The 72,089-nt window shown below is 37.7% G+C and overlaps 2 protein-coding genes and 1 long non-coding RNA gene across 11 annotated transcripts in view; all 3 read right to left on the bottom strand.

Moving 5' to 3' along the window:
- Nucleotides 1-24, bottom strand: part of LOC114312423 (transcription factor bHLH89-like) — a 3,199-nt gene extending 3,175 nt beyond the window's left edge. The window contains exon 1 of the mRNA XM_028258648.2: nt 1-24. This exon is cut by the window's left edge and continues 989 nt beyond it. The gene's annotated coding sequence lies outside the window, so the exon portion shown is untranslated.
- A 14,273-nt stretch (nt 25-14,297) lies between these two features.
- On the bottom strand, nt 14,298-29,114 carry LOC114270971 (uncharacterized). 9 transcript variants are annotated; one of them, XR_014362127.1, is made up of 5 exons: nt 21,597-21,967; nt 19,475-19,758; nt 18,803-18,861; nt 16,713-16,862; nt 14,298-14,420 (listed from the first exon to the last, which is right to left on the bottom strand). It is a non-coding gene; the product is annotated as an uncharacterized LOC114270971 (long non-coding RNA). The 9 variants fall into 9 exon arrangements; XR_014362128.1 differs by lacking the exon at nt 21,597-21,967 and adding an exon at nt 19,950-20,517; XR_014362124.1 differs by lacking the exon at nt 14,298-14,420 and adding an exon at nt 15,149-15,213.
- Nucleotides 29,115-48,911: 19,797 nt separating this feature from the next.
- On the bottom strand, nt 48,912-49,631 carry LOC145819278 (uncharacterized). The gene has a single exon (XM_082913249.1). It carries the CDS (start codon nt 49,629-49,631, stop codon nt 48,912-48,914), a length of 720 nt encoding a protein of 239 aa, XP_082769375.1.
- Between the last annotated feature and the right edge of the window lie 22,458 nt (nt 49,632-72,089).

The following is a 72,089-nucleotide window of genomic DNA, read 5'->3' as shown; positions in this document are numbered from 1 at the left end:
GTTCCTCTTATATTTATGGGTCTCTGTCCCTCTGCACCATGTTTTAAAAAAGAAACATAAACATGGCAAAGGACAGTAAGTACCAAAAGGAATTCATTGAGACCAAGTCAAAGCCGATATAGATTGGTTCTACAAAGCTGTGAAAAGCAAAGTTACAAAAACCCTAACCTTTTTATGGGAAACTTTCACCTGGACTTTGTGTCAAAATAGATTAAAAGCAGTTCAAGCACAACCCATGATGGGAATTCTTCAATTCATATACTTAAACATGAGTTGCGCTCATTACAGAGGAAACCCAACAGAGATCAAGAGAACAGAATCAAGAACTTCAAGATGAGAGAAATTTTTGAGAGAGAGAGAGTGTGTGTGTTTGGGATATTTGAATATAAATTTCTGAAAGTAATGTGCAGTATTCTGATATTTTGTAATGCACTTTTTGACAGACCAGAGGAAGTTTGTTACTGAGATTCCCATCAATGGGACCCACTCATAATCTCCGTATTCTGATTTGCACTGATCCCCATTATTGTTCTCTCCCCTTCCCTATCATCATTTTCTTTCTCCTCAAACAACATATTAATACAACAAATTTATATTTAACTATTCAAAATTATTATTTTATAATTTAAATTCATTCTATATATCAATCTCACACTACACAAATTCAATTATAACAGCATGTTCTCTTTTTGGAAATAAATTCAAGATAATTAAGATGGGGTACATAGAATTATTCTTCTCAAATAATCCATTTTCTCATATATTTACTAAGGTCTCATTTGGTAATAGGTTATTTTAATAAATTTTTTATTTTTTATATAAAATATGATGTAAAAAATGGGTGCTCACTCTAAAATTCAAAATCTCAATTTTATATAACCAAAAGTTTAGGCGCTGAAATATTTTGTTCAAACGGATGAAGTTAGAAAAAATTATCAAATACCCTTATATATATTATATACATTGTCTCAATCCATTACACAATCACACACACTCTATTCATTCTCTCTCTCTCCAAACCCTCTTTGTTTCGACTCCGACTGACCCTCATTCTCTAACAAAAACCAAGTCATCGTCGTCCCCAACTCAATCCCTTATCCTAAACCTCTCATCTTGCTTTGAGAACCCATCTTTGGCTGCCCCTCAAGCTCGTCGAGCCTAAGATCCTCCACCGCATACCTTACCTATACCTCCTTATTAGAGTATGGAATCCAATTGGTTTATTAAAAATATTTAATTTGATTTGGTGTTGATTATAATATATTTTAATCTATTATATCTAACTTTTGGAGACCCAATGGGTATTTAATAATCCGTTTGGTAACAATTAAGATTTTCATAAAAGTCCAAGAATCAACAATATATTTATATATATTGTTTTTGTTCTTCCAAGGGATGCTGCGGCAACTAGAACAATTGATCCATTTGGTGGGTGCTTGGAAAATTAATTCGGTTGGTTAAATTAATTTTGGTGTTGTGTTCATGCAGTGTTGTGGTTGATTATTTGGATTTAGCGGCAACATGTGAATTGATTTAAGTTATTATTTTGAGTCTTTATTTTGAGTCTTTTTCAACTCTGTTTCGAAGACAATTTATTTGTCTATTTGGTGAGATCTTTCCTCTTAATTATTTCGAATTCACTTAAGGGTGGTTTTGTGAGACCATACGTATATCGTTTGTACTCGTTTGAAAACCCTTGGTTGATAGTGAAATCGGATTTTGATCCCATGGACGTATCTCACATTGAGAGAATCACGTAAAAATTCTTGTGTCGTTAATTTAATTTTTTTCCCGTTAATTTTTATTTCTATTAATTGATTTACTTGTAGGTGTGAGTTTGGTAACGAGAGAGAGAACAGAGAGGGACTGAAAGTTGGTGTGGTTATATTATGTATCTATGTATTACAAGAGAGCAAGCTCCCTCTCTTTATAGAGAGGAGAGGGAGACAATTAGAATCGGATGCCTGATAATTTACATTGAGAGAAGCCAAAGCTAAAGTGAAAGTTTTCTTCTTTACAGCTACACATTGTGGCCTTTACAGGTGCAAGGGCTTTTACAGCTATACATGGTAGTGGGGGTGTATATTATATGTATATTATATGTTAACAGCCCCCCGCAAACTCAAGGAGGGTAGGCATCGACCAAGTTGAGTTTGGAAACAAGATCACGGAAGCGCCCAGGAGAATGAGCCTTGGTGAAGATATCAGCAGGTTGATCGGCAGAAGCAATTGGGAGAAGATGAACAGTACCACGTGTAACATGTTGTCGAATGAAATGGCAATCAATCTCAATATGCTTGGTGCGATCATGGAAAACATCATTGTGAGCAATCTGAATGGCACTCTGATTGTCACAATAAAGAGCGGTAGTGCCAGAAGAGGAAATACCCATATCAGTGAGGAGCCAGCGAAGCCAGAGAAGTTCCTGAGTAGTATCGGCAAGGGCTCGGTATTCAGCTTCGGTGCTGGAACGGGCAGTGAGGAATTGTTTTTTGCTACGCCAAGTAAGAAGAGAATCCCCTAAGAAGAAACAGAAGCCCGTGGTGGAGCGTCGATCCGTAGGATCCCCAGCCCAATCAGCATCAGAGAAGGCACGCAGTTCCAGAGATGAGGAAGCAGAGTAGTGAAGGCCATGGAACAGGGTGCCTTTGATGTACCGAAGGATGTGAAGTAGAGCAGTATAGTGGGGAGTGCGAGGAGCCGACATGTACTGACTAACAATGTGAACAGCATAGGCAATGTCAGGACGAGTCACTGTGAGATAGACAAGACTGCCGACGAGCTGACGATAGAGAGTAGCATCAGGGAGGAGAGCCCCGTCGAGAGGAGTGAGACGAATCTGAGGATCAACTGGAGTAGATGTAGTTTTGCAATCAGTAAGACCAGCACGAGCCAGAAGATCGGATGCATATTTGGCCTGAGATAAGTAAGAGCCAGTAGAATCATGAGAGACTTCAAGGCCTAAAAAATAGTTGAGAGTACCAAGGTCCTTCATCTCAAACTGACGGTGGAGAAAGCGTTTGAGGTGGAGAATACCAGCTGCATCATTACCAGTGATAATCATATCATCCACATACAAAAGGAGAAGAGTGGTACCATGAAGAGTAGTCCGTATAAAAAGAGCAGAGTCATAGGAGCTAGAGGTGAACCCGAAGTCATGAATGGTAGAACTGAACTTAGCAAACCAGGCACGGGGTGCTTGCTTGAGGCCATAGAGGGCACGCTGTAGTTTGCAAACCTTATGAGGGGGAAAAGTAGACCCAGGGGGAGGTTGCATGTAGACCTCCTCAAGAAGATTACCATTGAGGAAGGCATTTTTGACATCCATTTGAAAAAGCTCCCAGTGGCGAGCAGCAGCAACAGCCAGTAAACTGCGAACAGAGGTAAGCCGAGCAACAGGAGAGAAGGTTTCCTCATAATCAATCCCATATTCCTGGTTAAAACCCTTGGCAACAAGACGAGCTTTGTAGCGTTCAATCGAGCCATCAGAATGAGTCTTGATTTTGTAAACCCATTTGCAGCCAATCGCAGTTTTGCCAGGAGGAAGGTCAACAAGATCCCAAGTATGAGTTTTGTCCAAAGCCTGAAGTTCATCAGTCATAGCTTGCTGCCAAAGAGGATTAGTACAAGCCTCACGATAGGAGGTAGGTTCATAAGTAGAAAAGGCAGCAGACCCAACAATATAATCACGAAGGTGGATAGGAGGTTGAGTTACCCGGTGTGGTCGACCCGTAGGAGGATCGGTGGGAGGAAGAACCAGTGGAGAAGGAGGTGGTGCAGGGAGAGGTGGACCTTCAGGGAGAGCAGTCTGGTCGGGAGCAGGAGTGAGCAAGGGCGTCTCAATGACGGAGGGACCTGTATCAAAATCATCAGAGAAGAGATCGATGGAAGGATTAGTAAATAGTACATTAGTGGAAAGTGCAGGTAAGTGAAATGAGGATAGGGAGGAAAACATTTGGTGCTCCCAAAAAACTACATGGCGGGAGATACGAAGACGTTTAGAGAGAGGGTCCCAACAGCGAAAGCCTTTATGTTCAATTCCATACCCAAGAAAGCAACAAAGACGAGAACGCGGTTCAAGCTTGGTGCGTTCATGAGATTGAAGGAGAACAAAGCAGGCAGAGCCAAAAACCCGAAGATTAGCATAGGGAGGGGGAGTGCCATGCAGACGTTCAAATGGAGTTTGATTATGGATGACAGGGGAAGGAGCACAATTGATAGTGTAGACAGCAGTGAGGGCAGCTTCCCCCCAAAAGTTTTCAGGGCAGGAAGAAGAAAGAAGGAGAGCGCGAGTAGTGTCAAGAATATGCCTATGTTTCCGTTCAGCACGGCCATTTTGCTGGGACGTGCCAGCACAGGAACGATGAGGCAGTGTACCATGACTCTGAAGAAAAGAAAGGAAATCTGAATCCCGATATTCCATAGCATTGTCGGAGCGAAAAAGTTTGATGGTTTTGGAAAATTGGGTGTGGATCATTTGGGCAAATTGATAATAAAGAGTTTTGAGGTCAGACCGAGTTTTCATGAGAAAAATCCAGGTAAACCGTGAAAAATCATCAATGAAAACAACAAAATAACGAGATCCCCCCATAGTAGTGGTAGGGGAAGGGCCCCAAATATCCGAATGTATAAGATCAAAAGGTGCACAAGAAACAGAAGTACTTTTATTAAATGATAAAGCAGGTTGTTTGGCAAGTTGACAGGGTATACAATCGAAAGTATCTGGAATTACATGACCCAATTGCCCACTAGAAACCAAAGACTTTAAGCGAGTAATAGAAATATGTCCTAAGCGACAATGCCAAAGGTGAAAATGAGATAATGAGGAAGCAGAGGCAGGAGCAGCGATCTGAGGAGAGGCAGGAACATGAAGGTGAATGAGCTCATAGAGACGTCCATGCTTACGGCCGATCCCAATAGTCTGCCTCGTCTGAGGGTCCTGCACCAAACAATAAGTAGCAGAAAAGGTGACAGTTAGACCAAGTTCACATAATTGACCAATAGAGATAAGGTTTAAAGTGAGAGCAGGGATATGATAAACTTGAGGTAAAGTTAAGGAAGATGTGGAAACAGTACCAAGATGACGGACAGTCATGAGAGAACCATCAGCAGTTTGAATTGAGGGAATATGAGGAGAAGAAGAGATGGAAGAAAATATAGTTGAACTGGAGGTCATATGATTACAACAGGCAGAATCAAAATACCAAGAAGAGTTACCTGGAATTACAGACAAAGCAGTAGGAGGAGGTGTACTAGAAGGGGAGAGAAGGTGTTTGAATATGGCCTCGACATCCGTTGGAGAAAAGAGAGGGGTAGACGGAGCCGGAGACTCAGAAAAACCCTCAGCGGCAGCAGCAGCAGTGGCGGTGTGAGGAGACTGATTCCCAGGATGAGATTGGTTCCTGGAACGATGAAAGCTCCCCCGAGAAGAACCACCGCGAGAAGAGTGGTTGTTGGAGGATGAGCGGGATGGATGGCGAAAACAATCCTGTTGCAGATGACCAGGACTAAGTTTGTTGCAATATCGGCAGGTTCTGACTGGGCAATTGACCAGGAGATGTGTGGAAGGAAGGCCCCGATTCTGACAGTAGAGACAGGCAGTGGTCCGCTGGGGGAATGATGGCCGGTACGGGGGAGTGGCAAGAACAGAGTCCACATGATGAGTTTGGAGAGTACCAAGACGAGTCTCTTCTGATAGCAACTCAGAAATAGCTTGTTCCAGAGTGGGCAAGGGATGGCGATGAAGAAGAGAGGCACGTACGGGCTCAAAAGATGAAGTGAGAGCCATGAGAAAGTGCACCAACCGTTGCTGATTACGATAAGCAGTAAATAAAACAGCATCTTCTTGGTGAGGCCAAGTTGGTTCAGAAAGAGCAAGCTGGTCCCAAACGGAGTACATTTGAGAGAGGAAGTCATTGATGGACTGACTAGATTCTTGGCGCATCCGATGAAGTTGGCTCTGAAGTTGATATTGATGAGCAAGACCAGTAGTCTGGTATCGTTCTTTCAAAAAATCCCAGATGTCTTTGGCAGGAGTGGTGACAGAGTCAAGCTGAAAGCGACCAAACTGAAGACTGATAGAGGTAACAGAAGTATTCCGAAACCAGGTAATGATTTGGTAATTCTTACTGTCCCATTCCTCAAGGCGATCTTCATATGTAGGAGTAGCAGGGGAAATAGTGGTTTCAGCAGTGTCTTTGACCGGTTGGGTCATGTCCCCGGTGATAATTCGCCAGAGCTTCTTTCCTTTGAGGAAGGAAGACATGGCTTGGGCCCATAGAACATAGTTGGAACCATCCAAAATAACGGAAATGGGATGGGAGGCATCAGGACGATCCATAATAATAGTGGAGTAGGGCTAAATGGATAGGGAGAGACCTGTAGGAGCAAAATTAGTTAAAACAGAGTGTACCAGTGAGTCCGGAAGGCCGAAAATAGCTAGGAAATGTGGGCTGTGCAGGGATGATGTCAGCAGGGTGGAAAATGAGGTCAGCGGCGCACGTTAGCAGGAAGGCGTGCGGCGCACGGTAGCAGAGGGGGACTGGCAGCGTATGTTAGCTGAATGGCGCACGCGGGTGCACAATAGCGGAACGGCGCACGCGCGGCTCACGGTAGACGAACGGCGCACGCTGGTGCACGGTAGCAGGTGCGGCGCACGACAGAGCAGGGTGGAAGGCGCGTGTCAGCGCGTGTGAGAGTGGCAACGGAAGCAGAGACGCGCCGAGAGAAGAAGCGGCGCGTGAGAGTGCGTGAGGGCTTTTCTGGTGATGGGCTTGGTGCCGTTGGGATCGTAAGGAAATTCCGAGCTGTTTGGTATAGTTCACTGTGTACGGAACTAAGAACCAAAATCGAGAGATGCCAGAATTGTGTTTCTAGGCTCTGATACCATGTGAGTTTGGTAACGAGAGAGAGAACAGAGAGGGACTGAAAGTTGGTGTGGTTATATTATGTATCTATGTATTACAAGAGAGCAAGCTCCCTCTCTTTATAGAGAGGAGAGGGAGACAATTAGAATCGGATGCCTGATAATTTACATTGAGAGAAGCTAAAGCTAAAGTGAAAGTTTTCTTCTTTACAGCTACACATTGTGGCCTTTACAGGTGCAAGGGCTTTTACAGCTATACATGGTAGTGGGGGTGTATATTATATGTATATTATATGTTAACAGTAGGAAATCATCTACTTTCCCTAACATGTCGCTGGGAAAGAAGCTGAAGTCTGGTGTTGGAAAGGTAACGAATGAGTTCGAAGATATATATTAGCTCTCTCTCTCTCTCTCTCTCTCTCTCTCTCTCTCTCTCTCTCTCTTCCTCCTCCTCATTCTCCTTCTCCTCATTTCTCTTTTTCCATTCTAGTTTTAGATCTAAGACGTCTCTCTCTTCCATTTCTCAAATCAATCTAGTTGTTGTACAGAGACGACACAGATTTGAGAGGTATATACACAAAGACGTATATATATATATATATAATGGCGACGACTTCGATTTACGAAGATGCTTTCTCTACCAGCCAAATCTACATCCCCACCAGATCTGCTAGTCATGTCCTCCTTCACTAGCTTCAATTCTGTGATGGAATTTTCGCAAATCTATGCTCTATAGAAAGAAGAAGAAGAAGAAGAAGAAGAAAATAATGGAGTGGTACTTCATTGCAGCACTTCTCACCATACTCACTAGTTCTCAGGTTGTATATACATATATCTGTATAAACTTTGACCTAAAAGTTCTTCATTATGTTATGTTTCTATGCATATATACATGTGTATGCTTATATAAATGCTTTAGAACTTAGAGTTGAGGATTTTGAGATCTCGGAAGCTTTGCAATGTTTGTTTGATTAGGTTTTGTTTGAAATGAATTAATGCTGCTTGCAACTTTTAGTATATTTTCTCTTTTTGTAAGGAAATTACGTTACTTGCAGATTTGAAGCACATCAAATGCTTTAGAACTTTGAATTTAGGCTTTCGATAACCCTCACTTTTCTCTCTAATTTTTTTCTATCTTTTTTTTTTTCTTGGCTTAGATTTGTTGTTGAACAGATAATCCTTGCTCATCTCTCTAATTTTTTCTATCTATTATTTTTTATTTCTTAGCTCAAACTTTTCTTGTTGTTGTTGTTGTTGTTGATGATGATGTTGATGATGATGATGAAGCAAATTGCTATAGATATAATAGGGTCTGGTTTGGCTTGGTATTGCAACAAATAGGGGTTTGTTTGGCTCAACAGATAGGATTTTGTTTAGCTTCATATTTCAACAGATAGAAAAAAAATTTAAAATAGAACAAATAGAATTTAGACAGATCGAAGATAATAAAATTTAAACAGATAAGGGGAAAATTTTGAACAGATAGTCAAAAAAATTAAATAGATAGACAAAAAATTTGAGTAGATAGTCAAAAAATTTGAACATATAGATATAAATTTGAACATATAGTAAAAAAAAAAAAAGTCAGTAGAAAAATTAAAGGTAAAATTGAAAACAAAATATCCTCCCAAAATAACAAAAGGACTTTTCATCAAATTATTTTATAAATGGTGCGTATCTCACCAACAAAAAAATATCCACTAGACCTAATGCCCTGTTTAAATTGAATTTATCACCAATTTTCTCTGAAAAAAATTAGTATGCTTAGGATTTTTTTTTTTTTGGATTTTTACAAAAAAAAAGAAAAAAAAATGCAAATAGTAAAGAGAATAGAATTTTGACTTTTTATATAACTTGTTGGCTTTTTATCCTTTTTAGAAATTTTTTGACTTTTAGGTTAAAACATCAATTCCCCAAACGAGGCCTAAGTGCACTGAGAAACATAGAATGGGCTACAGATGTCACATGATGAGACATTTATATTTCATTTCGTGTTTGATCTCTATGTTCTTAACACTGTTGTATTTACAAAGATTTTTTTAACATGCTTCTTCTCTGTATTAAAGAAGTATAATATACAATTTATTTATAAAAATAATACTAAATTACAAATACACCTTTGAGATTTACTTGAAATACAAATTGCTTCATGTGGTCTAATAAATTATAAACACCCAATTGTTAAAAAAAAAAAATTAGTTAATAGAATTAATTAAAAAAAAAATAAAATTTCTTACTAATCTCCTATATGATAAAAAAATCACTTGAATTATTAACTGAAATAAATTTTTAATATCATTAAAAACTGTTAATTGACTTGAATAAAAGAGACTATTTGTTATGAAATTTGAAATTTCAAGGAGTGGGATGTAATTTTCAAAATCATATGAGACAATTTGTATTTAAAAAAAATCTTATGGGGTGTGTTTGTAATTTACCCTAAAAAGAAAGAGAAAAGTTAGGAATTTCAAATGAATTATCAAATATTCTATATAATACTCATGTGGGTGTGAGACCTATACCATATGAGACCCATACTTGTGTGAGTATTGTGTAATCTGATAATTATTTAGGATCTTTAGCATTTTTAAAAAACAAATAGTAAATTATAAATACACCCTTGAGATTTGCTTAAAATATAAATTACCTCCTATGATTCTAGAAATTACATCTCGCCCCCTAACGTTTATAATTTTATAATAAATGACTCTTTTTAATTTTATAATAAATGACTCTTTTTATCAATAAATCATTAAGTCAATTAATAATTTTTAATGATGTCAGAAATATATTTTAATTAATAATTCAAGTAATTTTATTATTATTATATAGGAGAGCAATTAGAAATTTTATTTTTTTAGTTAATTCTTTTAAATAAAAAAATTCTTATAAGACCCAAAAAGAAAATAGAAATGAGATCCTTTGGGTTGTCAATAACTTTGAAAGATGTACAAGTATGAATTGAAATGTATAATATATATATATATATATATATGAGTTAATATTCACCTTATAGTTTGACTAAACTTTTATTTTAATATTTATAGTTTTAATTGAAATAATTTGGTCTATACATTTTAAGTCTGGTTTCAATTTGGTCATTCTATCTAAATTGGTAGCTAAATTTAATAATTTTAGGACACTTGTCAATTTTTTAAGGTTTCAATTTGGTTCTTCTATCTAAATTATAAGTTAATATTAACAATTTTGGAACATTTGTCAATCTTTTAAAGTTTACATATAGACATAATTAACAAATATTTAGACGGGAGGACAAAATTGAAATTACACTTAAAATATAGGAACTAAATTGTTAAAATTAAAACTATAGGGACTAAAATAAAATTTAGATGAAACTACCGGAGTAAAAAGTATAACTAACCCTAAAAATATTTTAGAACAATTGCATAAAAAATTTGAAATTTTAAAAATTTTAAAAATTTTCTAGCTTGTATCGGTAAAGTTAACATTAACATGACCCTTAAGAAAATAACATTAACACGACCCTTACAAAATGAAAAAGTAATAAATATGTCTTATTTTTCTTTTAAGGTTACTATTGAGTCTAATCAAGTTTTAATATGAATAATTAAGTCTTATTTGTCATAAAATATTTTAAAAAAAATTCATCACTCCATAACAGTGTATCTTATTTTAATTTTACCTTTTTCATTTAATATGAACAACAAATTTATAAAAAAAAATTTAAGTGAATTAAAATTAAAATTTTTTATTACAAAAATTATTAATATTATATTTAAAAATCATAAATAAAAATTGGATTGAAACAAATATACTATAAAATGCAACATTTTCTGTTATTACAATTTATGATTTTTTTTTTTTTACTATAAACAATGTAAAATGGCTAAATTCTATTAAAATTACAAAGAATAATGAAAAATAGTACTATGAAAATTTTATATATTTCTCAACGTATGAGATAATTGATGAATCTTACACTTACTTTGTTTATGAAAATTCATATAATTTCAACAATTAAAATTTTTTTTAATATAAATTTTAAATAAATTAAACTGTTTAAGAAATTTGTTGTTCATATTAATAAAATTAAAATAAAATATGCTATTATGAATAATTGAAATTTTTTTATAACAATTTATAATAAAAAATAAAGAAAGAAGACTAATTTGTTAATTATAAAACTTGATACAACTCGATACAAAAAAAAATAAAATAAAATAAAAAAATAAATAAACCTTATTGATAATTTTTTCATTGTAGTTAATGACTTTTTTTAATACAATATCCTAATTTTTATAATTGAAAAATGTAATTTTACTTAGATTAAAAATATTTATGAAATTATTATTTATATTAAATGAGGGGGAAATTAGTATAATATATATCATTATGGAACAATGATCTTTTTGGGAAATATTAAATGAAAAATAAGGTTTAATTGTTCATATTAAAACTTAATAGGATTCAATAGTAATTTGAAGTGTAAAATATGACTTATTAATTATTTTCTTTACAGAAGTATATTAAATGGGAGTAACACCAAACAAATATATTAAAAATAAAACTTGCCTCCAAATAATGAGATTTGGACCTATTTCTAGTTTCTGTTGTGGGGAGGAGTTAGTCCATTAATAAATATACTTGATGGGCCTTGGTAAGGATAATTATTCAATAACTTGGGAGCAGCATTTAACATTGTTTATGTGGTACTTTAAATTAAAGATTTTTTATCAATCGGTCCCAATAATTGAATTTATTACCTATTAAATTCTAAGTTTTTATCTCATGTACCAGGAAGTCCTGTTATATTTTTTTTATCCCAATTTTACCCCAGCTGTTATACTGCTAGAGCCATTGACGAATTAGTAGTATTGGTGAACATGAGAACTACCAGAGCCATTGATAAATTCGTTAGTGTTGGGGAATAAGAGAACTGCCTCTGTGGCCCTTGAATTTGAGAAAGATAGTGTTAGATCTGAGAGAGATCAAGAAAATCAACATGAATGGAGATGGGGTGTGTCAACATTGATGAGTTCTAGAGCCATTGATGAATTCGTTGGTGTTGTTGAACATGAGAACTATCTCTGTGGCCCTTAGATTTGAGAGAGATGATATTAGATCTGAGAGAGATCAAGAAAATCGACATGAATGGAGATAGATGTGTCGACATTGACGAGTTCGGAGCTCTATATTGTTTAAACCAGTGATAAATTTATTTAAATCAGTGATAAACTAATAATAAATTTGTTTAAACTAATGATAAACTAGTGATAAATTTATCACTGATAAATTTGTTAAAAAATTTACAAATAGCAGACTTGATTTGAGAGAGCGAGGGGGCATCACAACAAATTTATCATTGAATTAAGTAACAAATTTATTTAATCAGTTACACGTCTGTAGAATATCAACATGTTTCAATGCACTGATTGAACACTTTGTATCCCAAACCAGTGATAGAGGAAGATGGTGGCAACAACGATATCGAAGATGGTAAATTGGTAATGGAGAAAGATGGTGGCAACGATGATGTCAAAGATTGTAGATCGATGGTGGAGGATTACGATGTTGAAATTAGCAGATGAATGATGAGGAAAGAGCAACTGTGATAGCAACAAAGGAGAAGGGGATGATGGTTGGTGATGGAAGAGGAGGAAATGGTGTGTCAGTTACAGAAATAGGAGAGAGAGTGTGTGATAGAGAGAGAGAGCGGGGGGAATGTGTTTGGGTTGAGGGTAAAATCACTCAACTGAATGTAAGGAGTAAAAATGGAAGATGGACTAAATTATTTTGGATCAGAACTTCCTAGGAATTAAGTTCAGTCCAAAGAACCGGCCCGTAACTCCTCCTTAAATTGATTATGTAAAAAAAGTTTTTAAAATTGGAACTTTTTAATTAACTTTATTACATAGGAAAGAAAACTCAATTACGTTATGGTTGAATTATAAATTTTGAATAAAGATGTGAAAAGGAAAAGGAAATGACCAAAAAAAAAAATGTAAACTAACTAGAGCAACCATTCGTCCTTCAATTAGGAGATGGATTGCAGAAATGGAAAAGGAAAATATAAAATAAAAAAAAAATAAAGGAAAAATTACACTTTTCAACTTTGTAATTTAATTCAAATTTTACTTTAATTTTTATAATTTCAATTTAAACAATTTGGTCTACACACTTTAAGTTTAATGTTATTTAGTGTTAATTTGGTCATTCCGTCTAAATTGGAGATTAAAATTAACAATTTTAGGGCACTTGTCAATTTTTTAAGATCTTAATTTTTTATTTTTTATTTTTTTTTTCTAAATTAGAGGTTTTGAGACACTTGTCAATTTTTTAAGATGTATACATAGACAAAATTAACAAAAATTTAGACAGAATGGCCAAATTGAAACTAGACTTAAAGTGTATGGACCAAATTATTCAAATTGAAATTATAGAAACTAAAGTGAAATTTAAGTCAAATTACAGGGATGAAAAGTATAATTAACCAAAAAAAATAAATGTGCGTGGAAAACAAAAAATGAAAATAAGAGAGAAACAAGCAAGTTTGTTGGGATTCAGATAGAAATTAAGTTCATGAAAAGTTGATGTTACAATTTTTAAATATCCCCGAGTTGGTGCTTGATTTTTTTTAAAATTAATATCCGTACTAGACTAGGTTGTACGTTGTCAAACTTATTATTCCATATTAACTCAACTCGGTAAGTTTACATCCCAATTACTAGAAAAATCACCAGAATTGCCAAATGTTTTAACATTGGATCTCATTTATGAAATTGGGGTAAATTGATCAAAGTAAATTCTAATGATATGCAACAATTTTCTTTACAACATTGTCTGCTAATTCAACAAAATGTTCTCTAAAGTAGCTATGCAACACATCAATTGCACTTTGGTATGCAACAAAACCAAACATTGACATCATTCTTTTGAATTGTTCATAAGTTTATTTTTTTGCTTTTTTTATTTTTTTGTTACTTATTTTTATTTATTTTTTTATTTTTTTCCCTCTTGGGCTGGGGGTATGAAGTGCTTCAACTGCTCTCTGGAATAGTAAGGGCTAAACTCATATTTCCTATTACATTCTGTATATCAGATTACACATGGTCAAAATGCCCTGTTTTTCACAAAAAAAAAAATTTCTTGATAAGTCTCTCTCTCTCTCTCTCTCTCTCATGCTCTTTTGACTGATATTCTATGCATGAATTTTCCCTTGTGGAGGTTGAGAAATGCAGGATACATGGTTCTCAACAATCTCTAGTCACTTGAGATTTGATTAAATTACTGCTGTGGTCGTTACCAAGCTCACCACAAAACTTCATTGGTCAAAAACACATTAAGAAAATGTTCACAGGAAATGAATAAAAAGTGAAAATAAACACAAAATAACAGGAGTAGGCCAGCTTGAACTAACACAAGATAACTAGTAACTATGTTAAAACATATCCAATTCACTGCCCGCAAGTTTTCAAATAATTTCAGCAGCAAATTAACGCATACCATTGTATGAAGTGGAATAAGCAAACGAACAAACTCTTTTTTTTTTTTACCACGGTTGGATAAAAATTATCTGCAACCAAAAGCATTTTAACATTTCAATATGAAGTTGAAAGGGTAAAAGGATTCACAAAAATGGACAAAAGGCTGAACCACTGTGACGAGTTCTAAAGTGATTTTGTGGAGAAAACAATCAACATAAAGAGGAGTTCTTAATTCTTTAGATTGTTAATTAACCTACCAACCATTTCTCTTTTCATCGGTTGACAATAGTAACTCAATATTCAATTCAAACTATGAAGCCCCTTCTATTTAAGTTATACAACTAGCAAGCAAACAAAGCACACCCAATTTGTGTGCACAACACAATGGTTTTACCATATATACATATATATATATATATATATGAATGTTTGTTCATTTGATAGCAATGATGGCAAGGTTGCAGCAAACAAATTTGTTACTTAGAGGCTACTTCTCATCTTTTTTAGTTTTTTGAAGCTATGTTTCATTAGAACTACTATTTTAGGCTGTCTTTGAATTTATGGTTGTAAAATGAAAGAATTTGACACTATCCATTCAAACAGAATAACTTAAATTTAGATTTGATAGTTTAGATATGAATATCAAGATTGAATTTGAGAGCTTTGTCATGATAAATTTGAAATAACAACGTAAAAGTAGTTATTTCAAACACTTTGTGCTAAGGGTTCTAGTTCTGGCTAGGAGAATCCTATTAAATTAATCTAATTCATTTGTATGATAATGAAGAAAGTGATTTTGAGCTAAGCTAATGAAAAATACTAAATAATACTGAACTTTTCCATACAAATTGTGCAGCATGACCTCTTCCACTTTCATAATGTCTAAAAAAAAAATTTAACTGATAGAATTTACAGTGATTAAGGAAAACTAGTTATTTCACATGATAAAAATAATAATATAAAAAACCCCCGCTACTTGAGAAGAGGTAATTGAGAGAGACAATGGTGAAGATTATTAATGCAATGCACTAAACGTTACTTGCATCAGTTGCCTGCTCCAAGATGTCTTGAGATCATAGTGATCAAAGAGTAACAGAATTTCCATGTCTTACAACTAGTTTGAACAAAGGAAATTTTTTTTAAAGGTAGGGTTGGATAACAAGGCAAGGAATCTATGTTTGTGAAAATCTCTCACCCACTCTCTCTAATAAAGTAATGTAGTTTGTTCAAAACTGACCATATGGATAATGCCTATACGCCTTAATTAATCTAATAGATGTTTCATGTTTGTTGGTCTAAGCAATCTATTCTTAATTAATTTATTTGATGCTCTCTCTCTCTCTCTCTCTCTCTCTCTCTCTCTCTCTCTCTCTCTATTGATGTTTCATTTGATGCAATTGTCCAAAATTATTAAAGTGATAAGTTTCCAAAGGTGTAGGAGTTGCATACTGATACATTTCTTCGACAGATGGGACTTGTCGGAAAAGTAGTTAATAATGTTCAAAAATCAGTTTTGTACATAGGCATCCTACCTGATCGTTCATAGGAGGCAAAAGCTATAGTTGTGTGCTTCCCTCCTTTTCCTGTTTTTTAGTCTTTGTTTAAACAAAAATTATGGTGCACAACAACAGCAAAAGAAACAGTCATAAGAATTGTATGGACAGGATCACTTCACATTTTGTTTAGCATCTCTATATAGATTGTTTTCTTTTTTATTTTTTCGGAATCTAATAGAGATCACTAACTAAATTCTCACTTTCGTTTTGGCACGAAGGAGGCGGAGTTACGTGTACTGTACAAAGTATCCATGTTGGACACTTGACACCTAGATAAGGGTATGATAATGTGTAATTAGATATTCACCGAGCTGACATATTTAGTAATTCAAGTTAAACATAAAAGTATGCATACATCTCCATATTATGCATGAAATACTCTGTCTATGACACTTCATGAACACACTTTTATCCTAGAAAATAAAATAATTATATTAAAAAATATGAATATTTTGCTATGTCTCTATATCCTTAGACACTTAAGTACATACCTGCACTCAACACTTGTATTTGAGTCCATATAACATATCCCGTTTCATATCAACCCGAAAAAAGTACTTCTAAAAGGTTGGGACTTGGGAGTGTCAAATCTCAAGACATCAGTTTCATCTTCGGCATCAATTGCCACATGAAAAATCAGATTTTTTTTTTTTTTTTGCAAGAAACAATTTTAAGTCAAGATTACAATAGAATTCCACAAAAATGTAGTCTAATTAGGTAAACTTTTAGTTTTATGAAGAAATATGCAATCAACATAAAATCAATATAACATAATTCCTTCATAATAATGGGAATGAATTTATGATCTCAATTTCTCTTGCTTACCTCTCGCTGGACCGAACAAGTGTTAGATGTCCATGGAGTCACAGTGCACAAATTTGAGGTTAAAAGAATAATCTGAAACTGACAGAAAATGTTCTCGATATTGCTTTACTAATAGATTTCAAGCCATCCATGCTCACCAAGTTATTTTACCTGTCATGTAAATAACAATCAATGTCACTCAAAGTAATTCTCAAAAGTAAATAATAATAATAATAATAATAATAATAATAATAATAATAATAATAATAATAATAATAATAATAAATAAAAAAGAACAGCATTGGTTGCTTCTGTAACTAATGCTTTGGGCAGTTCTCAGTGCAGGTGTGGCAGTTGTACGTTGGTCTACAAACTTTTAATTTTGCTAAGAAAAGAAAATTTCTATATATTCCATTCTAAACTTCAATTTAATAAAACATTGAAACAACTGCAATTTAGATCCACAGGACAATTTCATTTGCAAAATAATTTAAGGCAGATGGCTGCTGTTATATTCCATCCACAGAAATTTATATTTGGCATCAATTATGAACTTAAATTCTTTCCAAGCTTCAGATGAGTCGGTATTTGCATCATGCATTTACTGAACATTTTTTATTTTCTATGAACTTTATTTAACAGTTTTAGCTTTAAAATAAACAAATTGTGACACAAAATCACCAAAACCTTCACTGTACTGTGAGACTTGTGTAAGCTCTTAAACTTTTTTGTTTTTTTTTTTTCTTCCTCTCTAATTTTAAAAATGATTTTTGCCATTTTCCAAGGTCTCAATGGTGAAACGTGATCTGACAAATGGGTATCATTGCAGGAGCATATCATCGTGAGGGAGGAATCGTTGGGTGCAGAATGCTACTCCTTATGACAGCTCCAAGAACAAACCTACAGGCCTGATGTCAAATGCCCCAAAAGACGTAAGTGAAACCCTCCCTAATATCAATTGTTTTTAGAATAGATGGTGGAACACGGTCTGACAATGCTACTCTAGTCAGTTCCATTTAAGAAAATAATTTATACGTGTCCACTGCCACTAATGTACATCTCGTTACTTTATAGGTATGATTTGAAATTTGGTTTGACAGCTCTACTCTGCATCTTCCTGAAAACATTTAAGGCTTATTTGAATTTCCTTTGATCATAATCCTGGTATCATAGAATTCCAAGAGCAAAATTTGTATCAACATATTTCAAGGACATTTCAACCAACAGATTCCCAACGAAGACACAAATTCACATTATGATCACACATATACCATGTATCCTCCTACCCAAACTTAAATCTCCCAAATTAGCAAATGCAGAAAGAACTATTACCATCATCATTTATTGGGCTTCAAAATAAACTTCACATGTCTAGAAAAATACCAGTGTACCTTCTTTCCAAAAACCATCTTAACATATCCCTAAATCAACGTCGTCCACGAAACCAAATCTCTATGAGAACTTCCATCAAACGATTTTTGGACTGCTTCAATAACCCCACAAACAACATACATCTTCATCTCGTGCTCATTACATACAAATCCGATACCAATCCAACTTAACTGCATGCACATGAACCTCCTGCCCTTATTTATCTCAATGCACTTGATTGTGCACATGCCCTAAGAATAAAAGGGTACGTGTGGCTACCCGAAACCATGCCTTTCGCAAGCAATTCATGATTAAAAAACAAAAAAAAATAATAATTTAGTTAACAAATCGTTGTAGTTCTTGAAACAAGAAAAGCATCAGATGATCACATTGTAAATACTAATATTTGGGTTGGAAATTTGGGTAAAAATGGCATTGACATAGCTGGGGTCCATAGGAAACAGCGCACATAGACAGTCGCAGACCCAGGAATCAAATTAAGCCCTATTCAAAAAGTTGGGAAAAGGCCATATTCAACAAAATATCTACCATCTTTGGTAACTAAGAGCTGTTAGAAATTTATTGAAGTAATAATGTTTCATATTATTGCACTCAATGCAAAATTAATGCCAAGAGTTAACCTTGTTGCTGGTTCCCTACAAGTCAAAAGAGGTCAAATAGATTAATTTTCAAGTACCAATGGAACCGCAAGGATGAAAAACTCAGGAGTTGAGACATACCATAGAGCAGTAGAGCCACAAAATTGATACAGAAATGAATTATGGTTGTTGTCATTCACCTGCAAACACAATACTGTCAAATTCACATATAGTACATAAACAAGTACATCTACACAAACAAAATTTGAACATGGATGCGCAAGCACGCTTATTGAGGCAGTGCTTCCAGTTTTCCACCAACTATCTATTTACCTTTTCTTTCTACAAGGAAAATAAACAAACACATGGTGTGCAAAACAAATACACAAGGATAGTTTCACTCTAACACAAGCTTTTTGTAGACTTTCACATATATGATATACATAGAAAACATATTCTTTGAAACTGTAAATTGAAAATTTGGGTGGCAGGCCAGCTTGGTGAATTATCTGCTAAAAAAAATCAAGAGCAAAAAAAGAAGTCATTTTGGCCAAAGCTGTTCGTACAATGTAGAACACAAACAAAATCTACATTATCTGCTAATCACAAGTCAAATTCAATAAAATGCTAAAACATATCTTGGTGCATGGCACACAATGATTAGGAATTTTCATTTCTCAATCAGAATCATCAAAAAGTTTTATCAACATTGTTCATTCCAATAAGTTACTGCAATAACTAGTTTAGAATATCTTTCATGGCCAATCACATAGTCACACAAAGGGAGAGAGAGACTTCAGGATGATGAATAACTTATTCATTGGATGTATTTGGGGATTTGGCCTTTTCTTAAGAGGGAGAGGGAGTACTCAGCAGCATCAATGAGATCTTTGATGTTGTGGAGGGATCGCTCCTCAGAAGCCAGCATGAAGATGGCACGAACCTCAGCTTTTTTGGCCAGTCTTGCTGCCAAGTTCAGTGGCAAATCAGGGGAGTTAAGCCTCTACAATAGTTGGCAATAAAGAGAAACAATCTGCTCACTATTCCTTGCCAAATCCACTGTGGTTGCCCATATCAAACCATTTGCCATTTTATTGCTGAAACAATTGACCATAGAAAGAAAGTTTACATGATTGTTGTGCAATTCATTTTTAATCCACATAACATCTTCCAGAATCAATAAGAATTTGATGTTACAAACACTACAACAACCATGTAAGAAGCATTCAATCACACTGCCACAGGAAATAGTTGAAGCGGGAAAATTCTAGGAAAATTTTACTCTTACACATCAACTGACTGCAGTGAGCAACTTATAGTCCAAATTACTTTGCCGATTGTCAAAGAACAGACAATGTTATGGTTCCCCCTTATTGTAAGTCCAATAACTATCCTAAAGCTCCTAGAAAACAAAAGAGGGGATAACCAAAGGTAGAAGTACAACCCACTCAAAAGAAGGTCATGGCTTTTATAAGAAACCAAAGGCACAAAGTGGTAAGCATCATAGAAGCACTTCTCTTGCTCTTTAATGCCAAATTGCATGGATTTTGACTCTTTAAAGTACCACCATGTCAGAGCCCACATCAGAGCTATAAAACAGAATCTCTTTACTAAACAATCACCCAAAGTCTGGATTCCAAACACCAGAAGATATAAATCCCTAATTCAAAATACAACTACCACAACATTGATACAACACATCACCCCTGCTAAACACCCGTTCATACACCAATATACAATTTCATAACTAAAAATACAACCGCCACAACAATATTATAAGTTGAACTGAATAAAATAGCATGGGCTCACATCAGAACCTTGGCATTTCTACATTATAAGTCTCAAAGTAAATTTTCTTGCTTTCTTAGCTAAAGGAAAACAGATTTTGAATCCAAGCAGGGGAGGGGCCCCGCCTCCCTCCGATTTTCGACAATTTATTATTAATTCTATATTTATGAGTATTTTTAAAATGTATAATAAGGTGGATTTTTAAATTTTATAAGAAATAGTTTACTACCTTTTTATTTCGTTAATATTTTACAACATCTAATGAAATGATCTCTAATTATTTCACGTTTTAAATAACAGCATATATTTTATCTTTAGTTGATTTTATTAAAACAAGAGGTACATGTCACTTATTTTTTGGATTTTAGAAATCAAATGATATGTATACTTTTTTAGGAGTAATGCCAGAGAACCTAAAACTTCACCCTTAAATTTATTTACAGTGACATGGCAGGGGTTAGGTCTTAGTTAATTGATTTATAAACAAATCAATTGACATGTAACATTTAATGCCATTGAGTGTAAATTTAAGCATTTTTCAGGGATCTTAAGCATTTTTCACTTTTTATTTACTAGATTATATAAAATCAACTAATTGTATATTGAGATCTAATAGCTCAAAATTGAAAAAACTATTTTTTAGATTTATTTAGTTTTCTCGTGAAATAATTCTTTAACAACGCTTATATAAGAAATTATATTCAATGAGTAATATATCAAAACTAATTTAATATTTTTTATGCATAAACATTGGCCCCTCTCAAACATAATTCTTGGTTCCGCCCCCCTATATCCAAGAGTCACATAATCACTTGTTAGTCAATTGGGTTGTGTTCAGATAGAGTTCATCAACACTATCATACGTACCCTCAACAAATTTTCAAAACAGAACAACAAAAATGCATAGCCAAGTACAATGTGCATGAGTAAATGGTCAGTGGGGAATTTTATCAAACAGCTTGTAGACGTTGACAAGCTAGTTGGCACACTTTACACTCAAAATTTGATTTGTGGTTTGAGAAATTTCAGGTTCATAAACACCAAATTAGTAGACCATGAATGAAGAATATGTGTATTCAACAACATGGTACGTACATATTTAAGAAGAGAAACATATTTAAATTCACACATAAAAGGAGAAACATACCTGCGAGTCTGCTACCCAGTACTATATAGAGACAAGCAAAAACTTTTGCACAGCATTAATAGGGTAGGGTAAATTTTTGCGCAACATTAATAGGTATGGTAAATTATAACGGTCTGAAGGTCAAAAATGTTATTGTTAGAGTAAACTATGAAATTGTATCGTCAAACTAGTTAAATTTAAAATTAAGAATTGTCTTTGAAACTCAAAAATTTTCGACCCGTTGCTATTTCTAATTGTGATGTTAATTATAATCTATTGTAATTATTATTTTGATTATGATTAAAAAATTATTAGTTATATCTTATGTGGAATTTGGATGGACTGGACAATTGATTCAGTAGTCCTTGTAGCTGTCCCTAGTGATGGTGGATAAAAAAAATCTATAATTCACACTCCATTCTATAATACACCCTCAATGATTATAGGGGGAAAAAAAATTAATATAGATAAAAGGCAAAAGATGTATGAAATAAGAGTAAGAAAATCAAACTAAACTATATATTATTTATATTTTAAATGAATCTTGATATTATAAATATTTTATAATCAAAAATTTGTTTCCCATTAAATTTTATCATTTTGGTGAGAAATGAAATGGATATAAAGTCTCTCTCTCGCTGCTCTCTTCAAACAAACCACTGACCACCACTTCTCTTGCTCTCCGACGTTTCTCATTCTTCGGCAGTGAGGTAAGCTCTGATTTTATTTTATTTTATTTATTTATTTATTTATTTATTTTGAGTGGGTCATCTTTCTTATCTTAAGCTGGGGAGTTTATGTTGACCCTGCCCGTTGCACTTTTGAATTGAACACACTTGAGCGTTTTGTTGCTCTTTCTCCATTGTTACTCTCCTTTCTTGATTTACTTGCTTTATTTGTAATTAAACCCATCTGAGTTTTTTATGGCTGCTTGATTTGTATGAGCAACCTATGTATTTTTTGTAACAATGAATTGGAAACAGTTGAGTGGCTTTGTGGGTTAAGAGAGTAATGAAGAGGGGGTTTTATTTTTATCACCCATCAACCAACAAAGAAAAAAAAAAAAAAAAAAAGAAAAGAGGACAAATTGAAGCATATCCTCTCCTTTATCACAAATTGAAGCATTGCACTGTACTCCATTCGGGTTGTGACACCACACCAACTGATTCTTTTTGGTCATAATGCTCTATTTGGTTCACATGAATGAGTTGGAATGGAATAGAATGATCATTCCTTTAGGCTCTGATATGAAATGACCATTCTTTTGAAATGGTGAATGATAATTCTATTTATAATGTATTTTGTCATTATTTTGTTAGTCAACCAACATGGGAATGAACATTTTGATGGAACGACCATTCCATTCTGTCTCATTCCAATGAACCAAACACTACCTAAGGTTTTGCAGTGTGTAATGACCAAAGTTAGCAGATTCATTCACTACTGATCATTAGAGCAACTTTGATGTAACAATGAGAAGATTTGTCCACTAACATTGACAGAGTTGACACTAAGAAAATTCAAGGGTCAAATTAATGCAAGAGTCAAACTATGAGGACCATGGTTGTAATTTGTCTTAAACCTCTAATGTAAAACTGTAACAGTATTCCCTTTATGAATTTTGTGAATATTTTGGTTATGAAACTCTGTTAAACTCAATCAAGTCATTAAACACAGCCATTTTTGTGAATATTTTGCTCTGTTCTTTGGTTGTTCTTGGGTATGCTAGGTTGTTTTGATTGGCACCTCACCAACCATTTTTCTCACTCATATACGTGTGTGTGTATATATATATTAGGCCTTGAAAAGAGTAAGTTAGGAAACAAGTAGAAAGAGGAGGATTCCTATGCAATTAATGAATGACTTATTTGAAATACTTTTGTTTATTGGGATCTAATATAATGACATTGATGATGACTTATTGAATGAGCCCATTGAATTTTCTGTTTCAGTTTCAAGCTTGAAAGAGAAACAATGGAGATTGATTCAAACAATCTTTCATTAAATGAGAGTGAAGAAGTTGAAGAACCTAAGAAGGAAATGTCTTTTAGCTCAAAGCAAGAAGTGTACGCATTTTATGTAAAATATGCAAAACACGCTAGATTTGCGATAGCATATAGAACACAAAATGTTGGAGATAATGGGAAGTAAAATACTTTGGAATTGAATGTACTCGAGCAGGGAAGAGAACCAAAAAAAAAAAAAAAAATCAAAAGTAAACCCTCTGAAACCATCTTCATCCATAAAAATTGGTGGCAAAGCAAGGGTACGAGCGAGTCTACAAAAGGATGAAAGATATATGTTAACCACAATTATGCTTGAGCATACTCACCACTTGATTTCTACTAACTCATGACATTTTGCAATGAATAAAATAATTCTTACTCCTGTGAATAGAAGATTAGATATTAATGATGAAGTACGGATTAGGATGGCTAGGAATTTTCATTCTATACTTGTTGAAGCAGGGGGATACGATGCATTAACATTTGATGAGCAAAATGCAAGGAATCACATTGAGAATACTAGAAGATTGAGGCTTGGGGTAAGAGATGTCAAATCACTTCGAGATTATTTTCAGAGGATGCAAGAACAAAATTCAAACTTCTATTATGTCATTGACTTTGATGAAGATTGTTGCATTCGAAACTTGTTTTGGGCGGATGGATGGAGTAGGGCGACTTATGAAGCATTTGGGGACGACGTTTTATTTGACACAAGTTATTTCACGAACAACTATGATATGCCGTTTTCTCTGTTTGTAGGAGTTAATCACCATAAACAATCAATTTTACTTGGTTGTGGATTGTTATGTAATGAGAACATTGATACATTTGTTTGGCTATTCAAATCATGGCTAAGTTGCATGTCTGATACTCCCCCAAAAGCTATAATAATTGACCAGTGCAGAGCTATACAAAATGTCATAGAAATTCTCTTTCCAAAGGCTTGACATCGATGGTGCTTATGATATATAATGAACAAAATCTCGGAGAAATTAAGAGGATATTTCCAATATGAACACATAAAGTTTGCTTTGCAAAATGCAGTTTATGACTTTTTCACAAAAGATGAATTTGATAAAGAATGGCAAGCGATGATTGCAAAGTTCAATCTTTATGATAATGTGGTTGGGAGTATTATATGGTGAGTGACATTGGTGGGTTTCTATCTATGTTAAAGACATTTTTTGGGTTGGCATGTCAACTACACAACAAAGTAAGAGCATGAATGCATTTTTTGATGGATATGTGAACTCGAAAACTACTTTAAAGCAATTTTTTGAACAATATGATAATGCTTTGAGAAGTAAGGTAGAGAAAGAGAAGAAAGAAAACTTTAAATCTTGACACAAATTGAATGATTGCCTAATGATATACGGCTTTGAAAAGCAATTTCAGGCAGCTTACACCAATGCAAAATTTAATGAAGTTCAAGGAGAATTGAAGCGAGTAGTTTACTGTCATCCATTTCTCATCAAAGAGGAGGGATCAATTTCTACGTATCATGTCAAGGAATCTATTGTAGCTGGTGAGAAGTTGACGCAAGTGGAGTTTGTTGTCTATTGTAATTTAACTGAATGTGAGGTCCAATGTAAGTGTCAGTTGTTTGAATTTGGGAAATTCTATTTCCACACACTCATCTACCTCTGTGCACACATTTAATGATTTATTTTTTTATTACAATTTTATCCTAAAATAAAATTACTAAAGTGTACTTATCTTCTCCGCCAAAACTCTAATTTCTTCATCTCCTCTGTGCACATACTTTGATCGTTGTTGAATGGATTCACCATTGTTGACATTGGATCTTCCCTTCCTCCTCCTCTGTCGTCCCCTAGGTCAAGAAGGAATTAATTCAAAAAGAGAAGAAGTGGTTCAAGAGAATGAACTTCACTCGTAAGATTCAAGCAGAACATCTGGAGACAATCTTGGGAGAAATGGAGCTAAGGGAAAGGTTAAAGAATTTGTTAAGATTTTCAACCAAGAAGCTACTTCACAACCCAAAAATGATATCAAAACCAGAAGGCAGAGCTCTTGATGGAGAAGCACAAGAAGTTTTGGAGTAGACAATGAAGAAAGTGCTAACATAACCCAAAAAAATGGAAAAAATCATTTTCATCGCGTGAATAAGACGAAAACACCACCTAATGCTTCCTTCAAGGTAGTTGGATTGAAGATGGAACAGAGAGAGAGAGAGAGAGAGTTGGAAATCTAACCTTCATTTGCATTCTTTTTCAGACCATAGCAGGGGAGGATGGATGTTGGTTTATGGTTTCAATGTCAAAGAGGGGGATATTTTTGGCAAAAAAAGTTGTGTATTGAGTAAAATCACAAAATTCAAAATTAGTTGGTAGATGTATTGAGAGAGGATGTGGAATGAGATGTTTTGGTGTGTGGAAATAGAATTTCCCTTTGAATTTAGGGGCATTATGTGTGCCCACTCACTCTGTGTGCTCAGTACAAGGTGCGTAAATGAGATTCCAAAGAAATACATTATGCCAAGATGGAGAAAGGATTTGGAAAAAAGGTACACATTCTTTAGAACCACATACACTAACTTCGGAGTTGATTTCACTACAAAGTTTCATGAAAAAGAGCACAAGACATTGAATGAAATTGTAGAACTTGCTTCCAATGATGAAGGTAAACACAAAAGATTGAACTTGGGTTGGCAGAAATAAAGGATAAAGTGAGAAAAAATGAATCAGGTTGTGGGAGTAATGTACCACCTTCTTACTAGTAATGTGCCACCTTCTAACACTTTCCCGAAAAGTCTGAATTGCAGTAGTAAATTTAGACCAATATGACAAAATAATGAAGGAAACAACCAAGCAACATATCCAAACCTCCCAGGAAAAGGGCACAACAGAAGTCAAAAGATCATGCGTAAAACTCTTTCTAGAGATATTTGTCTTACATTTTGCAAATTAATGCATGCCACCAAGATATATTTGCATTATCTCGGTGTAGATTAATTTAAAGTAAAATACTTCTTAATCTCATGAAATTAAATAAATATTCCAAGAAAATTCAAAATATCAAAAGCCTTCAAAAGCCCCAATCTTTCATGTACAAGCATATCTCAGGAAACAAGCATCAGTGACATGTACGAAAAAATAAACGACCAGTGAAACAAAGCAATCCAATTAAAAACATCTACAAAGGCCCCAATCTTTCATGTTCAACAGTCCCCAATTTTAAATTTATAAATTCAAAAGACCTAATTTTTTTTTATATATATATTAAAAACCCGAACAAAATAAATGTCAGAAAATAAGAAGCAATAGTTACGATTCTATACAGAAATTGAAGCCTAATTCAAAACTCTAGTTTTTCGATGTTGGGATTCACTTGAACTCGCCGCCAGAGAGGTGAGGGTGAGATGGTTCGATCGTTTCTTCTAGTGATGAGTATCTTTAACAAAAAAAAAAAAAATAAATAAATAAATTAGACAAAATAAGCGAGTTCTCTTTCTTACTATATCTCACATAATTTTTAAACCAAATAATCTTATTATTTATTACCTAATCACCCTATGCAAAAAGAGCGTGAGGTTGTTTTAGTGAGAAATTTGCAGGTGTCAATAGAGAAGAGCAAGGATTAGAAGAGCAAAGATCAAGGAGGATTGGGGATTAGAAGAGCTATAGATATGAATGAGTTGTTAGCCAAGTGGTGGTGGAGAGATATGGGGTGGAAGATAAAGCATTGTGGAAGAATGTTATCATTAGCAAAAACATGGATCTGAAGGGGGCACATGGAAACCAGCAATGGAGATGGAAGGAAATGAATCTAATGTTTGGAAGGATATTTTAAGCAAAATCTAACCCTGCTTTGTATAATTTCTATTCATCTAACTTTAAAATTGAGGTTGGAGATGGGAACAGGATCAACTTTTGGACTGACAAGTGGCTCATGAACTTAAAGTGAAAAGAGGAGTTCCCTAGATTGTTCAAGCTCTCTATGGAGAAGGAAACACTCTCAGAACGTTTATGCAGAGGAGGGACATATCAGGGGATTGAAATTGGTGTTCAGAAGATCTCTCTTAGATTGGGAGGAAAAGGAGGTCATAAGGCTACAAGGGCTAACTAGAGAGGCCCCTAGGCTTACTCTGGAACATCCTAATTCAGTTAGGTGGGCAGCCCATCCTTCTAATCAGTTCAAAGTGGCATCAGTAAGAGAGTGGCATAAGCTCTAACAAGGACCTAGCTTGAAAGTATCTAGGCTGTTATGGAAATGTGTGGCACCACCAAAAGCACAGTTTCTTTTTTGGTTGGTATGGAAAAGAAGGGTGAAGACAATTGATTTTATGCAGAGGATTGGGGTTTTGAGCAGCAAAATGGTGAATGTTTGCCCTTTCTGCAAAATTGAGGCAGAAACAGTGGATCACCTGTTGTTTCTCTGCCTTGAACCTTGGAAGGTTTGGTCAAAAAATGCTACAGTGGAGGGGTCTAAGTTGGGTCACACCTGCAACAATGGAAAGTGTGTTGCTTTGGTGGCTGGGAACCAAATTTAAAAAGTTGGTTTTGAAGATATGGAGGCTTGTTCCAGTTGCGATGATGTGGTCAGTTTGGAGTCTTAAAAATGATTGTATTTTTAATAATTGCCAAGCTAATATGGAAGAGCTTGGAGAATTGGTAAAGGTAAGGATAGGACTTTGGTAGTCAAATTTGGTGAATGTTCCTTACTCGGTAAAGGACTTTGTGGAAAATCTATCTCAGGTCAGGCACTGTCTCTGACATGGGTGGGTGGTGTCATGTTTTATTTGTTATGTGCATCTTTTTATTGTTTAACTCTCAATCAAGTAATTATCAGAATTTTGTGTGTGTGTGTGTGTGTGTGTGTGTGTGTGTGGAATTATGTTTCACTTCTTAATTTTGTGTAAATAATCAATTTTATTTTGGTACCTATTTTTTCAATTTGAACAATTTTATTTCTACACTTCAAATTTAATTTTAGTTTAGTTATTCTGTCCAAATTTTTGTTAATTTTTTCTATATTTACACGTCAAAAAACTAATAGGTATCCCAAAATCATTAATTTTAACTTCTTTTTTTTCATCTACAAATTCAAATTCAAACATAGCCACAAATCACTCCATAAATCAGTCCTTACAAACAGGAGGGGAAGAAAAAAAAAAAGGCAGCAAAATAATGAGGGATTTTATTGAGGCATTTAACAAACACTTGCAATGCATTATATAAAATCACAACATAAATTCAAGAATAATAAATCACAATTAACCCTTGATCTTAAAAGATGAAAATTAAGAAATTCATGGATCAAAAGATTTTATTTTCAGATTGTATCAAGTTTTATACCTAAAACAAGAAGATTATAAATAAGAGACAAATATAGAGGTATTGTATGTGTTTGCTTGTGTGTGTGAGAGTGAGAAAGAGAGAAATAATACCCAGTGAACTTTAGTAGATTGTAGAAGATGAAAACGCTGCAAATTTACAGTGTGGATGGTATATAATGACGGCGTGAAATATGAAGAATGATAAACCCTACTTCATTTCCCGTGTTTCCTTATCTCATTGGTTACCAAAAATAAATTTATTTTTATTTATTTATTTTAAAAATAAGTGTGTTCACATTTTTAATAAAACAATATAAGACAAATTACACCATTTGGTTAAAATACAAATCAGTCTATTTAGTTTTAGTTTTTTTTAAATTAAATTTTTTATTTTTATATTTTTTTAATTTTAGTAAATATTTTTTAGTAAATATTTTAAAAATTTTAAGTAATTTTTTTTAATTTTTTTTAGATGCACCTTATTTAGATGTATCTAAAAAGTGAAAATATTTGTGGAAAAAATATTTCAAAATAATTAATAAATACACAAAAATACGAAAAATATATTGAATTTTTGTATTTTTTGTATTTAATGAATTTTTTAAAGATTTTTTATGGAAATTATAATTTTTAAGTGTATTTATGTTAGCTGTATCTAAAAATTAAAAAAAATTGCTTAAAATATTAAAAAAATTCAGTAAAAACAAAAAAAATGCAAAATAAGAAAGTAGAAATTTATAAAAAGTGTTTTTAGAAAACCCAAACAAAGCAAAGTGAATTGTACTCTGTGATTTTAAAAATTGCATCACGTTTGTTGAAGTTTCCAATTTCATAATAAATTGTTCATTTTATTAATAAATTATGGGCCATTTACACACAAGACCTAATTTATATACTTAGGCCGCGTTTGGGAAGTGGCCCGTTTAGCCAAAAAGTCACTAAAAAAATTAAAAAATCAACAACTCATACCAAAAAGCCAAAGATTTTTTTTTCTCTCTACTTTTTGTACATCTTTCCATAAAAAGTCAAAAATTAATCCCAAACATACTAGTTTTTTTTAGCTCATATTTTAGTCAAATAACCAAAAAGTTACTAAATTAGTCTGTTCCCAAACCAGGCCTTATACTCCATTAAGTTCTAACTAAGATTTGCTGGACCTTCAAGTCTCATTAAATTTTTAATAGTTGGAATTACACTTCAAACAATGATTGTTTATTATTTATGATTATCTATAAATGAATATGATGATTTGACATTTATTTTGATTTTCAAAACTTTAAAACATCAACTTTCAAATTGAAATTTTTTTTTAAAAAAAATTATGTGCAAAAAAAAAAAAACTTTTGAAAAATTGAAAAAGCTGAATTATTTTTTTTGTAAAAATTTTGTATCTATAAAGGAGCATGATGATGATGTGCAAAACTGAAAAGAAAAAAAAATTAAAAATGAAAAAACTGATAACGTTCTCAGTTTTAAAATTAGAAAAAACTAATAATATTCTCAATTTTATTAGATAGTTGAATCAAACCAATAAATAGAAGGACAAAAATGTTTAATCCCATACTCTGTTTTTTTTTTCATCAGTTAGTTAAACAATTATCTGAAACATTACTATGCAAAATTGATAATGTTTTTAGTTTTAAAAATTGGGAGCAACTGATAATACTTTCAATTTTATTAAATAGGATTTACTGGTTAAAAAAATCTTAAATAAAACCTAAGCTGCCATAACATTTATAGATAGAACTTTTAAGTAATTAATGCAAAAATGATCAAGTCAATTAACACTTTTTGATGATGTCAGAAATTTATTTTAATTAAAAATTAAAGCAATTAAATCATTGTATAGGAGAGTAGTTAAAAATTTTATTTTTTAATTAATTCATATAAGGTCGTTGATGTGGTAAATAGAGTTTTTTTTTTTTAAAGAAAAAGTTATATTGAGTTCAATTTATTTATTTATTTATTTTAAAAAATTTTGGGATATATTGGTGTTTTTTGTTTTTTCAAAAAATGTCATTAGATACCATGGAAAGATTTTGGAGTGGCATTTTTCAAAATGCCATAAAAATTTATTTGTTTATGACACTTTTCACCTAATGCCATAAAAAGTAACTTACACCTCTCTAGTTTAGTGACATCTGTTGATAAATGTCACTAAAATAATTTTTTGTGTCATTCGTTTATAAAAATGTCATAAAATTGATGATACTAGATCACATTTTTTTTGTAGTGATGCAATGCTTCTTTATTGAAATGCCACTAGAGTCTTTTATGTTTGTGAGCCTGTGACATTTTTTTAAAACATAGAACCAAATATTATTTTTGTGGCAATTGCTAAAAACATATCAGTACTATAGTGCCACTAAAATGTATTTTTGTTATAGTGTATGGAGTTCAAATTTGCTAAAATTGAAATTTTCAATTTCACGGCGAAGTTGACCTATTATGGGACTAACTTAGGCCAACTTTAATGATTTAATTGTTCATCTCATACAATCTACTTATAAAATTATCCAAGCAAAAAATCAAATTGAGCCAATATCAATTGCCATACCATAAAATTATTTTTATTTAAAAAAGTCTATAATGTGCACTCACAAAAATGGGCACATGATGTGCATCTTATAATTTCCCTCACAAAAAATATAACACCACTTACAATAAGTACAACTTAAAAAAATTATCACAAATTTTATCCAAAAGAACACAAAAATCATAATTTCTCTCACAAAATGTATAATGCATCTCACAAAAAATATAACATTCAAATTTTCACAACTTTTTTTCAAAAACACAAAAATCATAATTTCGCTCACAAAAAATGTATAACACCATTCACAAAATGTATAACATGTAAATTTTCACAACTTTTTTCTTCGAAGAACATTCAAATTTTCACAACTTTTCTTCGAAGATACAAAAATTGTAACTTCATTCACAATATGTATAATACCAGTCACAAAAAGTATAACATTCAAATTTTCACAAGTTTTTTTCAATGACACAAAATTGTAACTTCGCTCACGAAATGTATAACACTAGTTGCAAAAAGTATAGCATTCAAATTTTCACAATTTTTCTTCGAAGACACAAAAATCGCAATTTCGCTCACAAAATGTACAACAACACCACTCACAAAAAGTATAATATTCAAATTTTCACAACTTTTCTTCGAAAACACAAAATCATAACTCTGCTCACAAAATGTATAACATCACTCACAAAAAGTATAACATACAAAATGTATAACACCACTCACAAAAAATATAATATATAAGGTGCACATGATGTGCAACTTTAAGTGAATGCACATGGTAACCGGACCCTTTTTATTTATATGGCATACATGTTTTTAATAAATGGACTGTTTATTTATTATAATAAATATGTGATTTAATCATGTGATTACTTATATTTTTACATTTATGTTCTTCTCAGCTTGTCTAATAAGATGAACAATTTAAATAATTGAAATCAATAAAAATTAGTCCCACACTATATTCAACTTTAACAAATTCAAACTCATTAAAATGGGTCATATGCTGTCTATCCAAGAGTAAGAAAATATGGTTGTAACGCCCCCCAAAATAATAACATAAAGACATCTATAAACATATTTAAATAATAGCATAAATCAGAATCTTAGTCTGTTCATTAAACAAAATTAATGAATACAAAGAGTTTAACGTAAATGAACGCCCTATTGGCTTACACATTTCCAAGCCTTAACTTCGTTACAACAAAAGTGAGCTACGCTCATTACATCTTAAGCCCTAGGCTTTACAAAATATATAATCAAAACGAGAAGCTCTTGCTCCCGAAAATCTCTCCAACGCTATTGCCTTGGTGGAGGCATGCCATCATTACCTGAAAATGTTATTCCCAAGTAGAGTGAGCCACAGCCTAGTAGAAGTCATCCAACGCACTATATGAAATTTAGCAAAGGTATAAGTACAAGTGCATGAACAATGCATGTGATGAAACGTTCCACAACTATATATACTCATGAGATATCAATTTCAAGTCTTAATCCATTTCCTTTCAATTCATATTCCGTTCACTTATCTGTCTCCATTTATGAGTCAATTTCATTATTTCTCAACAACCGAACTGAGGCTACAACTTAATAGTTTTCAAATCATACAACACATATGCATAAACACTTCAAACTTCCATTTCACGACAATTTCGTCCGCGGGCAGACGTCTAACGGGACCCATGTAAACGTAGGTTATACAAGCACTACAATTGGCATTTTATGGATATTTCGTTCGCGGGCTAGGCACCCATGTATAATTTCAAGACTTTCACCCAAAACACTCCGGTCAACTTAATTATAATGGAGTCCATCCCCTTTCTCCTTCCAAACAAATATCCATACATATGCAATGTATTTAGATAGATAATCAAACATGAAGCACATTCCCTTTCCACTTCCAAACCAACATACATGTACAACGTATATAAACACAGTCATATTCAATGACAACCATCAAAGATTAGTTTCAATTTACCTAATCCACATACAATTTCTACAACAGGCAAAGCTATCCTCCAACGATAGCCTAATACAGTTATCTCTAGATAGATATTAAATCTCAAACAGGTAGTTTATTCAAAACTTCTAAAAAACTGAGTTGATACATAACCAATCACACCATTCATATCAATACCCTCTTAATTTCACATTTTCAATGTCAATTCCAATTATTTTTACAAAATAATAGTCAATCTAATTAGGGCAACTTCCCCATTTTTCCCAAATATTATCCAAGTGTCAAAATCATCAAATTAGACATAACACGACATCATTATTAAACCCCACAAGCATCTATTTCACCTACACCCATGTAACGCCCCGAAAATTGGGCAGGGTATATCTATTTATGCTACAAAATCCACCTGATAGACGAACACATATGTATAACTAACTATTCCATACATCCATTTCCATTAAATCTCAAATGCCAAATACATGCTATTCATATCTCAATGCCCTAGTTCCAATCCCAAGCATACATTTTACAACAAGTATGAAATGGAAGCCAACCAGATAATAAGTGCCCTACAGGCTTACAAATTTATCCAAGAACATTCTTGGTTACACAAAATGGAGTTTTAACTCAACACAAATACAACCCTGGGCTTACATTCACCAAATAGCAATAAAACAAAAATGAAGTCTCAACTCCGAGTCCTCCTAAGACAATGCCTTGGTGAAAGCATAGCACATGTACCTGAAATGGTTTCTATTACCCAAAAAGCAACCTAAGAAGGGGGTGAATTAGATTTCTACAAATTAAAATTAATAATACCCCAATAAAATTAATTACTAGTACAACAAATTATTAACAAGCACAATGATGAACTTAACAATAAATGATCAAGCAAAATAACAATGAAGTATAACTAACATACAGGGTAAATCAAATGATTAACACATGAATATTAGATAGCTATAGCAGTAGTAGGAAAGTAAAGAGATTAGGGAAGAGGAGACAAACAAATTTATAGTGGTTCGGCTTCAACCAAGCTTACATCCACTCCTCAAGCTTCACTTGAGATTTTTCACTATTTTCTAGCTTTACAGGGGTGCTAGCAACCTCTTTACAAATGGAGCAATCCTCCACGGATTTTACATAGACTTCACAAGCCCTTGCAAATCTTAGGTGATTCACAATCACTCTCAAGATTTTAAGAACACTGTGTTTGCAATACTTTTACAAGATGAAATTGTATTTTTGCTTTCAAAGAAAGGTTACAATAAATATCTCTGAAAGATAGATATATAAAATAAAGCTTTGATTTTTCTGTAAATCTCACACAAGAAAGATGAGCTTAATGGTATAAGGCTCAGTGTATAATTTTTGAGAGAGGATGTAAACAAAAATTGAAGAACATTTCTCAGAGAATTTTTCAGAGAATAAATGTGAGTGATTACAGATCAAAGAATATTTTCTGATTTTTCTTATAACTTGTTTACATTAGAGGCTTTGGTATATGTAATGAAACTTATAGCCGTTTATAGCCGTTGTATTCATTTGAATTTATAGCCATTTATAGCTGTTGTACTCCATTATTATTAATTTGAATATCTTCCATTCCATCACTACTAATTTGAATATCTTTCACTTGAACCTTTTGAACTGCTGTTGTGTTGGGCTGTTTGAACCTCTATTTTGGGCTATTTGAACTTCTAATTAAATCAAATATTAAATATATTCTAACAACATTTAGGATAAAGGTTTAGGTGAGAAATAATGGGACAAAATAAATTTTGATTCTATTTTTCTCTTTCAAATAAATTAAAACATAATTAAATAAATCATCAAAATAAATTTTGAATTTAAAACATAATTAAATAAATCATCAAAACAAATTTTGCATTCTATTTTTCTTTTTCAAATAAATTAAAAAATAATTAAATAAATCATCAAAATAAATAAGTCTAACAGTTTCCCTTATAGGGTGAGCCATAGCCCAGTAGAGATTTACTATACCACATATGAATCATGACAAGACTAAAGAGGAGTATGCTCATGCCATGCTCATGATAAAACAATTTATCTCTCTTTTATAAAGCATGCAATGCTGAGATGCAACAACAGATATAAAACCATTTTTACTTTAAACCATATATGTTACATGAATACAAGCTCTGTGAATCTTTAGCTGAGTGTCTGCAAGTAGGCCCTAATGCACTACCACTGTCATTTTTACCAGTAAACTGGAAGGCTCGACACCTAATTGGGCGATTCTACACCCCCTATCCAGATTCACCAAGTATTCATCTTTTCGCAAATAGATACATTTCTAAACATTTCTAAAAAATAGATACATTTCTAATGAAATAAATGTAATGCAACGTCCAATGCAACAAATGAGGAATATGGTTCAATTTACCTAAGTCTCGTGCATTTTTACAACAATCATGGCTATCCTCCACCGATAGCCCAAAACAGATATTTCTAAATAGATATTTAAACAATTAAATTCCAAAAATTTTGATAAATACAATCTATTCCACATCTCATCAAATATGAACAACTACACCAGTTTTCATATCACAATCACGTCCGGTAACATCTCAAGGTCTATTTCTAACTGTGTCAGTTTTATTCCCACAGATACATTAAGCAAAATAATGTCGTTAATGCCCAAGAAAACATCATTTTCTTTTCAAACTCATTCTCCAAGCATTATTCAACTATGACATACTATTTTGATCAAAAGCCCCAAAAGTTAAACATAATTCCTTTGTTTTCTTTAAAAATACTCCTTTGGTCGCAAACTGGTTAAAATTTCAAAACCGATCAAATTGTAGTTCGTTTTTGTTTAAACTTAAAACATAGCTCTTTCATAACCTTACAAACATATTCCAAGTTTACATTTTCACAAGTTAGACATCAACTCTTTATTTTTCTCAAAATTTTCCTTTTAAGCAAATAAATCACAAATTTTTCAAAAATTCTAATTAAATTATACATAACTCTAAACTCCATATAATCAAGTAAAAATGCATAAAGAAGTGTAGGAAAAATCCTTACCTCAAGCTAGAAGAGGAAATAAGCAAAAACCCCAATTTTCGACTTTGTTGGATTTCGATCTCCACCGGTCAAAACGTTGCTCTCACCAAGCTCTTCACTTTGATCTTAAGAACTATGGTCTAAAACCTAATAGATTTTGGTGGATCATAGCTTTTGTGTGATGAATGTTTAAAGGAAAAAGAAAAATGAAAGAGAGAGTCAGCCGAGAGAGAGAGAGAGAGAGATGAAACAAGGAAGATGATAAGCTCTTTGCCAAACAAAGAAAATGAATAGAAATGAAAAGGGGGAGGGAAGCCCCCACGTGGGCTTGCTCTTCTATCATCATTATTATACTTTATTTTATTATATTGAAACATCTATGAACCTACATATGTATATATATAGATATATCAATTAAAAGTATATTTTAACATCATTAATGATAAAAAGATATAATATTTTTTCACCACAAAATATATTTCGTTTAATGGTACACACTATAAAATCAACCATCAAATATTTATTATAATCCTATATAATAAATAATAGCAACTCCCAAGGTGGTTATTACCAATCACATTTTAAAATGACCAAATAATTAAACGTGAGTCATTAAACAAACTCAATTTAAATTAAATCTAAGTCATGGGTCTCACCCATAAATCAAATATGGTCTAATTATATACTAAAATAGACTCAAAAAATTTATCTCAAATCATGGTTTGAACACCCAAAACTCAGTTTTAAATTCTGCTATGAATTAAATTGAACACCAATCAGTCCGTGAATTTTTAGAAAATAAATACTCATCATTAAATTCTGAAATTTTATCCAACGTGCTAGACTCATATGGAAACAACATATAGAAATTTCATAATTTTATGAGATCAGTAACTATTTTAAAAAAATATAAAACCGAACTGTTTTCGCACAGAATTTACACGGTAATCAAATTCAAAAATTTGCACAATTAAATTATGCGCTGGCTATTTTAAAAAAAAAAATTGGGTCATTACAACCCAAAAACCCCTTTTTCCATTTTATGCCCAAACCCTAGGTTTGTTTAAAACATCCCCCCAATCACACCATTGTTACACAAGAGGCAAATAACTAAGCTAAATATCATATGAAGGTGTAGAAAGATCCCTACCTTAAGTGAGAAGATGAGACAAAGCAAGAGAGAAATTCCAAGAACATCGAAATCCAATTCTATTTGGTTCAAAATGAAGATCTTGACGAGCTTTACCTTTTTCTCAAAGGCACTAGGGTGGAAATCCCAATGGATCTAGATGAAATCTAATAGAGAAGGTGAATTGTAGAGAGAGAAGCTCAAGAACAAGCTTTTTGGAAAGTTTTAGAGAGCGGGAGATATGAAAAAGTAATTCAAAATATCATCTTCTCAGACTGAAATACATACAGTCCGCTCGAGCGTGGAAAGCCCCCCTCGAGTGTCAGACATAGACTCCCACTCGAGCGTGAAACTGGACGCTTAAGTGTCCAATGCATTCTCCCAGCATCTGCAGACCTGAAAAAAAATACTGAGAGTTGTCGAATCCCGCTTGAGCGCGAGAATGGCCGTTTGAGCGGAGAAGCAAAATTTGTGAAGCCCGCTCGAGCGCAAGAGTGCCCACTCGAGCGGAATGACCAAAATCTGGGCATCACAAGTTTGGAAAAACAAGTACCCAATCTGTTCCAAACACACAACAACAACTTGATAGCCAAGATAAGGGGGGACAAAGGAAACAAGACATGAATAATCATTCTAAACCATGCCAACTCGCGTCCAAAATGCAATAGGTAACGGGTCAAAACCAGAATCGCTATAATGGTTTAGTATACATTATATGGGATCAAACTAAATAATAAATTGGAAAAAATATTCCTAAATTTATTTTCCTAATACCCCAAGAATAAGAAAATAGGGTTTACTATACATTATATGGGATCAAACTAAATGATAAATTGGTAAAAATAATCCTAAATTTATTTTCCTAATACCATAATAATCAAAGTAAAGAAGGAAAAAAAATCATACATCTCCTTCCTTCACCATCCTAATTTATTGGCGTTGACAATAGATTTCTTTTAGAGTGATTCTACTTACACCACTAGTTTACCTCTTTACGCCCTCCATCTCGTTACACCACTAAAAAAAAGTGATTCTCATTATACCCATTATACTATCAAAACAAACCCTAAACTAAAAACTCTTCAAAACCCTTTCATTTTTGTCTCTTTACACTGATAGCTTTTGGTAATACGATGCTAAAGAATTTGAATTACTCCAATGTCGTATTACCCGATAAATTAATTTTTTTCCAACCATTTGTTATCGTTCAATTGGATGATTTTACTTTACTTTAACAATAAATTAGTTGGAACCCATTTATGAAATGCCTGTTCGGTGATATACTACTATACAGATTAGATTACTTTAGTGTCATGTTGTATGACTAAAATAAATTTGTCCAGTCATTTGTCACTTTACGTGCGTTGAGATTGTCTTCATTGTTGTTGCATTAAAGGCATCTCTTCGTTTCAATGTAATCAATATCTCTTTTGGTCGCATCATACTTTTTGACATGTCAACTAATAAGGATGTTTCTTCCTCAGATAATCTACCAACAAATGAGTGCTGTGGAAGAGTGGTTTGGAAACACTCTTGGATCCTGAAGGACGTTCCTGATCCTCTGATTGCCACCTGAAAAGGGATTAACACTCCGGTCGGGGGTGTCAGAATTAGCACTCCGACGGACAAGTCAGTATATATCTCACGTTTGCTTATGTCTCAAGTTTCTTGGGGTTATTTCTCACATACCTTTCTTTGTTCTTCTATTTATATCCGCTCCTAGGCCACAGGGTCAGGCCCACTTTTAATCCACCGTGTGATTGTTCACTCGGTTTCTTCTGTCGTAAACCAATTCCTACTCGGCTCCTCGCTCAACTGGTTCTATGGTCGATTAGGATGTTTGGCTTCTGGATGGTACAAGACGGGGCCGAATATAATATATATCTTGATTTTCCAAACGTGTACTCGGCCTCTTTGCATCCCGTATTATTCGGCTCCCACAATTGCCCCCTAAACACTCCACTAACAACAGTTAGTTGGCATGTTTGGTTTCGAACTTGAAAAGTCAAAACAGAAATTTGGCAGTTAACCTCATTCCAATGCGAATGTCAGAATGCACACGTTTTTCGGTCATCATTACAATTTCCCGCCCCTTCATATGCTTCCTTCATCTTTTGTGATTTAAAACTTCGTTGTCCCTTCGAATGCATGCTTTTTGAATACTCAAAGCTCCTGGTCTGCCTTTCGACATACCTCCTCCATTTCGCGACCTCTGCAACCTCCTTCCGTTTCTCATTGTCTCCTCTACTTCTTGTAAGTTCTTTTCTCCTTCATTTCGAATCCCTTTTCCTTGTTTGTTTTTAGTTTAGCGTACGCCTTAGACTGACTATGATGGCAAAACATTTGAACAACCTCTTTTCTGCAGATCGAATCTCTGATTTTCGACGCCATTTTTCCATCCCCGACGATGTCCATCTATCACTCGTGACGAACAGCACCCTTGATATGGAGAGGACTGATGAAGGTACAATCATCTTTCGTCTCCTATCAATTACTGAGGGCGGAGTCCGTTTCCCCCTCTGCCCATTCCTTAGGGCCATCCTTCACCATTGGGGCCTAATCCCCTCTTAACCTAATGTAAGTTTTTTTCGAATCATAATGGAGATTATAGAGTTGAACCGACGCCTAAGGATCAATCTTGGCATACCTGCTATTTGGCATTGTTATGTCTTGGCCAAATCTTCTGGCTGGCAGGGGCGCTATTTTCTCAAGGCCAAAGACACCGACCATCACTTGGTGACTATGCTTGCAAGCTCTGGCAAGTGAGTTGATGATGTCATGGTCGTTGTCCGAGGTAATTGGGAATTCGGTGAAGGCGAAGATCGCCTAGACCCTATACTTAGACGGAGAGGCGAACCAGGTTGTCGTATAGTTCCTTTATGTTTATCTACCTTATATTTACTCGGCTTTATTTCCACGTACTTATCGTTTTATTTGTACAGGTAACGCTTTGAAGAAAGTTCTGGTTTTAGCCGACGACGCTGTGCTCGCAGAAATTAAAACCGCACTCCAGTTCTTTGGCCATCCAAATCTCTAGAAGCAAGGGACGACCTATATACTTCTAAGGTACGAGCCAACTTACACAACGTTTTCGGCCGCGAAAAACATTCTGATTCCACGGGGTGAACAGCAACTCATAGCCCTTATTTTCCCCTGCATCAAAAGCCTTAGACAGATTGGTTTGGAGGATTCTGATTTAGAACAGGTCGAAGAACCAGTAGTCGAGGAAGCCACCGAGTAGCCGAGTCAGTCCGCTTTGGAAGCTGAAGAAGTTGACAAAGCTCTAAATTCAGCTTTTCAAGAAACCGGCCTTAGTCCATTCGACCCTCCATCCACGTCAGATCGAGGGGATGTGTCCTTTGAAGACATTTTTACTGATTTAGGAGATCTCCTCGGCTCGTATCCTAAGAAAGTCGCTGACACAGTTGGCAAGGAGGAAAAACGCCGAACAGATGGCCGTCCAGAGGAGGGCCGAAACCATCCGTTTTGAACCTGATGCGGCGACTGAGTCTTCTCCGCCTGTTGCCGTAGAAGAAACGGCTCAAATTGAGACGATCAAGACAGAGCAGACAGTCGAAGGGTTGAGTCAGAAGGCCGATTAGAAGGAGGAGAAGCGTCCCGCCGAGAGTGAAGCCGACCCTGAGGAATCACTCACCGACAAACAGTCACGTATGGAGGAATCGGACTCAGTCATGCCATTCATCGTCCAACCAAGGATAAAGAATGTGCCGATTGCATCCGACGCGTCGGCTTTGAAAGATCCGGTAGTGGCCTTGAGTATGGCTTCCTCAATTTCCTTGCTGGTCGACAGGGCGACCTTTCGTGCAGAGCCAGATCTGCTATCAATAGCATTAGCCACTTAATCGGCCCTATTGGTATATGACGTAACCTTATTTTCAACTTTCCGCCTATGCGCATATGAACGTATATTATTATTTATTACTTTTACTTTTAAATTCTAACTCCTTGTTTTGCAGACGATGAGCAGGATAACCGAGATCGGCCGCCGCCAACATGATGCTATTGAGCAGATCGGCTCTTTGAAAGTTAAAATTGAAAATGAGAAGGGCAAGGCCATGGAGGCCTCTCAAAGAGCCGAGTCTGAGGCGGCAAGAGCGGCGGATGAGCGCAAAAGAGCTGACGCCGAGGCAGAAAAGGCGAAGAGTTCTGACCAGCTCAGATTGGCCGCCGAGGAGAGGGCAAACGCGAGCGAAGACGCACTCAAGTTGGCCAAGAAGGTGATTGCCAAGCTGGAAGCTGACTTGGAAGAATCAAAGAAGGCAAAAGTAGTAGTCGACTCCGAGATTTCCAAAGCGTTCCAAGCTGGGAAGGACGCCGCTTGGAGAACTATGTGGAGGAAGTCCCCAAATTCGAGAATCGGGGCTTCAAACATGGCTGGCTCAAAGCCCTCACTGCCGCTAATGTGATATTGGCCCAACCGATTCCATACGAGCAGGTGGACGTTGACCCGCTGGAGTCTGACCCCGAAGATTGACTAGGGTGACATCTTTATTTTTGTTAGGCATCTCCCATGCATGGTTCTTGTAAATTTTTGTTAGTCGATTTAAGGTAATTTTCATGTATAAAATGATCACTATCTGTACTCAAGTTATTAATGAAAATTTCCTTTGCTTGTTACTGTTTTCTGTACTCAATCTTTCTTATTTAATGAAGATTTTTGCTTTTCACTACTTTAGGTAAAATGACTATTATCTATTGTGCATGCTAGCTATCAATCCAAAAGGATGTAGGATCATGAGATGAGTGAATTAAACATCTTACCAAATAGCTACCGATTAGATAACTGCGTAACTTGGCAACTTAGCAATTTAGTCGTCTTTTAATTTAGCCAACTTTTTAATTTAGCCGACTAAATTCATGAACATGCCCTTGCCCCAGTTAATGATGGCTCATGGAATGGCTGGGGCACATTATCTAATCGGTGCAAGGCCCTGAGATTTGGCCGATTAGATTAGTGAATCCTTAGCTGCTAGGATTAATGAATTTGCCTGTCCCTGAAAGGAATGAACTGGAACGCCGAATATCGGTGGCTCACGGAATGGCTGGGGCACATGATCCAATCAACTCAAGGCACTGAGATTTGGCCAAGTAGGTTAGCGAATCCTTAGCCGCTAGGATTAACGAATCTGCCCCTGCCCCAGTTAAGGAATGAACTGGAGCGCCGAATATCGGTGGCTTATGGAATGGCTGGGGCACATGATCCAATCGATGCAAGGCCTTGAGATTTGGCCGAGTAGGTTAGTGAATCCTTAGCTGCTAGAATTAACGAATTTGCCCCTGCCCCAGTTAAGGAATAAACTGGAGCGCCGAATATCGGTGGCTCATGGAATGGCTGGGGCACATGATCCAATTGGCGCAAGGCCCTGAGATTTGGCCGAGTAGGTTAGCGAATCCTTAGCCGCTAGGATTAATGAATCTGCCCCTACCCCAGTTAAGGAATGAATTGGAACACCGAATATCAGTGGCTCATGGAATACGAGCATTGATAAGATCGCCTCGGGAGCACGCCTCCTGTAATCAATAAATGGGGAGGGGGCTACGTGCGCAAAGTTGTCATTGTTGCATTCTATTCCAAAAAGAAGTGTAGACGACCGTGGATGGCAAGAAGACTATTCTTCAACAATAGAGGGGAAAGTAGGACACTCACAGAGCTGGATGCAGTGATGAACCGGGGTGGTGAGCCTACGTGCATGGTGAGTAGGACGTCGAGGGAGTGTGAGAAACGTCAATCCCCACGTCATCAAAGTAGGTCACCCCGAAGGAAAAAGCAGCAACGAGGTCACTCCCCGCGTTCAAGAGGTGAACCTAGTGCGACACTGCGCCCGTTGAGCTTTTCGGTGTTTGTTGGGAACAAACTGATGATGGAGGCAGATTCCATCATCCACGACCCAAATGTGGCAGTCGAGTTTGTACGACAGATTTTTCTACTAGAAGTTCAGCAGTCCATGGTCAGTCGGGCTGATTACAAAGTTTTTTGGAAGGGCGTTCATAGAGCAGTAAAGGGTCTGTATACCTCCTACGAAATTAGCATGCGTCTGCGTGCTGCATGAAGAGAGATAGAGCAAAAGGATGCTCGCATTTAGAGCTTGCTAGCCCGCTCAGAGAAAGCCAAAAATGAGCTGAAGAGAACTAGTGCTGCTGAGACTCACTCGGCGAGTCAAGTGAATCTGATTGTTGCGGAGCGAGTAAATCACCAAATTTTAGATCACGCGATCGCCGACTGAGAAACGGCCAGCATGTTCGCAATTGAATCGACGAAGGCTAGGTCCTATGAAAAAGGCTTTCATGACGGCCAAAAAATCGGAATAGATAAGACTAAGGAAAAGCTGGCCGAGGAGGTATATCGATGCAAGAATCGCGGATTTAAGCATGGATGGACCAAGGCACTCCAAGTCGCGGGCGTTGATCTGGCATCACCCTTATATCAAAGCTACATTTTTCCGTTCGAGGCTTACGAAGCCAAGAAGACTGACGACAAGGGAGGCGCTGAATAATTTTGATGTATATATATATATATATTTTTTAATGTAAAGCATGTACTTATGATCTATTGAATAAAACTTATCATTCTAGATGTAAATATGTCATTTCGATCAATGCTTACAGATTAAGTTGTCTACTACTTTACATTGATCACAATATCCACGAAAGGATCTCCGTATTCGGAGTTTTATTCGGCTCAAATGTGTCAATCCCGCAGGCCGCTCCGAATTCAGAGACTTATTTGCGTTGGCCCACACACCATTCGCGAAAGGGCGCTCCGAATTCAGAGGCTTATTCGGCCAATCGTGATTTTCACGAAGGGCGCTCTAAATTCGGAGACTTATTCAGCCCAAACATCATTCACGTTTGGCGCTCAGAATTCGGAGGCTTGTGTTGGCCCAAACGTCATTCATGAAAGGGCGCTTCGAATTCGGAGACTTATTCGGCCCAAACGTAATTCACGCTCGGCGCTCCGAATTCGGAGGCTTGTGTTGGCCCAAACGTTATTCGCGAAAGGGCGCTCCGAATTTGGAGGCTTATTCGGCCAATCGTGATTTCTACGAAGGGCGCTCTGAATTTGGAGATATATTTGTGTTGGCCTAAACGTCATTCGTGAAAGGGCGCTCCGAATTCGGAGGCTTATTCGGCCAATTGTGATTTCCATGAAGGGCGCTCTGAATTCGGAGACTTATTCGGCCAATCGTGATTTCCACGAAGGGCACTCTGAATTTGGAGTTTTATTTGTGTTGGCCCAAATGTCATTCGCGAAAGGGCGCTCCAAATTCGGAGGCTTATTTGTGTTGGCCCAAATGTCATTCGCGAAAAGGCACTTCGAATTTGGAGGCTTATTCGGCCAATCGTGATTTCCATGAAGGGCTCTCCGAATTTGGAGACTTATTCAGCCAATCATGATTTCCACGAAGGGCACTCCAAATTCGGAGGCTTATTCGGCCCAAACATCATTCACACTGGGCGTTCTGAATTTGGAGGCTTATTTGTGTTGGCCCAAACGTCATTCGCGAAAGGGCGCTCTGAATTCGGAGGCTTATTCGGCCAATCGTGATTTCTATGAAGGGCGCTCCGAATTCAGAGGATTATTTGTGTTGGCCCAAACATCATTCGCGAAAGGGCGCTTCGAATTTGGAGGCTTATTCGGCCAATCGTGATTTCCACGAAAGGCACTCCGAATTCGGAGACTTATTTGGCCAATCGTGATTTCCACGAAAGGCACTCCGAATTCGGAGACTTATTTGGCCAATCGTGATTTCCACGAAGGGCACTCCGAATTTGGAGGCTTATTTGTGTTAGCCCAAACGTCATTCGCGAAAAGGCACGCCGAATTCGGAGGCTTATTCGGCCTGAACATCATTCATGCTGGGACTTGAATTTGGAGGCTTATTTGGCCAATCATGATTTCCACGAAGGGCGCTCCGAATTCAGAGGCTTATTTGTGTTGGCACAAGCGTCATTCGCGAAAAGGCGCTCTGAATTAGGAGGCTTATTTGGCCAATCGTGATTTCCACGAAGGGCACTCTGAATTCGGAGGCTTATTCACACAACCAGAACTCAATGAGCGAGAGGACATTATATTAAAAAAGAAAGATACACATGGCGTAAAATCAAAACAAGCTGTCGTGCTGTACAAGTTAATGATAGAATTTGTGCAAGTGTGTGGAGTTCCACGGGCGTGGCAGGCTTCTTCTATCCATGTCTTTGAGCTGATATGCCCTTGTCCCTGCAATTAAATGAATCTGATAGGGGCCGTCCCAGTTAGGACCCAATTTTTCGTTAGCCGGATTCCTAACAGTGGGAAGCACTTTCTTGAGAACCAATTCTCCTGGTGTATAACGGCGCAACTAAACACGTTGATTATACGACTTAGTGAGCTGTTGCTGGTACCGTGCCATGGATGCAAGGGCGCGGTCTCGGCGTTCTTTAATCAGTGTCAGGTCCAAGGCCAACATCATGTCATTTCGGCCCATATAAAAAACTTTAGATTTCAAGGTTGGGAGGCCGATCTCCAGGGGGATGATTGCTTGGGTTCCGAAGCACAGAGCAAATGGCGTTTCTCCAGTGGTTCGCCTCGGAGTAGTGCGATGAGCCCACAACACACTAGGCAACTCTTCTACCCATCTGTCTTTAGCTTTCTCCAGCCTTTTATTGATGCCGTCCAAAATAACCTTGTTAGTGGCCTCCGCTTGACCATTGCTTTGGGGGTAAGCCGGTGAGGAAAAGTGCTAGTGCCTCCACTTCGATCCATTTTGTGAAATAATCCGGCGCAACAATTAGGAATCGCCTGTTTCCCGGGGCCCTTGGCAACGGTCCAACGATATCAAGGCCCCATTGAGCAAACGCCCAGGGGCTAGTGATAGAATTTAACTCCTCGGCCAACAGGTGAGTTAAAGGGGAGAACTTCTGGTATTGACCACATTTCTTAACATAACACTCGGCGTCGGTTCGCATGGTCGGCCAATAGTACCCCTGCGATACGGCGCAGTGAGCCAGAGAACGTTCGCTCGAATGGGCTCCACAACTGCCTTCATGTATTTCAGATAAAAGTTCCTTGACTTTATCTGGGTGAACACACTCTAAGTACGGCCTGGAGAGAGATTTTTTTGTAGAGCTTCCCCTGCAAATCCAAATAGTATCGGAGGGCTTTGTTTCAGAGTTTGTGTGCTTCTTTCTTATCTATCGGGAGTCGTTCTGAAGATAGGAATGCGGCGATAGGGTCCATCCAACTCGGACCAGGTTCGATAACGTTAACCTGAACTGTTTGTAAAGAGGCAATGCTCGGCTCGGGGACAAACCCTACTTCAATTGTCCGCTTAATTTATGAGTTGATAGCAAAGGCTAGGCAAGCTAGGGCATCTGCATACATGTTCTGATCCAAGGTTATCTGATTCAGTTCGTGGTGATCAAATTTCGCGAGCAAAGAATTCACCGTTTTCATATAGGCTGCCATGCGGTCATTTTTGGCTGCATATTCCCCTTTCAGCTGGTTGATTACTAGCTTTGAGTCACAAAAAACAAGCAGACGCCGTGTACCGAGATGAAGTGCATTTCACAAGCCGGTTAACAGTGCATCATATTCGGCCTCATTATTTGATGCATCGAATCCCAATTTGACGGCCTGTTCAATTATTGCCTCTTTAGGGGTCATGATTACTACGCCAGCCCTACTGCCACGCTGGTTGGATGATCCATCGCAATACATTTGCCAAAGGTTTCCAACATACATTCTCCAGTCGGGCTTAGTTTGCACTTGATCATACTTAAAGTTGGCCAAGGATCCTGTGAATTCAGCAACAAAGTCGGCGAGCACCTGCCCTTTGATGGAAGTTCTGGGTAGAAACTGGATATCATACTGGCCGAGTTTGAGAGCCCATTTTGAGACGCGCCTAGACGCCTCCGCGCTGCGGAGTGATGATCGGAGGGGATACTCCGTTGGCACCCCAATGGTGTATCCCTGAAAGTAGTGCATCAGTTTTCTTGCAGCTATGAAGAGAGCAAGGATAAGCTTTTCTAGTGGAAGGTAACATGTCTCGGCGTCGGCCATAGCTTTGCACACATAGTAAACTGGTTGCTGCTCCCCTAGTTCTTCTTTTAACAATACGGCGCTAAAGGCCCAGTCAGATACTACCCGATACAAAATGAGTGGATGGTCGGCTGCAGGTGTTACCAAGAGTGGAATTGATCGGAGGTAAGATTTCAGGCCGTCCAAAGCGGCCTGGCACTCAGGAGTCCAATCAGATGCTCTACCTTGCCGAAGTGTGTGGAAGAATTGTCGGCAGTGATCTGTGGAACGGCTGATAAATCTGTTGAGCGTGGTGGCCATCCCCATTAGCTTCTGAACGACTTTGACTAACCAAGGTTGTTAACGATGTAAAATTGCCATGATCTGTCTTGGATTGGCTTTGATTCCGCGGTGGTTAACGTTGTAGCCAAGGAATTTTCCGAAGTCGATTCTGAATGCACACTTAGAAGCGTTCAATTTCATCTTGTACTTTCGAAGAATGCTGAATGTTTTTGACAAATCGGCTAGATGGGAGTGCTTTTCCTTAAATTTGACCGCCATATCATCGATGTATACTTCCATGGTACGGCCAAGCTGTTCCTTGAACATGGAAGTCACTAGTCTTTGATAAGTTGCCCCCGCATTTTTCAGCCCAAAAGGCATGACCTTGTAGCAATAGGTTTCTCTTGGGGTGAGGAATGTGGTTTTTTCTTGATCCTCTGGATGCATGGCAATTTGGTGATAGCCTCTGTAGGCATCTAAAAAGCTCAAGCGTTGATGATGTGCCATTGCGTCTACGAGTTGGTCTATTCTGGGCAAGGGAAAACAGTCCTTGGGACAAACTTTGTTCAAGTCTGTAAAATCTACACAGACGCGCCAAGAGCCATTCTTCTTCTTCACGACCACAGTATTGGACAACCATGTAGGATAAGTTACTTTATGGACTGCCCGGCGTTAAGTAACCTATCTACTTCTTCAATGACGGTCGAAGTGTGCGCCGCGGCTGACCGCTGGCTTCTTTGAACAATTGGCTTACATTTCGGATCAATGTTCAAGCGGTGTTGGGCCACTGATGGATCTACTCCTGGCATTTCGTATGGAGTCCATGTAAACACATCAATATTACCGAGTAAGAAAGCTATTAATTCCTACCGTTCGACATTATCCAAGGAAGTGCCGATCATGAAGAACTTGTCAGGATTTCTGTCAATTTCGACTCAATGTAGGGCTTCGGTTGCTTTTTCACTCGGGACCCTCTCAATGTCTTCGAGACTCTCCCTATCCGGCACCTCAATTGATTGCACTTCCAGTTCCCTCGGTCTCTTTGTAGCTAGAAGATAGCAGGCTTGCGCCAATTTTTAAGAACCGCGAATTTGTTCAATACCGTATTCAGTCAGAAAACGGAGCAGTTGATGGTAGGTGCTTGGCACGGCTTGCATCGTATGTAACCAGGTTTTACCCATGGTCAGATTATACGGGGAGGGGAGCTTAACAACCAGAAATTCTACGTCTACTGATCTGGTTCCGGCCCGTACAGGTAGTGTGATCTTATTTAAAGGGTACTTTGAGTTGGCATTGAAGCCGAATAACGGATAATCAGCTGGAGATAGGTCTGAATCGGTAAAACCAAGCTTGACAAATGTTTTGTAATACATTATCTCCGAAGTGCTGCCCTGGTCAATAAGAACACGCTCGATGGTGAATCTGTTTACACGTAGCTCGATGACGAGGGGATCAGTGTAGGGGTGGGTCACTCCAACTAAATTATTGTCATCGAAACTAATCCTTCCAATGTCGTGTGGCCGTTTCACTGGCATCATTGGGCTATGGGTGCCAGACGATAACTGGATTGTGTACACCTCAGGTGGTGCCGGCAAGCTGTGTATCATATGAATTACACCAAGAGGGGGTGACTCCGACCGTAGAGCTACTGTATTTGTTGAATTGTTCTTTCGGACGTCTTGCACCAATTCTTCCAGGTGATCTTTTAAAGAAAAACAACTATCGGTGTTGTGACCATGGTCTTTATGATACTCACATCGTTTATCTTGTCTTCGTGCATCGGGGGGTCCAGTCATCTTGGGCAGGCACTTGAAGAACGGAAGGTGTTGTATTTTCGACAGAATCTTATTGATTGGCTCCGTTAACTTCTTGTATTTCTTGCCTGGACACCTAGTCCACATGCTATCCACTTGATATTGTTCATTAGCTTGATATGAACATTGATCGTTTGATCGGCACGAATCATGCCTTTTGTCTCATTTGGGTCGATTTCGCCGTTTGGGGCTTCTTGGAGGCACAGAGCTAATCGGCTGTACAACTCCCGACATGGCCGTCTCAACGGCTTTACGTCCGGCTTTGACTCAAAGGGCATCATCTTCCACTTTGCAGTATTCTTCAACCTTCTTCATTAATGCCCAGACGGTTTTAGGGGGACGCCTGGTCAATGAATTGCGGAGGGGGCTGTCAGGATACAATCCCATCTTAAAGGTGGTGATGGCCATGGAATCATTGCAAGCATCATCAACCAGATTAAAGCATTCCCAATAGCGGGCCGAGTACTCACGAAGAGTTTTTTCCGATTTAATTTGCATGGCCCAGAAAGAGTCGGCTTGCTTTGGCTGGACCTCATTGGTGATGAATCTTGCCCTGAATGACTTTTGGAGTTAGTGGAAGCTCTTAATTGATGCCGACTCCAATTTATAGTACTACCTCACGGCCAGTGGTCCCAGACTGCTTGGAAATATCCGACATATGAGGGCTTCGTCATCAGCATGGAGCGTCATCGCTTGCTTGTAATGACAAATGTGATCAGTAGGGTCTAATTTTCCGTCGTAGAGGGTGAACGACAGTGCCTTGAATTTCTTGGGTAGCACAGCCCTAGCAATTCGTCGTACGAATGGGTTGTGTTTATCTTTCTTATCTGAATCATCATTTTTCCTCCATCTATGCCACACATATGGACTTCCCTCTGACGAGCTGGATACATCAACGCGCCCTTTCTTTCTAGGCTCCAGGAATGGTGAGTCTGAATCACTATCACTATTACGTTTCTGAAGTCGACGTCGGCGACCATCCTTTTTTCTCGAAGGTCAACCCCGGTCTTGGCATGCAGCTTGTTGGGATTTCGCCACCTCCAAGGCCAAATCCTGGCGTAGGCGCTCATTCTCAGCCAGTATGTTCTCTAGCCATTGTTCATTTTTCTTTGCCTGATCCATAATTGTCTGTATTGTCTCATGCATTGAAGTTGAGGGTGATGTCTGAGTTACTGAGTCAAAGTTCAAGGCACGTCACGTGGCGATATTCTCTGGTCCCAGCATCTTTCTTGGTGTGAGGTCGTCTCTTGGTGTAGTTTCGTCAGCAACTATCGGAGGATCTTCCGTTACGCCCGTCATGGATGTATTTGAGTATTCCCACAGACGGCGCCAATTGTGGAAGAGTGGTTTGGAAATACTCTTGGATCCTGAAGGACGTGCCTGATCCTCTGATTGCCACCTGAAAAGGGATTAACACTCCAGTCGGGGGTGTCGGAATTAGCACTCTGATGGACAAGTCAGTATATATCTCACGTTTGCTTATGTCTCAAGTTTCTTGGAGTTATTTCTCACATACCTTTCTTTGGCTGATGTTCTTCTATTTATATCCACTCCTAGGCCTCAGGGTCGGGCCCACTTTTAATCCACCGTGTGATTGTTCACTCGGCTTCTTCTGCCGTAAACCAATTCCTACTTGACTCCTCGCTCAACTGGTTCTATGGCTGATTAGGATGTTCGGTTTTTGGATGGTACAAGACAAGGCCGAATATAATATATATCTTGATTTTCCAAATGTGTACTCGGCCTCTTTGCATAATGTATTATTCGGCTCCCACAAGTGCATTTCAAGATGTTCAGCAGCTGGATAATTGTACTTGCATTGCTGTAATGAATAGAAGCATAACCCTTCCAAGCAAAAAAGCAAAATATATATAAAATAAAACAAAATGAAACTGGAAATGCACAGTAATGAGTAACCGAACAAATTAAAAATGTTCAGCCTTGGGTTACCAGAAATATATCTTTTATTCGACAGTGGGTTACCGAACATATATTTTTTGTTCGGTAATGTGATTCCGGACTATTTTATTTTGTTAAATTTTGATATACCGAACAAAAGTCAAAGAACTCTCTCTCTCAAAAAAAAAAAAAAAAACAAAAAAACAAAAACAAAAACAAAAACCTACCAAACAAATAAAAAAAATTTACCATTTCACTTTTTTTTTTTTATAGTTCTTCACCACTGTTTCTTCATCCATTGCTATATTCTATGATCAAAACAATACTGATTCTCACTTTTTGAAAAGAGATATGTAGCAGGAAAAAAATTGAGAACGGAAGAAAAGCAGTAGGGATTAAAGAGCAATGGGTGTAAGGAGATAATATAATATATTTAATTTTAGTCTTTTATCCTTAAAAGTGATTTCACGTATAGATAAAATTTAAAAAAAAAAATTGAAAAAAATTAAAAAAATAACATCTCATATGAAAGATGTAAAGAGGTAAATTAGTGGAAGTGATTCTACTTACACCACTAGTTTACCTCTTTACACCCTCCATCTCATTATACCACTAAAAAAAATGTGATTCTCATTACACCTATTATACTACCAAAACAAACCCTAAACTAAAACTCTTCAAAACCCTTTCAGTTTTTTCTTTTTACATCGATAGCTTTTGTTAATACAATATTAAAGAATTTGAATTACTCCAGCATCGTGTTACCAGATAAACTAATTTTTTCTAGCCATTTGTTGTCGTTCGATTGGATGATTTTACTTTATTTAACAAGAAATTAGTTGGAATCCATTTGTGAAGTGCCTATTCAGTGATACATTGTTATACAAATTAGATTATTCTAGTGTCATGTTGTCGAACTAAAACAAATTTGTCCAGCCACTACTTTACCTCTTTACACCCTCCATATGAGATTTTTTTTCTTCTTCCAATTTTATCCATGTGTGAAATTACTTTTAAAGACAAAACACTAAAATTAAATATATTTTAATATCTCCTTACACCCCTTGGTCTTCAATCCCTTCTCATTTTTTTCCTTTCTCAACTTTTCTTTTCTTTTACACATCTCTTTTCAAAAGTGAGAATCATAGTATTTTGATCATCAAAGAAAGCAATGGATGAAAAAACAATGGTGAAGAACCATAAAAAAAGTGAAATGGTGAGTTTTTTTTATTTGTTTGGTGGGTTTTTGTTTCAATTTTCTAGGCTGGTCTTCGATTTTTGTTTGGTGCTTTGAAATCAAACAAAATAACATAGTCTGACATCACAATGTCGAATAAAAAATATAAGCCTGGTTGCCAACTGTTGAATAAAAGATACATTTTCGGTAATATAATGTTGGATTTTTTAAATTTGTCCGGCTACACATTACCATGTATTTTCAATTTCATTTTTTAATATTTTTATATTTTTTTGCTTAGAAGGATTATACTTATACTCATTGCAACAACTCAAGTACTGCATTATTAGTGGACTCCAATCATGAATTCATTACAGACGAGGTTTGTTAAGTTTTTTTATGAATACGATTTTTTCTTATTTTTAATTTGTATTGAGTTTTATTAATAATTTTACGTATAAATGTATTTATTATGTTTAGATTTTTAGTAGTTGTCAAGCATTAAATGGGCTTCTGACGTTGGGAAGAAAACTAGATTTGTCATTGTTATAAAGACATCAAATACGGGAGGTAATGGTAGAAAACCAAGACTTACCCTTGCTTGTGAAAGAAGTGATTACTATAGAGATAATAAAAAGATCAAGGGGGAATGATTGAGGTTGATAGGTTCTAAAAAGTGTGGATATCCATTTCTATTAAGGGAGGAAAAATTACCTACAAATGATGAGTGGATGTTGTATGTCTTATGCGGAGTGCATAATCATTCGTCTGCTGAACATCTTGAAGGGAACTCATTTGCTGGCAGATTATCTAAGAAGGAAACATCCTTATTAGTTGACATGTCAAAGAGTATGATGCGACCAAAAGAGATATTGGTTACATTAAAACGAAGGGCTGCCTTTAATGCGACAACAATGAAGACAATCTATGTTATACAGGAAAGCAATCCAAGAGGGGGGTGAATTGGGTAATTAAAAAATTTGGCCAAAAAATAGATTTCAAAAGACTAAGTGATTAAATGCAGCAGGCAATCAAAAAATACAAAAAAAAAAAATAAAATAAAAGGAAAGGAAAGAAGAGCTAAACACAAGGATTTATAGTGGTTCGGCTCACCGACCTATGTCCACTCCTCAAGAGACCTCCTTGAAAATTTCTTCACTAAGAATCAAAGCACCACCAAGCTTCACCTAGGTTGTGGATTTTTACAAAGGACTTACTTCTATCTGTTGAGGACCTCTCAACTAAATGCCTTACTTTACAAATGTTTTACTCAGAAAATAAAGAACAAGAGAAAAAGATTCATCTGTCCTTTTTTACAAATATTCTCTCTCAAAAGATGTGTATGAAAGTGTAAGCTCACAGGTAATTTAAGTCTCACTCAGATGTGAAAATGGAATTACAAAGGAGTATATTAAAAGTTGATTGTTCTAAGTTTGTTGTGTTGAAAAAGTGAGTATTTCAAACAAAAAGAGCTTCTTCTTTATAGCATTAATGGCTTCTAGCAGTTGGCGAGAGGAGATTTGAATCTTTTAGCCGTTGGAGCAAATCATGGAAGATATCTTCTAGCTGTGTTTGGTCAGGGCATGGTGTATACAAACTGTAGACAGGTGTTGGGAAGAGAAGGATCATTAAATGCATAAACTTTTCATTTAATGCTCTCGTTCATAGGTCAACTTCTTAGTGAGGATATGGTGCCAGAAGATCTGCTCAGAGGTTAGAAAAGCTAATATATTCTACACAAAAATTTGAAAAAGTGGCTGAGTAAAGGGTCGTGTCAGTCCAAATTTGATTTGACAGCTGGATATTTGAAACCCAGATTTTACAGGTGTCGACCCGTGCAAATTGGGTGTCAACCTGTGCAAATTGGGTGTTGACCCTTTGCTCTTCTTCTCTTCTCTGAGTTTAGTTCTAGGTTTTCCTGGTGTTGACCCTTATCATTCTTGGTGTCGACCCTTGCTGTTAAATTGCATTCTGAAATTTAGTGTCGACCCTTGTTGTTAAATTGCATTCTGAAATTTAGTGTCGACCCTTGATGTTCTTGGTGTTGACCCTTGCTGTTGGATTGCATTATAAAATTTAGTGTCGACCCTTGCTACTGGATTACATTTTGAAATTTAGTGTTGACCCTTGCTATCTTGGTGTCGACCTTTACTTCTGGAACACTTGGACATTTTGAACTTTATTCTGGTGTCGACCCTTGCTATTTTGGTGTCGACCCTCGAACATGTTTCAAGTATAACTAGAATTTTCCATCCCAGTGCTAATCTTATGTTTTGAAGGGCCAAAAATCATTGAAAAATAACACTCTAGAATCATATATCTTCTAGAACCTTTGAAGCACAATTTGTATACTATTATTTTGAAAACTTTGACTAATAAAATGAATTCAAAATATTTGTCAATAATCAAAATCAATAAGAATTTATATTTGAATAATCTTAGGGCTAACAATCTCCCACTTTTTGATGATGACAAATATTTAAAGTTTTCAAAGTATGAGTAAAAGCATTAAGAGAGTTTTTCAAGAAGTTTTGTAAAAAAAATGAGATAAAAAACTCTCCCTATAAAAAGGGCTTTGAGGCCATAACAAGGATAACTCAAAATATGTATGTCCAAGAGATTTTTAATAGATACAATAATAGAGTAAGCTCCCCCCGTCAATATGCAGTGAACCATTCATTAGTAAAACTAATTTCTTCGGTTTGTTTTCATTGAATGAAATCATAAACATAGAATGAAATCATAAGCATTTTAAAACAAATTCCATAAATCTCTAAGTGCGTGTGTTGTTGGTAGTGTATATAAAGGCAGTCACAACTATGGGGAAGTGGTTCTGGAAATACTCTTTGGATCCAATGGGGTAGTCGAGATCCTCAGCTGGTAACCTGAAAGAGAATGAACACTCCGATCGGGGGTGCCGGAATTAGCACTCTGACGGATAAGTCAGTATAAACTCTCTCGATTGCTTGTATTTTAAGCTAAGCGTACTAGTTCTCACATACCTTTCTCTGACTGATGATCCTGTATTTATATTATTCTCTTTGGGCCTTAGGGCCAGGCCTATCCTCGATCCATTACATGTACTTCTACTCGGCCTTTGTTCTATTGGTTGGAATGCCGACTATTTTATTTGGCTCTTCAATTGACTAGGATCAATGCCGAATAAAGGTTATGTCCCGGACTGGACTAATCCATTCGTCCCTATTGACCCATTGAAATTTGGCTCCCACAATTGTCCCCCAAATACCCCACTAGCATCAGTTAGTTGGCGTGTTTGGCTTCAAACTTGGAAAGTCAAAAATTCGACGGTTAATCCTCCCAATGCCTGTCAGAACGGGTACATGCTTTTTGGTCATTATAGCGATTTCCCGTCCCTTCGTACACGACCTCCATTTAATGTGATTTAAAATTGTCTCTTCGAATGTATGTTTTGAATACTCAAAAATATCTAGTTCGCCTTTTAGTGCAACTCCTTCACTTCGCGGCTTCTGCAACTCCTTGTTTCTCCTTTTTCCCTTCGTCTCCTGTAAGTTTTCTTCTCCTTCACTTCCGATCCCACTTCCTTGTTTGCTTTTAGTTTTCCATAATCCTTAGGCTGGCCAGGATGGCAAAACATCTGAAGGAGCTCCTTTTAGCGGATCAAATCTCCAGCTTTCGACGCCATTTTTCCATCCCCGATGACGTCCATCTATCACTTTTGGCAGACAACACCACTGATATGGAGTGGGCTAATGAGAGCATAGTCGTCTTTCCTCTCTTGTCAATTGATGAGGGCGGAGTCCGCTTTCCCCTTCACCCATTTTTGAGGGCCGTTCTTCGATACTGGGGTCTAATCCCTTCGCAGCCCAACGTGAATTTTTTTCGCATCATAATGGGGATTGTAGAGCTAAACTGGCATCTTAGGATTAATTTAGGTATACCCGCCATTCGGCATTGTTATGTCCTAGCCAAATCTACTGGCCGGCTAGGATGCTACTTTCTTAGAGCCAAGGATACCGATCATCACTTAGTGACAATGCTTGCCAGCTCTGGCAAGCGTGTTGATGACGTGATGGTCGTTGTCCGGGGCAATTAGGAATTCGGCGAGGGTGAAGATCGCCTAGACACCGTGCCAAGGTGAAAAGGTGAACCAGGTGGCCAATTAGATCACTTTTGTTTCTATTATTACCATATCTGTATTCGGCCCTATATACATCTAATCGCTTTGTTTATGCAGGCAATGACTTAAAGAGAGTGTTGGTTTCAGACAACAACGCTTTACTTGCAGAAATTAAAACCGCGCTATAGTTCGTCGGCCGTCTAATCCTTCAAAAACATGGGAGGGCGGCCCACATTCCCCTGCGGTACGAGCCGACTTACACGACATTTTCGACTGTAGACAACATTCCAATCCCGAGAGGCAACAGCCATCTTACAGCCCTTATCTTCCCCAGCTTCAAAAACTTAAGACAGATCGGTTTAGAAACATCCAATTCGGAACACGTAGAAGAACAAGCGGTCTAACCAATCGCCGAGGACTCGAACCAGTTGGCAGCGGAGGTAGACGAAGCTCTTAACTCGACCTTTGAGGAAGCCGGACTCAACTCGTTCGACCCTCCATCCACATGCCAAGGGGGCGTCTCCTACGAAGATATTTTTACAACCTTCGGAGACCTTCCCGACGCTTATTCTGAGGGTATGGCTGCGGAAAATCTCACGTAATTGGCATGAAATAAAAACACCGAACGCATGGCCGCCCAGCGGAGAGCTGAGGCCATCCGTTCTGGACCTGCCTCGACTGAATCTTTCGAACTTATTATTGTAGAAGAAACGGCTCAAATTGATGTGGTCGAGATGGAGAAGGAAGCCGAACGACCGATTCCAGAAGAACGATCGATTTTAGAAGATCGGGGAGAGAAACGTACTGCCGAGAGCGAGGCCGGCTCTGAGGAGAACCCCATTGATAAACGACCACGCTTAGAGGAGTCGGATGTGGTTGCTCCTTTTGTTGTTCAACCGAAGATAAAAAACATGCCGATCTCCTCTGAAGCGTCGGCCTTGAAAGATCCAGCTGTGGCGTTGAGCTTGGCTTCCTCGGTCTCATTGTCGGTTTACAAGGTAACCTTTTGGGCGAAGTCGAATTTGGTAGCAATAGTATTAGCAGCCCAGTCGGCCCTTCTGGTATGTGATTTGATCCTAACTCCTTGTTTTGGTTCGGTTTGTAGATGGTATTTCTGGTATGTGATGATCCCAACTCCTTGTTTTGCAGATGGTTGGAAGGATAGCTGAAATAGGCCGCTGCCAGCATGACGCCATTGAAAGAATTGGCCGTTTGAAATCGGAAGTCGAGGGTGAGGAACAGGGCCGAGTTCGAGGTGGTGAGAGCGACAATAGAAAGTGCAAGGGCCGAAGCTGAGAATAAAAGGGCGTGGACTACTGACCAGCTCAAATCCACCGCCGAGGAGAGGGCAAACGCGAGCGAAGAATCGCTCAAGTTAGCCAAGGAGGCGCTTGCCAGGCTGGAGGCCAAATTGGAAGAGTCGAAGAAGGCGAAGGAAAAAGCTGACTCCGAGGCTTCCGAAGTGTTCGAGGCTGGGAAGAGCGTCGCCGTTGAAAACTATGTAGAAGCAGTCCCCAAATTTGAGAATCGGGGATTCAAACATGGCTGGCTCAAAGCCCTTGCTGTCGTTGGAGTGACATTGGCCATGCCGATTCCATACGAGCAAGTGGACGTTGAGCCGCTTGAGTCTGATCCGAAGGATTGATTTGGGAGACACTTTAGTTTTCTTAGGTATTTTGAATGTATGTTCTAGTAAACATGTTTTGTTTTCTTAGTAGACATCTATTTACTTGGGGTAATCTTCATGTATAAAATGACGACTATCAGTATTCACTTTATGAATGAAAATTTCCCTTGCTTTGCATTATTTCCTATATTCAATTGTTGTTATCAATGAAGATTACTATTTTTTGCTATTTTGGGTAAAACTACTGCTGTCTGTTGTGCGGTAGATAAACGTTCGTGTACACTTGCCGATTAGATAACTAAGCAACTTAGTAATTTATCCTCATTGAATAATCGATCAGATTAATAAATGTGATCTTGCCGAATACTATTAGTTCATGGAGTGGCTGCGGCTTAAATCGATCGGTATCGGGCTTAGATATTTGGCCGATCAGATTAATAAATCTGCCTTTGCCCTAGCCAATGTATGAACTCCGAAAGCCGAGTATCATTAGTTTATGGAGTGGCTGGGACATAAATCGATCGGCATCGGGCTTAGATATTTGGCCGATTAGATTAATAAATCTGCCCTTGCCCTAGCCAATGTGTGAACTCCAAAAGCCGAATATCATCAGTTCATGGAGTGGCTGGGGCATAAATCGATCGACATCGGGCTTAGATATTTGGCTAATCAGATTAATAAATTTTCCCTTGCCGCAGCCAATGTATGAACTCCGAAAGCCGAATATCATTAGTTCATGGGATGACAGGCACGTGATCCTTTCGGCCAGCCTTTTTGGCCGTTGAGATTCACGAACCTGCCGTTGCCCTAGTTCGGAATGAATCAACAACACTGAATATCTCTTCCAGATCGAAATGAATCAACAATGTCGAATATCAGAATGAATCAACAATGCCAAATATCGGTGGTTGCAGGAGTGCGCGCATTGATAAGGTCGCCTCGGGAGTGGGGTGCACTCCTGAGTGATTAAAAAGGGGGCGAGAGACTCCATCTAAGTTTCATAAAGCGACTCGATTTTGCTCGTCCTTCGTGGCCGAAAAAGTGTGAATGTCAACCAGACTTTTCTTTAATAGTAAAGGAGAAGGCAGGATGCTGGCGGAGCTAGAGTCATCAATGAATCGAGGTGGCAAGCCTTCCCGTACAGGAGGTAGGGCATCTACAGAACATAAGAGGCGCCACTCTCCGCGTCGACGAAGCAAGTCACCAAGGGAGGAGAAACGTCAGCGGGGGAGCTTCCCTCATTTGCGAAGTGAGGCCAGTGGACCACCACGCCCATTGAGCTTTTCTGTTTTCATTGGGAACAAACCGATGGCAGAGGCAGATTCCATCATTCGTGACTCCGAAGGATGAACGCATTTGAAACTTGAAAGCTCGCGCGGAAGTGGCTGAGCGCGAGCTAAGGAAGGTCAAGGCCGCTCAGACACAACCAGCTAGACAAGCTAACCCAGTTGTGGAAGAAAGGGTGACCTAACGGCTTATCAGTAATGCAATTGCCGATTGTGATAGGGCGAGCATGTTTGCGATAGAGTCCGCGAAAGGGAGGGCTTATGAAAAAGGCTTCTATGAAGGCCGAAAAGTCAGGATAGAGAAGACCAGAGAAATGCTCGCCGAGGAAGTTTGCTGATGTGAAAATCGTGGATTTAAACACGGTTGGATCAAGGCATTTCAAGCCGCAGAGGCTCTCCGAGCAGCGGGCGTAGATTCCACGAAGGGCTCTCTAAATCTGGAGGCTTAATGGGAACACTTTTGAACTGGATTTTGCAGTGAGTAAACAGGAATCTTTGCATTACAAAAGTGGACTGTGTACATGGTGAACCATTCAAAACTAGTATCATTCCCCACAGGTCGGGTTTAATGATAGAATTTACGCAAGTGCGTTGAATTCCAAGGCCATGGTAGATTCCTTCCAAACATGTCTTTGAGCCGATATGCCCCTACTCCTGCGATCAAATCGATCTGATGGGGACCGTCCCAGTTAGGACCCAATTTTCCATCAGCCGGTTTCCTGGCAGCTAGAAGTACTTTCTTCAGGACCAACTCTCTTGGTGTGTAGCGGCGCAGCTGAACACATTGATTATATGACTTAGCAAGCTGCTGCTGGTACCGTGCAATGGATGCAAGGGCATGGTCTCTTCTTCTTCAATTAGAATCAAATCCAAGGCCAGCATCATGTCGTTTCAGCCTATATCAAAAACTTTCAATTTCAAGGTTGGGAGGCCGATCTCCAGGGGTATGATTGCCTGGGTTCCAAAGCATAAAGCAAACGGCGTTTCCCTAGTGGATCGCCTCGGCGTAGTTCGATGAGCCCACAATAAACTCGGCAATTCTTCGACCCATTTGCCTTTAGCTTTCTCCAACCTCTTCTTGATGCCATCCAAGATGGATTTGTTAGAGGCTTCGGCTTGACCATTGCTTTGTGGGTAAGCCGAAGTGGAAAAGTAAGGCCGGATACCATACTTGCTGCATAGCTCTCGGTAGACGCCACAATCAAATTGGGTGTCGTTGTCTGAGATAAGTGCTCTTGGAATGCCGAATCGTGTTATGATATTTCTCCATACAAAACGCTTAACATCAGCATCTCGAATGTGCGTTAGTGCCTCCTCTTCGACCCATTTTGTGAAGTAATCTGTCTCGACGATCAAGTATCCCTTGTTTCCTAGTGCCCTTGGCAATGGTCCGACGATATCAAGTCCCCACTGGGCGAACGGCTAGGGACTGGTGATAGAGCTTAACTCTTCAACAAGAAGATGGGTTAACGGGGAGAACTTCTGGCATTGTTTACATTTTTTTCATATAATATTCGGCATCAGCTCTCATTGTCGGCCAATAATACCCCTGTGTTATAGCTCGACGGGCCAAAGAGCGCCCACCAGAATGGGCACCATAGCTACCTTCATGTATTTCAGTCAGGAGTTCCTCGACTTTATCCGGATGAACGCATTCCAGGGATGGACCAGAAAGGGATTTTTTGTAAAGCTTTCCTTACGGATCCAAGTAGTATTACAGGGCTTTGTTTCGTAGCTTGTGCGTTTTTTTCTTGTCCGCTGGGAGCTGTTCAGAAGATAGGAATGCAACAATGGAGTCCATCCAACTCGGTCCTGACTCAATGACATTGACCTGGACTTCCTCAAAAGGGCCAATGCTCAGCTTTGGGATGAAACCAACTTCAATGGTCCGTTTAATCTCTGAGTTGATGGCGGAGGCTAGGCAAGCCAGGGCATCTGCATGTGTATTTTGGTCACAGATTATTTGGTTCAATTTATGATGGTCAATTTTTGCCAGCAAGGAATTTGTCATTTTCATATAAGCGGCCATACGGTCATTTCTTGTAGCGTACTCCCTCTTTAGCTGATTGATCACCAATTTTGAATCGCAAAGTATAAGCAGACGTCGAGCACCTAGGAGATGTGCATTCCGCAAGCCGGTTAGCAGGGCCTCGTATTTGGTCTCGTTATTTGATGCTTCGAAGTCAAGTTTGACAGCCTGCTCAATTATTGCCCCGTCGGGAGCCATTATCACTACTCCGGTCTCGCTGCTGCGTTGATTGGACGATCCATCACAGTACAACTGCCAAATGTCTCCAACATAAATTCTCTAGTTTGACTTAGGTTGAATTTCGTCAGACTTGAAGTCGGTAAGACCCCCAGTGAATTCGGCCACAAAGTCAGCAAACACCTGTCCCTTGATTGAGGTTCTAGGCAGAAACTGGATATTGTATTGGCCGAGTTCAAGAGCCCACTTTGAAACACGCCCTGATACCTCTGCACTACGGAGTACCGACCGGAGAGGGTGGTCCGTTAGTACCTCGATGGTATGCCCCTGAAAGTAATGCATCAACTTTCTTGCCACCATGACGAGGGCCAGAATGAGTTTTTCCAATGGAAGGTAGCGTGTTTCGACATCAACCATTGCCTTGCTCACATAATACACTGGCCGCTGCTCCCCCAACTCTTCCTTTATCAGTACGGCACTGACGGCTCGGTCGGAAAGCGCCAGATACAAAATGAGCGGGTCGCCTACCGAAGGTGTTGTCAATAGTGGAACTGATCGGAGGTAGGTCTTGAGGCCGTTGAAAGAGGCTTCGTACTCGGAGGTCCATTCAAAAGCCTTGCCCTGCCGTAGAGAGTGAAAAAATTGTCGGCAGTGATCTGTGGACCGGCTGATGAACCTGTTGAGTGCGGCGGCCATCCCTATCAACTTTTGAACCTCTTTCACTGAACGAGGAGAGCCGAGCTCCAAGATTGCTGTGATTTGCCTCGGGTTGGCTTCGATTCCTCAGTGGTTGACAATATAACCCAAGAATTTTCCAGAGCCGATCCCAAATGCACATTTGGAAGCGTTCAGCTTCATTTGTATTTGCTTAAAATGTCGAATGTCTCTTCCAGGTTGGCTAGATGAGTTTGCTCTTCTTTGGACTTGACCACCTTATCGTCGATGTACACTTCCATAGTGTGGCTGAGCTGCTCCTTGAACATGGCAGTGACTAATCTTTGGTAAGTTGCCCCTGTATTCTTCAGCCCAAAAGGCATAACCTTATAGCAATAGGTTCCTCTTTGGGTGAGGAATGCAGTCTTGTCTTGGTCCTCCGGATGCATGGCAATTTGATGGTAGCCTCTGGAAGCATCGAGGAAGCTTATACGCTGATGGCGTGCCGTCGCATCTACAACTTGGCAATTCTGAGGAGAGGAAAACAATCTTTGGGGCAGGTTTTGTTAAGGTCCGTAAAATCAACGCACACTCACCAAGTCCCATTTTTCTTCTTCACAACCACAGTATTAGAGAGCCATGTAGGGTAGGTCCCTTCCTTGATTACCTCGGCGTCAAGCAACTGGTCAACCTCTTCAACAACGGCGGCAGTGTGCTCTGCAGCTGACCGCCGGCTTTTCTGAATAATCAGCTTGCATTTAGGGTCAACATTTAAACAGTGCTGCGAAACAGACGGATCTACACCCGGCATCTCATACGGAGTCCATGCAAATACATCAAGGTTGCCGAGTAGGAAGGAAATCAGCTGCTGCCTGTCGACTTGATTCAGGGAAGCGCCGACCATGAAAAACCTGTCTGGGTTTCCGTGGCCTTTTCACTTGGGAGCCGCCCAATATCGTCGAGGCTCTCTCGATCCGGCACCTCAATAGAATTCACTTGCAACTCTTTTGGCGTCTTTCGAGCAAGAAGATAACATGATTGTGCCGATTTCTGGGAGCCACGGATTTGCTTAATGCCGTGTTCTGTCGGAAAGCGTAGCAGCTGATGATAGGTGCTTGGTACGACCTGGATAGTATTTAACCAAGTTCGCCCAATGATGAGATTATACGGCGATGGTAGCTTGACGACCAAGAATTCTACATCCACTGTTCGGGAGCCCGCTTGAACGGGTAATGTGATTTTCCCCAACGGGTACTCTGGATTTGCGTTGAAGTCGAATAATGGATAAGGAGCCAGAGATAGGTCTGATTCGTTGAACCCGAGTTTGATGAAGGTCTTGTAATACATAACCTCCGAAGTACTCCCCTGGTCTATGAGAACACATTCAATGGTAAATCAGTTTACGCGTAGTTCAATGACCACTGGATCAATGTGGGGGAGTGTTATGTCAATCAAATCAGAATCATCGAAGGTAATATTCGGAGCTTCATGGAGCCGTTTTGCTAGTGTGATTTGCTTTTGGGGGACTGGATGTGACTGAATTATATGCACGGTTGGGGTTGTTGGCAGGTTGTATATCATATGGATGACGCCGAGCGGAGGTGAATCCTACCGAAGGGCAATTGTTTTGGTTGCGTTCTTTCAGACATGTTGCTGGAGCCGACCGTCTTGTACCAACTCCTCAAGGTGGTCTTTCAAAGCATGGCAACTGTCAGTATCATGACCGTGATCTTTGTGATATTCACACTGCCTATCCCGTCTTCTCCTGTTGGGAGGTCCCACCATTTTTTATGGCCATTTGAAGAACAGAAGGTGTTAAACCTTAGCCATAACCACACTGATTGGATCTGATAACTCTGTGTATTTCTTGTCAGTGCGCCTCGGGCGCCTGCTATCCACTTGAAGCTACTCATTAGCTCAGTGTGGACACTGGTCATTTGATCGGCGTGAATCCCGTCTTCTATCTCGCTTAGCCTGATTCCGTGATTCAGGGCTCCGTGGTGGTACAGCATTTATCGACTGTACAACTTCAGGTTGGGCTGTCTTACCGGCTTTATGCCCGTCTTTGACCCGGAGGGAATCGTCTTCTACTTTGCAGTATTCCTCAACTTTTTTCATCAACGCCTAGACCATTTTTGGGGGCTGTCTGGTCGAAGAGTTGCGGAGGGCACTGTCTGGATGTAACCCCATTTTGAAGGCGGTGATGGCTATGGAGTCATTGCAAGCATTATCTACTAGATTAAAACATTCCCAATACCGCGCCGAATACTCACGAAGGGTTTCCCCCGGTTGAATCTGTATTGCCCACAGAGAATTGGCTTGCTTTGGTTGGACCTCATTAGTGATGAACCTTGCCCTGAAAGATTTTTGGAGTTGGTGGAAGTTTTGATCGAAGCCGGCTCCAGTTTATAATACCACCTGACAGCCAATGGTCCCAAACTACTGGGAAATATTTGGTACATGAGGGCCTCGTCGTCTGCATGCAATGTCATGACTTGCTTGCAGTGACAGATGTGATCAGTGGGGTCTGATTTTCCATCATAGAGAGTGAACGATGAAGCTTTGAACTTTTTGGGTAGAACCGCCCTTGCGATCCGTCGCTTTCTTTTTCGGCTGAACTGTTTCTTCTTCGCTTATGCCTTATACGTACACTTTCTTCAGAGGAACTGGTAGCTTCGAGTCGACCCTTCTTTTTGGACTCCGGGGATAATGAGTCAAAGTCACTGTCAGTGTCTTGTTGTCGGGCTCGAAGTTGTCAACCACCTACCCTCAGAGGTCGTTCCGGATCTTGGCATACAGCTTGTTTGGACTTCGCCACTTCCAAGGCCAAATCCTGACAGAGACGTTCATTCTCAGGAATCATGTTCTCCAACCTCTGCTCATTTTGCTTTGCTTTCTCCATAATCGCTTGCATTGCCTCATGTGCTGATGTCGAGGGTGAATCGAAGTTCAAGGCCCTTCTTGCGGTAATGTTCTTTGGCCCAAGAATATTGCTTGGAGTGGTTTCATCTTGCGGCGTAGGGTCGACAGCGACTGCCGGAGGATCTTCCGTCACGTCCGCCATGGATGTGCTTAAGTATTCCTATAGACGGTGCCAAATGTGGGGAAGTGGTTCTGGAAATACTCTTTGGATCTAATGGGGCACTCGAGATCCTCAGCTGGTAACCTAAAAAAGAATGAACACTCTGGTCGGGGGTGCCGGAATTAACACTCTGACAGATAAGTAAGTATAAACTCTCTCGATTGCTTATATTTTAACTTAAGCGTACTAGTTCTCACATACCTTTCTCTGACTTATGATCCTGTATTTATATTATTCTCTTTGGGCCTTAGGGCCAGCCTATCCTCGATCCATTACATGTACTTCTACTCGGCCTTTGTTCTATTGGTTGGAATGCCGACTATTTTATTCGGCTTTTCAATTGACTAGGATCAATGCCGAATAAAGGTTATGTCTCGGACTGGACTCATCCATTCGTCCTTATTGACACATTGAAATTCGACTCCCACAACAACCAATCACAACCAATACTAAAGAGCAAATGTCAGCATGTTTTATATCATTCAAGGAGAATTCATCAACATTCATATATATAAAGAAGTTTTCATAACGTATCTAAATTGTCAAGACATATACTACCCAATTTGTGTTTCCCCAAAGTTTGTACCTAAAAAGTGTTTTTACCAAGTCATTGACATCCATATACATCTATTATCTAAAAGGTGATATAAACATCCAACTACAATTAGAGCCAACTACAACAATTTCTCCTCCTTTGTCATCAGCAAAAAGTGGGGATCAGAGCATCAGCGAAATGAAGGAGGAGTTCAGGGCCAATGTGGTGCAGCTTGGCACCATCCTTGGGTAAACCACAGCATGAACTTTCGGATTTGTTCACCTAGATCATTGTCCCAGCACTGTTGGAAATTTTTTCAGAATTCGTCGTTGGAGTTCTTGATCCCGTACACTGCAATCACCATACTTTTGATACCCTCTTTAGCAGCTACAATGACTTGAGCTTACTGTAACTTCATCCGATCAATGTCATTCTGCATTTCACTGTGTTGAGAGATAAGTTGTAGAACTAAGGAGTCCAACTCATCCACCTTTCGTTCCAAGGCAGAGGATGATGAAGCAAGGACAGAGTGAGAGGATGATAGAATGTCAGAGGCAGGGATGGAGTGGGAATCTAAGTTTAGATTGTTAAGCCTGGAATTAATTGAAGCAATCCCATCCAACAGGGGACCCTGGACCATAAAGTCAAGAAGCTCGATTTTTTGAGAGAGAGAGGAGATGACAGAAGGAAGTGGTGGTGTAGAAGGACCGGGGGTGGAGAAAGGATGGATGGAATGACTGGGAAGGGAAGAGCCAGGAGAAAACCCAGTTTTCTTGGTCTTGGTCCAAATGTGGTTGATCAGTGAATATCCTATGTTTATTAGAGTTCCAGCCCCATAACAAGAGGGGTCTTGAGGGACTTTTTCTTTCCCCTTGAGATCTATTTTAAAATGCTTGAAGATCTTAGTGAAAATCATTCCATAGGGAAGGGTTTGATTATTTTGTTTATGAGCGTTTATGACACAGTGAACTACCAAGAAACGAAATCAATGGGCAGTGGATAGGGCCCAAATGAGGTAAGTGTGGCCGTATGTGATGGCATCAAAGTGGCCAAAGAGTGAAATGATGTTGTGTGTGATGATGTGATGAAGTAGTGTCATCTCAAGGGAAAGGTCCTTCCTAGAGACAGTGATATGATCAGTTAAATCAGGGTTACTGGTGAGAAATTGAAGACCAATAAGATGAGAGTATTGGCGTGGTTTAAGAGTTACTAATGGATTGACCCTGTGTCCATCATTGGAGGTTTTCATAATGGAGTTAATGACAGAGGGTGTCAAAGTGAAAGAGACACCCTTAACAAAGTAGTCGAGGGTATGACGAGAAGTGTCCTCATTATAGGAGAGATTTGAAAAAAGCTTTTTGATGAGTGTAGGGTAAATGTCACAGTCGAGTTTCAAAAGAGATTACCACTTTTGGTTATCAAATCAGGCTTTTACGGGAATAGAATATTTTTCAAAGAATACAATATCTATTATGCGTCCAGAGATTACCTTTTGAAGATTGAAGTCCTAGATTTGCTCTTAGGGTTCTTGAACTGAAACACGGGAGGAGAACCAGCGACGGCGGTAGAAGAGGAGGAGGTGCGTGGTCACTTCCATGTTGGAATTGGAGGAGGTGCTTGAGAGATGAAAGAGGATCATAATATGGAACGTCAGAGCAAATCGCCTGAACAGGAAAATGGGCCAAGGCTAGGTTTTAAGAGGTGTCACAGGAGAAAAAATGAAGGGTTGCGGTGTATATATACCCTTGAGAGGGTGTCGACCCTCGTGAAGAAAGGGGTCGACCCTTCAAACTTGAAAAGACCGCGGGGCAAACCTTTGGCCAAAGATAAGTGTCGACCCTTAGGGGAAGGAGATCGGCACTAAAAAATAGTATCCTCAGATTCATCAGGTATCGACACCTTTAAAGAGATGTGTTGACCCTAAAAAGCAGTGAATCAGAAATTAACTGGTGTTGACACTAGAGAAGAAGAGTGTCGACCCTTAGCAACAAAAAACACGAGGCTAGTTCACAAGGTGTCGACCCTATAATGTAGGGGGTTGACCTTTAAGGGTCCTGGAAGACAAAATCTAGTGTTTTTTCATAGCAAATATCACAATGAAGCATAATATCACATAGTTTAACATCACATAGGAATATTTAACATACCAAGCTCAGTTCGTATAAAGTAGAATTGTTCCTCATTGAGAGGCTTGGTAAAGATGTCGGCTAATTGTTGGCTTGTAGGCACAAATTTGAGTTCAATGTCACCTTTAAGTACATGATCTCGTAGAAAGTGATGCCTAATTTCAATGTGTTTAGTGCGTGAGTGTTGTATGAGATTTTTTGAAAGATTAATGGCGCTAGTGTTATCGCATTTAATAGGAATGTGATCAAAGTGAAGTCCAAAATCAAGAAGTTGTTGTTTCATGCAAAGCATTTAAGCATAACAACTAGTAGTGGCAATATATTCCGCTTCAGCAATAGACAAGGCCACAGAATTTTGTTTCTTACAAAACCATGATGTAAGTGAATTTTTGAGAAAATGACAAGTGCCACTAGTGCTTTTTCGGTCAAGTCTACATCCCGTAAAGTCGGCATTCGAGTAACCATAAAGGTCAAAAACATTTATCTTAGGGTACCAAAGACCCAAAAGTGGAGTACCAACAAGATATCTAAAAATGCGTTTTACTGCGGTGATATGTGATTCTTTTGGAGCCAATTAAAAACGATCACACATACAAACACTAAACATGATATCGGGTCTACTAGCAGTGAGATAGAGTAAGGAACCAATCATACCTCGATATTTCTTTTCGTCTATTGGTTTACCTTACTCATCTTTGTCAATTTTAATCGATGCGCTCATAGAAGTTGCTACAGGTTTAGATAAGTCCATTTCAAACCTTTTGAGGAGATCTTTGATATATTTGGCTTGAGATAGATGAATTCCATCTTGGGTTTATTTTATTTGTAATCTGAGAAAGTTTGTCAATTCTCCCATCATACTCATTTCAAATTCGCCTTGCATATCCTTAGGAAATTCCTCGCATAAAGATTCATTAGTAGCACTGAATATGATATCATCAACATATATTTGAACAACAAGATCCATTATGTGATTCTTTTGGAGCCAATTGAAAACGAGCACACATACAAATACTGAACATGATATCGGGTCTACTAGCAGTGAGATAGAGTAAGGAACCAATCATACCTCAATATTTCTTTTCGTCTACCGGTTTACCTTACTCATCTTTTTAAATTTTAATCGATGTGCTCATAGGAGTTGCTGCAGGTTTGGATAAGTCCATTTCAAACCTTTTGAGGAGATCTTTGATATATTTGGCTTGAGATAGATGAATTCCATCTTGGGTTTATTTTATTTGTAATCCGAGAAAGTATGTCAATTCTCCCATCATACTCATTTCAAATTCGCCCTGCATATCCTTAGCAAATTCCTCGCACAAAGATTCATTAGTAGCATTGAATATGATATCATCAACATAAATTTGAACAATAAGCATATCATCATTTTTGGTTTTTCTAAAAAGAGTGGCATCAATTTTCTTACGAGAAAAACCTTTTTCAATAAGAAAATTGCTTCATACCAAGCTCTAGGGGCTTGTTTTAAACCATACAAAGTTTTTGAAAGTTCATAAACGTGGTCCGGGTGTTTGTAATTTTCAAAACCGGGAGGTTGTTCAACATACACTTCCTCCGAAATATACCAATTTTCCACATCCGTTTGGTAAAGTTTAAAATTTCTAAAACAAGCAAATGCAAGCAACACTCGAATGGCTTCAAGACGTGCAACGGTTGCAAAAGCTTCATCAAAATCAATGCCCTTTTCTTGATTATAACCTTGGGCTACAAGTCTAGCTTTGTTCCTAATAACAACACCGGATTCATCAATTTTGTTTCGAAAAAAACCATTTTGTTTCAATAACGGAATGATCCTTAGGACGAGGAGTCAAAAATCAAACTTCATTTCTTTCAAACTGATTTAACTCTTCTTGCATAGAAAAAATCCAGTTTTCATTGTGTTCAGCCTCAGAAAAAGTTTTTGGCTCAATTTGAGAAACAAAAGCTAAATTGCCGCAAACATTATGAATAGAAGAATGAGTTCTTACACCTTGTGTGGCATCTCCTATAATGAGATTTTTGAGATATCCATGAGCATACTTCCATTCTTTGGGTAGATCATTTTCCTTTGCTGGATGGGCATACTCTTTTTAGAGATCTTCCATAGATACTTCAACATTGGGTTCCGAAGAATGAAGTTCATCATGTTCCGATAAGTAAATGCCTTCTATTCTTGGATTAGAATGTGCAACATCATCACTAACAATATTCTTGGAAGCAAAGGAGTTAGATTCATCAAAAACAACGTGTGTAGATTCTTCAACGAGTAAAGTTCTTTTATTAAAGACACGATACGCTTTACCAGAATTTGGATAGCCAAGAAACACAGCTTCATTAGATTTTGCATCAAACTTCCTGAGATCTTCTTTATTGTTATTAAGTACAAAACATTTACACCCAAATGCACAAAAATGACCGATGTTTGGTTTTCTACCTTTCCACAATTCATAGGGCGTTTTTTTAAGTATGGGTCTAATCATGGCACGATTAATAACATAACAAGCTGTATTGATGCCTTTTGTCCAAAAATATCTTAGCAAATCATTTTCACAAAGCATAGTACGAGCCATTTCCTCAAGAACTCTATTTTTTTCTTTCTACCACACCATTTATTAAGGAGTTTGAGGAGCAGAAAAATTATGATCAATGCCATGCTCATTACAAAATAGAATAAATTCATCATTATCAAATTCTTTCCCATGAGCGCTTCTAGTGCTACAAATAGCAAGACTAATTACATTTTGAATATGTTTACAAAGAGCAAAAAATGTAGAGAAAGTATCACTTTTGTGTGCCAAGAAGATCACCCAAGTAAATCTAGTATAATCATCCACACAAACAAGACAATAAGATTTACCTCCAAGACTTAAAGTTCTAGATGGTCCAAACAAGTCAATATGCAACAATTGAAGAGGTCTAGAAGTAGAAATGATATTTTTGGATTTGAACTCATGTTTGTTTTCCTTGTTGACAAGCGTCACAAAGTCCATCTTTTTTAAAATCAATTTTTGGTAAACCAACAACTAAGTCAAATTTTGAAAGTTTTGAAAGCAAGTCCATATGAGCATGTCCTTACCTTTTATGCCATAACCAACTAGATTCTTTTATAGCAGATAAGCACTTAACATCATGATTAGGAGATAAATTATGCAAATTAAATACGTACACATTTTCATGCCTATGACCAACAAAAAGTACTTTGTTATCAGCAGAATTTTTAATGGTGCAGTGGAATTTTTCAAAAGTGACATGATTGCTTCTATCACACATTTGACTAATACTAAGCAAGTTGTATTTCAATCCTTCAACAAGCAACACATTTTCGATAATGGGAGAAGAAGTTTTATCCATACTACCTTCACCGATGATCTTTCCCTTACTATTGTCTACGAAGGTTATATGACCTCCTTCTTTGGATTTTAGGATTGAGAACATTGCTCTATCGCCGGTCATGTGCCTTGAGCATGCACTATCAAGGTACCACCGGTTGTTGCTGGATTTTGACCTAAAGCACATCTGCAAAAATCAAATTTTTGTTGGCTTTTTGGTACCCATTCTTTATTGGGTCCGTGAGAGTTAGGAGTTGAAGTGTTTTTGGGAACCCATTTCTTTTTCATTCTAACAAATGAGTTTCTCTTAGCAGGACATGAAGGAGAGATGTGATTTTTTCTTCCACAATAATAACATGTGAGATGAGAATGGTTAGATGATGCATGAACAAATATCTTTTTGGAATTTTTTACTTTTGAAAA

This window comes from Camellia sinensis, chromosome 2, assembly GCF_055761805.1.
Source record: "Camellia sinensis isolate YWXY chromosome 2, ASM5576180v1, whole genome shotgun sequence".
NCBI classification, from domain to species: Eukaryota; Viridiplantae; Streptophyta; class Magnoliopsida; order Ericales; family Theaceae; genus Camellia; species Camellia sinensis.
The sequence above is the reverse complement of the archived record's forward strand: the minus strand, read 5'-3'. Positions and strand labels throughout refer to the sequence as shown.

What these genes read in the sequence shown, in the direction of transcription:
- LOC145819278 (XM_082913249.1), bottom strand. Translation starts at nt 49,631, where the DNA reads ATGACTGGACCCCCCGATGCACGAAGACAAGATAAACGATGTGAGTAT.